This window comes from Pinus tabuliformis, chromosome X (assembly GCF_031772625.1).
Source record: "Pinus tabuliformis cultivar Carrire ecotype Pingquan chromosome X, CPIR1, whole genome shotgun sequence".
NCBI lineage: Eukaryota > Viridiplantae > Streptophyta > Pinopsida > Pinales > Pinaceae > Pinus > Pinus tabuliformis.
Window position 1 is genome coordinate 725,271,122 of NC_142308.1, and position 72,089 is coordinate 725,343,210.

The 72,089-nt window shown below is 37.5% G+C and overlaps 1 pseudogene; it reads left to right on the forward strand.

Moving 5' to 3' along the window:
• Positions 1–17,068: 17,068 nt before the first annotated feature.
• On the forward strand, positions 17,069–43,335 carry LOC149141994 (helicase-like transcription factor CHR28; annotated as a pseudogene).
• The last annotated feature ends 28,754 nt before the right edge of the window (positions 43,336–72,089 follow it).

Consider the following 72,089-nt stretch of genomic DNA (forward strand, 5'->3'; position numbering starts at 1 on the left):
TGATTTCCAAGCATAACTTTAAATTAATAAAAAATATAACATAATCCAAACTCTTCATCCTCTAGAGTTTCATGATTAATTTAGTCATGCAATTTGTTCATAATGTCACGGTTTAAATGTGTTGAAAACTTCGCGTTTTCTAATTCTATGGTTGAAAAATTTTCAATTTTTTTTGTATCTTTAATGTTATGGTTGAAAACAATTAGGATTTTAGTGATCTTCAGTGTCGTGTTATTATATGTTTAATAACATGGATGAAAACTAATGGAACTTTAATGTGTTTCAGATCCCATTATTTTGCTTTTATCGTCATTACTAAAAAATGTTGAAATTATACCTAGAAAGGAAAAATGTCATTTTACAAAAAATGTTATTGTGTTTTTTTCCTCAAACACAATTTCTTTTTGCACAAAAAAATCGGTTTTACTGCCATTTTTTAAATATGTTGAAAATTAACCCTAAAAAAAACATTCTTCCAATATACACACTTTTCATTTTTAGCACTTTTTTTCATGTTTTTTTTGGGATTTTTTGGCTAGAGTTGATCTGAAAATAGGGCACTTAGGCTTCTTGCCTAACTTACAAGAGCCTCTCCCACTTCCAAAGCTTTCAATATTCCCAAGATAACTATGATTAACCAATGCAGAATTAATAATGCTTGAAAGTAGGTGTATGCTGATGTTTTTTTTTTTAACTATTTATGTGTTTTAAATCTGTTGTTTATGCTGATATAACATACATATAACAGTAAATAATGCAACAATACAACAAACACATAGAACAACAATTTAATTAGGAGTTCACCCAAAACTCTTGGGCTACTTCTCCGTGAGCTCTATTCAACTCGACTAGGCTCACTTGGATTATGGCAAAGTTTGTTTTTACAAGCTCATGGCTCAACTCCATTGTTTACACAGAAACAAGGGGTTTAGACACCATTTTAGCACCTAGCTCTGAAGCTCTCAGCTTTTTGGCTCAGGCTCTGGCTCTTCAGCTCTAGCTATCTTGAGCTCTCTCTCTCAGCCTTTGCATGCCTCTGTGATCTGCTTGACCACGAAGCGATCCTCGGGAACCTTCTAGTGACCTTTTTGCAGCTTTGCTGCCTGTCAATCGCACTCTCAAGCTTTCTCGCCCCTTCAACTCTCTGTGATGCCTTCTTATGCCTCTCAATCATGCTCTCAGACTCAGCAACCCTTCTGTCTCTGTCATTGAATGAATTTTGAGCCTATCGGTGCTTGTTTGTTGGTTTTAGCTCTCGGGCTCTCTAGCTCTCGGTCGTTGTCCCTTCATCTTCCTTTTGGAGCGTTTAACAATCATTGCTAATGTCCCAAGGTATGGTGGCCACCTGTTTTGCAACGGAAAAGGTCACTGGTGCGTTGAAATCCCAAAGATATCATTTCTCTATTTACACAAAGAAATACACTAGAAACACTGAAAAATCCGCATAAACGCCTTTTATCAAACTTGAAAACCCCTTGTCCGCAAGGGGTAGCTCAAGTGGCAATGGCCGTGGAAATGAAGTCTCACCGAACCGGAGATCTTGGGTTCAATTCTTGTGCTACCCTCCCTGGAAATGGGGTGAATAATGGACATGTAAAAACCCAAAAATGAGAGAGTCCTACCTAAGCTTACCAAAAAAAAAAAAACTTGAAAACCCCTTAAATCCGCTCTATAACCATATCGGGTCCACCTTTAGCTATTGTCGTAATCTCCACCGTCGATCTGGGTGTTCTCCGATCCAATGATCATCATGCAATTTCGAGCAGCTTAGGAGCACGGAGGTTACCCACCCGAAAATGTAATTTTCCTCTCTCCTCCGCTAGCCATGTGTTGACTAGACTATGGGATCGGGTGGAGAAAGCCCAAACCATTTACCGCTTGAGGCCCGCTTGAAATCTGCCTTTACGGAACTCAAAATTTATACAATCAGGCTTAGAATTCCACTTCGGGTCTGTAATATCACTTCGGGCATCATTCCTTTTTATTTCGATTTTTACACTGAAAAACATTAATACACAGAAAAATCTGAATTTTTGGATTTCAAATTTTATACCGTCGGTCTTTGAAATCTCATTGGCTCCAACCTTTTTATCGGCATCGGGGGTCATCGATCGCCGATTTTGGTGATCGTAATGTCACTTGGCCTAGGGTCCCGCCTTAAGTCCCATGCCATCACCAATGCCGATTCATCGATTTGATCATCGGCGATCAGCGTATCGCATGATCGCAATCGCCAGATCTAGGGTCCCGATATCGCATATGTGTTTGTCTCCGATCTGACATGTCAGGGATCGGTAATCGAGGGTTTCTCCCCTTTCGCTTAAATCCGCTCTTTTGCCCTGGTCCGATGTGATTTCCCTTTATAAGGCTTTTAAAGACTTTTTTAAGGAGATTTTTCCTCTTTTCCCAAAAACAAAGGGCATTTCTTTCTGCGATAACTTTTGCATCCTAAGTCCATTTTCGCCCATTCACGTTGCAGTAGATTCAGAATGAAATGATCTCTGTAATGAGGCTATTTCCAAGAACTTCCATGGGCTTTAATTTTCCTTTGTGAGGATCACTTAGACTTAGGAGTTTATCCAAAATCCATTTTGGATCAAGAGTTCCCATATTGAGTTTATAGTTCCCGTTTCAGAGCTTACATTATTATAGAAACTAGTTAATATACCTGCCAAATACAAGTTCATGAATGTAGCATATACCCACATAATGTCAGAAAATATTAAGGTTAACAAGACTTCTTATATGCAAAACACTCATTTGTTTGGAATTAGGGTTTCCAAACATAGCTAAAAGAATTCTTGCCCAATTCCTTTCTTTGACCTTTTTCTTGCTACAATTGAGTATTACTATGCAATATCACATCACCCAACTGTTAGTTATATAAACACATCAAATATTACCTTGTCATGATAATACCAAGCATGTTTTCTGCATTGTTTATACATTTCAAACACATGTTCCAAATATCAAGTCTATCATATCTATCAATTTGAAATCAACCTTTACCAAGACTAGCAATCATGTCATAATTCATAGTCAAAACATAGTCCTTAGGTATAATACTACAACTGTCAACTATTACACTCAAGTACATGTCAACTATCTCAACACATATGTGTTAGTATAATAATATTAAAATAAGTTTTTTCATTCAAGAAATCTTACAGACACATACTCATATCATGAAAGTAATACAAAATTCAGACAACAGATAGGCGACATAATAGACACCAACACTTAAACACATATTAAATGACATAATCAAACATTCAAGCACAAAGTAGATGGCATAAGCAAGCTCATACCTTAATGTATCTCAGGAGAGGCTATCTTGTATACATAATCAATTTAGATTAGCATGATATAACTTCATGACATATCCATAATAGTCACCAACTAACATATTCAGATCATAAACTCATAAACATTTGTCATTTATGAATAGCAATCACATATGTACGATCAGTCTAGATTAGTAAAACACAATGTCACAAATAAGTTGACTCACACCTGAATGTCATAACCCTAACCATCTGCATATGCCAATCCAATTTAGAATGATATGTAAAACATCAATATCTTAATGTAATAACCCTAATCATCCAGTTACTGGCATATAAAAACAACAAGTTGACCTATAACATACTCCTCAATAACATATAACATAACAATCAAGTTCTCTAACATAAAACAACAATAGCAATGCATACAACCACATGTTACTATCATTCATGACTATATGACACATGTGCATATGACTACACTAATCAACTAGCATCTATTATGTATGTAGTTCCATAACATTAATAGAATGAAAGGCATACACATAACCATAATTCGTATAACAATCCTTAACATACATACCTTCATTCTCAACATACAAACTTGTATGGCAACATGCTCTTTCCTTGAGGTCCAATGCCGCAACTTCACTTTAATGGTATACATCTCCCACTCTATCTTATCTAACTCATTAGCATCATAACATACCAATAGCATCATGATGATATAATTGCACACAATGACCTTATCCACAACAACCTTCACCATGATAATGCATGCATGAAAACATATAGACACTAACATGCATAACAAATGCATATACAACCATACACTCATGATGAAAAATTCCACAACAGCATCATTAACCTTCACATGGTGACATCACTACAACCATGATCAACACCATGTAAATGCAACACACACACAGACTACAAGAATAAGAAACCCATATGCAACCAACAGGAATGCATGACCAACACACTGCCCATCTAGCCCGAGGGGTGAACCATGCTCTGATACCACTCTGTGGTATCAAATATAACCCAAAGAGAGTGGAAAGTGGTATCAAATATGACCCAAAGAGAGCACAAACTACTTTGATACCACTCTGTAGCCACCCTCCTCCCATATCTACAAAAGTAACTGGAAACCAAGGTAAACATGTGATGAGAGAGTACTATGATATGATTCAACCTCCTAGGTATCCTCAAGGAAGTGGAATCGACAGAAAAAAAAAATACATACCTTCCACATCAACAACACCACTCCTAAGAGCCATCCCAACCACACAGGTATCATGCCGCTAGGTCCCACTGAGGTTTTAAGCCATAAAAACTTTGAACACTCGCATGCTATGGGCATGCCAATGTCCAGAGAGCTTTGGATGCTCCCAAAGGCTTGTATGGATGTGTCCAGGAACTATTTCCAACAGACTTATGCCAGAGTCCACGAGATTTCAGGCACTTTTCAAGTCTAGAATTCTGGCCACTACCCAAAACTGACTGTAACTTCTAGAATCCATTAAACATGTGATGAAAAGACTATTAAACCAAAAATAACTTTAGGACTAGGCCCAACCATCCCCAAATGGGACTTACATTATGTCAAACACTTGGCATCAATGCAATCTATAGGTCTAGGATATAAGGCAAACCATGAATGACTAAAAAAATCTTATGAAACATGACAAGAAGGATCACCACCTTCTCCCTTGAACTCTTATGACATCAATTAGGTATTGCATCCATAATTTTGATAATTACAGGTAAATACAAGAAATAACCATGACAATAACTAGTCATATAACCATGCTTATAACCAACATTAAACCATGAAAATAATATTGAGATAACAACCATTAAATACACATATAAATAATTACAAAAGCAAGAGAACTTAGCTTTTATTAAACATAATCAAATTTGATCAGGTTCGAGACTTCCACATACCACCCAACCGTAGACATGGCTGAACCAAATATTTCTTTCAACTAGTCACCCCTGTGCAATATTCCAAGCATGAATGTGGGATATCATGGATAAACCAATACAAAAAAAAACCAAGGGAATATAGAGGTTAAACCATCCCCACCCTCACCATATTGTGATCACAGCAAAACCAGTGCTCTGATCACAAAACCAAACCGAACTTGGAATTCCATTCGAAATCCAATACTATCCTTAAGGAAATTTTTGTCTCCTTGTCTCTTAGGCTTTACCACAATTCAATCCTCGATCACTAGGCCTAAATCAAGACACCTCCCTTAGGCTTTACCATGTATCCCACCAAAACCGGTCAAGGGATTCCTAGGCCTTTGGGAATGAACCTTGAGACCACCTCTGCCCTAAATTCTGAAATCCATCCAACAATTCCAAAGATCAGAACTGAGATCAACATCCCAACACACCATGGCATCTGAAAAAAGTTAAGGCTAGGCTGAAAACAACTGTCATAACTTGAAAAAACCATGCCACCAATAACAAGAGAACCATACACCAACATGAAAAACCATGTATGTCAAAACCAACAAGGAAATCACACATGCAATATGTTACCTACAAGTATTCCTGTTGAAGTTGATTGATCTTTCTCTTCGTTAGTTGATCCTTTCTTTACTTCCTTTCCCTTTGTTTTTTTTTCCTTCCTCGCTACAAAGCTAGAGTGCTCCAAGAAAATTCTAAATGTCCAAGAGTGAGAGAGGGAGAGAGAATAATGAGAGCTCCAAAACTGAACTGACCAAGCTGCCAACTAATCCTCAAAATCCTTTTTGTTAATGAGGTGTCTATTTTCTTCAATTTCCTCCTCACATGCATCATGTGGCCTTTCACCTCCATTTTCTCCTAGTTTCCTTAATTTTCATAAATAAGTGTGCCAAAAATGCATTTTTTCCTTTCTAATTCCTTTGCCTTTTCCTTTTCCATTTTCTTTTTGCCATAAACGCATCTAGTGATTCCCACTAGGATATATTTTCCTAACATTCATCTTGGAATAAGTGTCCCTTAATTGTGGTTTTATTTTTCCTCTATTAACATTTATTACATGGAATTTTCACCAGGACTATTACAACAAAGTCAAACTTTGGTCAAACTGATGTTTTCTTGCTACATTTTTAGCATTCACTCTGAGCAAGAAAGGGATTATAAACTACCCTTATCCTGCACCCCTGGAACTCAAAGTTCCCTCTTAACAAGGCCTTTATCAAAATATCAGCATCTTGTTCCTTTGTCAGAATGTACTACAACAACATAATTCACCTCAGCACACAATCTCGTGGATGGTGATACCATATATCAATATGCTTGGGTTGATTGTGAAAAACAAGATTCTCAGAAATTTTGATACACCATTGATTATCATAGTAAATCATAGTAGGATCCATTATTTGAAAAAACAAGCCAACACGTATCTTCCTCATCCATAATTCCTCACATGTTGCTTAACTTGAAGCCATGTGTTCTATTTTTGTTGATCCAAGTGCCACTGATATCTCTTTCTTATTGTAGCAAGAAACCACTCTGGACCCAACACTAAATATTCCACTTGATTAAATCTTCCAGTTTGATGGATATCCTGCCCAATGTGCATCTGTGAAGCCACACAGCTTCACTCCCTCTGTCCATCTATGCCAAATTCCAAACTAGGTAGTGCCTCTAAGGTATCATATAATAGGCTTAGCTTCCCTCCAAAATAGTGTGGTCGGCCTAACCATAGCTTGAATCAGCTGGTTCATTGCATAGCATATGTTTGGTCATGTGTTCACAAGATACATGATCGAACTGACCAATAATCGGTAAAAAGTCACCTACACTTCCTCAATTGAAGTGACATCCTCTCTCTTCTAGTTGGTTGCTAGAGCAGTCTCCATGGGTTTGCACCCATCCATGTCAAAATTTTGAAGTATCTCATTGGCATACTTTCCCTGAGAGACAAACATTTCCCCATCACCTTTCCATACTTCCAATCCAAGGAAGTAGTGCATGAGGCCGATGTAATTCATCTCAAACTCTCTTGCAAGGTCCTCATTGAAAGATATAATCAACTACTCATCACCAGTTAGGATCAAGTCATCAACATATAAAACAATAATAAAAGATTTACCTTCTATCAAAATGATAGAGGTTTGGATCCACTTCACTTTTGGTGAAGATCAAATTGGTGAGGTAGTTATTGATCTTAGTGTACCAAGCATGGGGTGCTTGCTTGAGACCATACAATGCTTACTTGAGTCTGCACACATGAGAGTCTGAATCAATAGTCTTGAAGCCTTCTTGTTTCTTGATATACACCTCCTCCTCAATAAATCCATTGAGGAATGTAGTTTTCACATCCATCGGGTGGATCTTCCACCCCATTTGTGTAGCCAAAGCAAGGATTGATTTGATGGATGAGTACCTTGCTACAGGAGCAAAGGTATCCTCATAGTCAATCCCCTCCACTTGAGAGTACCCCTTGGCCACAAATCTGGCCTTGTACTTTTCTATGCTTTTGTTTGCTGCATGCTTCACCTTGAAGGTTCATCTCGAGCCCACAACTGATTTGTAAGCTAGTCTTAGGACCACTTACCAAACATTTTTCTTCACAATTTATTCTTAGTTCTCCACCATTGCATCAAGCCATATAGGTTGCTCTACTGCTTCCTTGACAAAGGATGGGTCAGTCTCTACTAGCTCAATCATTAGATACATGTATCCAGTGTACATATCTGGTGACTTTCTCTACCTATGATGATTTAAAGGAGCACCCACATTCTCCTTCACATCTTGCATAACTCTCTCAGCTTCCCTAGTTCTCTTCCTACCTTCTCTAGATGATTCTGCTTGAGCGGCTATCTCTAATCTCATCTCCTCAACTTGTGGCTTCTCCACAACATCCCGAGGCTTCTCCTTTGGAACTAAAAGCTCCTCCTCTATTGGGATCTGAAGCTCCCTCTCAAGAGAAAACCACATGGCTTTGTCACTACAAGAAAAAAGGACATTGGTGAGGGTCGAAAAATGTCACCATAAGCTTGTTGGTGACGAACAAAAGAGCCTCCGTCACCAAAAACCGAATTTCACCAAAGGTGGCATCACCAAAAGTATAGGTGTTGCAGTGACATTCAAGGTCTGCCACTGATAAGTATTTATAATGGCGGATAGTGACCGTCACCATTTCATATGATCAATGGTGATGGACCTTAGCCTCGGTAAAAAAAAGAATAGAATGTCATCAAAGGTGGCATCGCCAAAAGTATGTGTTGTGGTGATATTCAAGGTTCGTCATGAATAATGATTATAATGATGGATAGTGATTGTCACCATTTCGTATGAACAACAATGATTTATTATGATGGACATTTTATGATCGTCATTATTGTGCATGTATATGATGACGTTCATTGACCGTCACCATTTCATATTTTGATGAGGCTCGAAAATATCATAGTAAGCTCATTGGTGACGATCAAAAGAGCCACCATAACTAAAAATTTAACATCACCAAATTATACATAGAAAAAAGTATAGGTCTTTTGGTGACATTCAAGGTCCATCATGAATAATGATTATAATGACAGATACTTACCATCACCATTTCAAATGAACAACAATTATTTGTGGTGATGAACCTTTCATAGTTGTCACTATTGATGCATATATATGGTGGCATTCATTAACCATCACCATTTCATATTTTGGCAAGGGTAAAAAAATGTCACCATAAAATTATTGGTGATGGTCAAAAGAGCCTCTGTCACCAAAAAATGATTGTTGCCATTCCCTACGAATATCAAGGCACGATGGAATTGAACCACCAACCTCCTACTTGTAAAGCAGGTGCTCTTCCATTGAGATAGCATCCTTTAGATAATTAGAATTTAAAAATTTTAACCTTGAAATTTTATAAATTATAAATTCTACGATTTTCAATTAATTATAAAACTTTGTAAACTCTTGTCAAATATTTTACTAACTAGGAAAAATAACATTAAACTTGGAGGTCCCTACCTAATGGTTATGGAAGTTATCAAAATTGGGTGGGGGGGAAATAGTTACATATAAGATACTTAATATGATCAATTGTTTACTCAATTAGAAGTGAGCTTTGAAGACATTTATAACCTATAAATGACTTATAATTATCCAACCTAAAATCTATAATTACACCAAATATTGATTTATGAGCTTGTGAATGATGTAAATTTGTTGTGATAACATAAAAGCTGCCTCTAAAATACTAATTTTCCTGAGAAAAAGTAAAAAACAATGAATATATATGATGCAATTATGAATAATGAGCTACTTCTTGAACTCGACTAGCTATGGGGTCTATAAAACAAATTGGGAATGCTTTTCATTATTAATGAATTCAAGATGTCAAAATACAACAATCAATAACAATGATCCTAAAATGAAACCCCTAAAAAAATGTTAAAATGGTAAGCACAAATTTTGGGTAATACCCATTACACCAACCAAATAACCAAGGGGTGTTCAAACACTTCCAAATCCACACCAAGCACAAGTATCTAAAGATGCAATTGCATGGATACAAGGAAAGAATTCTCTACCTCTCAATGATAACTATGTCCTCCTACAAGTACTTCAACTAGAAATGGGGGTGAAGACAAGAACCTCAAAGCAAAAATAACTACACAATACAAAAATACACTACATCCCCCTCTACCTTTATAGAATAGATCTAGGTGAATAACAAAAGATACATAGATAATAGGACTAGAAATTGCCCCTAAAGCTGCAAAGATACACCGAAGGAATAAAATATTTGTGTTTTCCCAACCCAAGCCTATAGAGAGACACCTTTTATGTAATTATGTTGCTTTGTCTCCATGTAGCTAAAACGAGGTTAAATTCTCTTGAGAAAAATTTGCAAAGCCTTTCACTGACATTCTTCTTATATGCTTTGGTTCAGGGAATTCATGTTTCTCAATTTTTTTTGTATGCTCTAATAGTTCCATTGAAAACATGTAAACAACCTATCCATAATGCTAAAGGTAAAGTTTGTGCCGATTTGTTTTTTGGCCAAAAAAAAAAATTCAAGTTCAACCAAAATTGCATACTAGCCAAAAACAAGCCCTGCATTAGTTAATGAGGGAAATCAATTCTTTTGACAACTAAACCATTCATGATCTCTCAAACTGATCAGTGGTTTGTTTCATGATCTATTATGTTTATTGTATAAGTTCAATGACTACACCATCTTGTATTCTGTATTTATTTCTTGTTAAAGACATGTCTCAATCTCATCATGAAAGATAAGAGGATATTTGATGTTCAACAATTATCTACTCTCCACAAACTATAATATTTTTTCCTCTTACAATAACTATAGTTTAAATATCAACAAAAAACTCATTAGACTAGATTGTCTGTTTAGTGGAATCTTCTAATTTACACGTGTCTGTCACTTTATAAGGGCCAAAATTTCCATGGTAGAATAAAATGTTACATCACTGCAATGCAGCTCAATAAAAACAATTAAATGCAAAATGGTAGCTATGATAGAGTAATAAATTCAAATCTGGATAAAACAAATTACTAAAAGTAAGGGTTATATAAAACAAAGAGTACACGATCAATATTTTACCCATGAAATAAACATGCAATTTAATGAGCTTATGTTCAGATTCGAAACATGCATTCTTTAGAAAAATAGAAGAGAGAGCTTTAACTTTTAGAAATTAAGATCACTTTAAAAGAGTGTCCATCTTCATGATAGTTTAATATATGCATAAATGTATAATAGAAATGACATGATCACTAGGTAATTTCGCTAAACACAAACCTACCATAGGAAGATATTAGATGAATGACAAATTAATGTCATGTGAGATGAAAATTAGTTAAAAGCAACACACATGAAGAGATTTGAAAGCATTTATTTTTCTTTAATATTATTACAAATAAATGCATCTTCAAGGATTTTGATTTGGAACCCTATTTGGATAGAATCTTGTTGACAACTTACTTTATTTTAGTTTCATTCACTATTCATTTACTGGGGCACTTGGCTTTGTTAAATTCTAAAAGAAACTTTTATAAAATTATATGGTATATTTACATTAGTGCTAAATTCAAATTATTCTCACTAAAATCTAATATTTATGGATGGTATCATTTAGTGTGGATGTGGATGTTAAGAAGGATTTTTTTGCAAAATTTGTTAGGCTTGAAGCATGAAATTCTCTCGTTTTAGGGAATAATTATGTGATTTTTTTGGTTTTGGTACTAAGTGGAAATAAATCTTATCTTTGTGTTTCTTGGTTGAACCAAAAACTCCCTCCTCATACTAATTAAAATGTACAACTCTAAACTAGGTCATGTAGTTAGATGAAACTCTAGTAGGTTGTATCAAGAGACAATACCTCCTCACACTTGTTCCTTGTAACTGCATGAAATTGTGTGTTTCCATTTCTACCAAGTAGCGTAACTATTGTTGGGTCAACCTGAAGTAGTTTCTTCACCATATACAAGAAGTTGGATGTATTGGATGCCATGTGCATTGTTGTCTAACCATATATGTCTATTATTCGAGCTATTTGTGGATCCTTTGCTAATAAAGTTCCCACAATATCTTTGTAACCACTTCTTGTAGCCAAATTGCAGTGCATTCCTACCATTATTTCTAGAAATCCATGTCAACTATGTATAGCAAGAATCTTGTTGACCACCTCAACATGACCCTTAGTTGTAGGAGAAACGTGGTGCTTCATTTGATAAATCCAAAGTTTTGCTCAGATCAAGGTTGTGTTTCAAAAGGTCCTTGACAACATGTTTGTACAATTTATTAGTGAACTTTGTATGAATGTATTGTGCTATGTATTTGTATATCAGCATTCATAATATGTGGTCCTACAAATAAATTCAACCTCAATAGATCACAAAATGAATTTCACTACTTATTAGTCCACAAGTCACATTCATCAAAAGAGAAAATGACGTAGAGGTTTCTCACATGGAATGTCAGATAAAAAATCAGGCAGAGAACATAAGATAAGGATTTGATTTCATATGCATTGTTGTTTTGAAATTTGATCTAAGATTTTTTCTAGTAGGTTGTGGAGGGAGAGTATGAGTATCATTTCTCCTATTATGTCTCTCCAATTTTTCCCAATAGCACATAAGAATCATGGAAGCTTTCTATTTCAAGTGGTGAAGCTAAGTCACCTTATACTTGAGATCAGGAGGTGGTTGTATTGCATTATTCTTTTGGTAGAGGGGCGGTCTTTTACTTGAAGCTTGGTTCCCTTGCTTTTATTTCATTTATTGGATGCATGATGGCTATAGATTTTCCTCTAAACTTTGTCTATCACCTTTGAATCATGCTCCCAAGACTTAGAGTGGTGAAGTAAAGTATGTTCCCTATTGCGAAATTCATTGTTTATGATTGTATACACATTTGTCTAACCTTTTTAGCAAATGAAAGCCTTTTTTGATGATAATTCACGAGAACCAAATTATAACAGCCTCAGGTGTTTAGATAGAAGAAGCATAACATGAATATCACTCAATTATTTTCTCCAAGTACACCTCAGTTAGAGAGGCTTCAGTTGGTTAAACTCAATATTAGGGGTTGTCTCTATCAAAAGTGTGCTCTGTGGTTTTTAAAGGATTTTGGTTTGCCCTATGGATGCACTTGGCATGATGATGTGATCTGGTATAAAATGTTGGAAAGGAACATATTGAATGTTGGCTCCATTTATTTCTTTACATATATTGGTAATTTTTGAATTAGTAACTCAACACTGGGAATGCATAGGTGCTACCCTAAATTCTAACACACCTGAAATGCTTAAATAGGAGAATCTACTTCTATTCACCTCAAGACCTCCTACATGAAGCTCAAGCCTCAAAGTACACAACCAATTGACATATCCTACTAGGCTAGTTATTCTTCAATATTATTGGATTGATCCAATAAATATTGTTTCTTCAATTTCGACCATTTTTGGATTAGACTAGCCAATATCAGCACTTTTTTTTTTATTCTTCCCAAGGAAAACATAGCAGAAACCCATGAGTAATTTGTTGTGATCCCTGGATAGTAATGGGATAAACCATTGGCACTGGTTATGGTTCTTAACCCTAACCTACCAACTCTGAAAGGACCCATGTCTGGCTGCAAGATCACTTGAACTTACACTTGGAGCTATGCAAATATCAGCACTTATTTCCTAGCAATGCAGTTGATCGGATTATGGATTAGGGGCAAAAATTTGCTCAAAATAAAAGTGCTCGGAATCGCTCAAAACCTGAATGATCACATCCCTCTCGATGATATGATCCCAACGCAACTTGTTTCACTCAAAACGAAGTTCGTATGAGAAAGATAGAGACTTTTGTCAGCTTTGTGAAACAAGCAAAATTTTGGGTACATGGCTAACTGGGATGCTGACAAATCATCCATATAGCCCAGTCAACAAAAAGAATATTCCAAGGAATATTCCCTAGGATATTCCCAGAATATTCCCATAGGTGGCTCAATCAGGTTGTGACAAATGTCGACATGTAATTGGTCAAAGGCATTTGGGAGGACCAATGAGAGGCTGACATGTGGAAAGCTTAGAGGCTGCCACGTTCCCTCTCAAATGTCATGTAAAATTACTTGGTAGGCCATTGGAGTCGAACCCGCAACCTGACCCACATAAGCGCCATGCTTTACCACTATAACTAAACCATGTTTCTTAACCAACTATGGGCACAATTTTCATTTAAAGAGTTAAAATGTGGTGGTTGGGGAAAGAGAGGGCCAGCCTCGTGGGCCAGCCCCCTCTGTTTGTGACCAACACCTCAAAACCAGGAGTCGGTGCTTAGTTCTAACCACATGACTAACTCACTAAGTGGAGTTTTATGCTAATTAACACATGATTAACCTTAATTAAGCGCAGATTTAGTTGGCGGCAGTGTAAGCAGGTCCGAAAAATCCGACATTGCTCCAAATTTGCTGGGGTTAACTGGAGTTTCTCCAAATTTGGTGGAGTTTGTTGAAAAGTGTGCAGCAAGAAATGCTAAATTTAGAAAGTGCTAAAAATAGATCTGCTCAAAATAGCATGTCTAAAAATGGGAGTTTGGCCAATGAACATATTGGCCACCTTAGGTGAGAGGTGAAACTGCTAAAAATAGAAACTTCTAAAAATAGCATTTTTGGGTCCCTTCCTATTTTTAGCAATCCCTGGTCTAACTATAGGAAGTAAAAACGAATTTGGTCTTAACAGTAGTTTAAAATATTAATTAATTAATATGCATGAGTTAATTAGTTATGGAAAATTAAACTAGAAGTCTTTGTGAGATCATGTAATTATTTTATCTCTTGATTTAGGAATTTATCCCTTGATTAAGGAGATAAGGTTCAATTCTATATTGAGAAGATCAGTTGACTTAGTTTAACTTAGTCAAGTCCAGTTAAATTATTTTACAAGTTGTTAAAATAATGAGATATAGTTTGTTAATGCTTGCATGCATGTGACAACTATTATTTTCAGATAATTGAGTATTCTCTCATGGATAAGTGATGCATGTCAATTCAAACAGAGACCCAGTTGAGTTCAAATAGTGGGACAGTGTACTATAAGTTGCTAGGATATTTTAGGTAAGTATTCCTTGCATGGAAAAGGATTTATTTCCAAGAGAATTATGTGATATAGGAGATTGGAGGACTTGTGGCCTTTATATTGAGGCCTAGGTAGTCTATGATCTTCATCTTCTGATTGCAAAAAGAGAAGGATAGCTCTTGAGCTGATTCTTTTTGTAACCTGAAGAGGATTTCCACTTGATTGATAATACAGCGTTGGGGTTTTATGCTGGTGCTTTCCCTAGTGATATATATTGTGTTATGGTTAATTATTTCTCTTACTTAGTTATATATGTTTATGCTTAATGTTGCTCATGAAATCGATTATGCTTTCACTTAATGTTTTGTAGAACTAGATCAAGTATTATGCTTTAGTACATTGCATATATCAGTTTGATCTACAGGTGAAATTTCTATAGAGTTTTCCTAGGGAAAACTGAAGAGTCCATAATTTCTTCATTTTTCGACCAATTTTGGCTCAGGAAGAGTCATTCCTAGATGATTTGGATGCTCTAAACACAATGGAATAGTTTCCAGAGGTAGACAGGCAGTTTTACAAATGATTTTTCTACGTTGAATTTAAAGGAAGCCCAGTGCCACCAGGAGAGGAGGTCAAGCCTAGATCAACTGAAGTCTAATTTCAGAGCTTGGATAGTCATTTTTGGGGTTTTATGTCTTCTAAATCCGATGGAGCAGGTTACAAAGCCATTGGAGCACTACAGTTGCATGTAATCAGAGAATTGATCATTAATCCAAAGAGGGCCTAGCCATTGAAGTAGGTCCAAGGAGATGTAGCCCAGGAAGGGTGAACTCGTTTATCAGTTTTGTGTTATGAGTTTGTTGTGTTTTACTTCTATGTAATTTACTTGTTGTATATGTGTTTTAAACAGCCAATTAACCTCATAAATTTCTCATAAAAGACACTCAACACTTGACACATAATTCCTCACATTTTGGTTAATTTGAGACGATCCTAATCATATTTTTTAATATCGATGAGTGAGCTTGCATAGCATTAACAAGTTTTCCCAACATTCAGATCAACAGTTTCATACCTGTCAATCCTTTTCAGTTTGATTTTTCCTGCCCTACTCATATTCTGGATTCCATTTCAAGTCCATAAAATGTGTTTCTCCTTGGCTACAATTATTCCAATTAACATATGGGATTTGTCCTACTTCTTATTTATCAATATATTACATTTAATATGATGATTAAGGATGTGGCATGACTCCTAGTTTGAAAACTGAAAGTGTGAAATGTTAATATGATTTTAGAATTGTTGTACAATGTGTAGATGAACATGCATATTCCTTCAAAGGTGGATCTTTTAAGTTGGATGATTGTCAAAAGTTGTGCAATAATATTCCAAGCACTTCTAAACATGGAGAAATTAGTTTACTGGAAGAAGGTACTATGCCAATTTGTGTTTCTTAGATTCCTAATGTAGAAGCTCCATTGAATGCTTAGTATATGGATAATAATCCTTTTGCACCAGTAAATTCAAAGGTTGGTGACACTTTTCAGATACAATATCCATCTGAGTGGCAATTGGAATTAAAAGATGAAATATTACAGAAACTGTAGAGAGATGAGTGTGAGTTTGATAGGGTGGAGAAGGAATGTGGATGTTTGAATTCTAAAATTCAAACAGAGAATTGTCATTCTGGTTGTTTTGATGTTTCTGTATATTGCTGGTAGGAAGCATTCAGAGAAACAAATTAAAAAAGAATTCTGAAGGATTTAACTTGAAGTATTAAAGCATCTTCTTCAGGGTACATAAATAAGGATAGAATTATGGTACCTTCATTGGCATCAAAGTCAGCTGAAGTGGGGGTTAGAAATCAATGCTTCATAGAGTTGTCATTTCAATGCCATGGAAAAGGAACATAAGACAAAAAAACCTATCATGTGGACTGTTGGAAGACAAATTATTGAAACAAAGGATTGTGGTGTTAACAACATGGATGCTAATTTGGAAGATGAGGTTGTAGAAATCCAATCAGTAATAGCTGAAGATTCAAGTTCACATTCTTCTATCAAAAATAAATCTAGGGAAACTTTTCAATTGAGTTCTAAAGTGGGCAGTTCAATATTGTTTAACTCAATGCCTTTGCCTAAAATTTCTATTGGTGGCACTTGTTATTATCTTTTGAAATTTCACATGTCACTATGGAAACAAAATGTTGTGGTGCTTTAATTTTCTAAAATTTCACAGATGTCAGAGACTGTCTCAATGATTTCTTTAATTTTGAAGGAGACTCCTCCTAACAGATCTCTTCAGGAAGATTCAAATCAAGTAAAGGTTGAAACATCTGTCACTAAATATAGATAAAGACGATGTAGTATCAACATGTTTTCAAATAAAGACATCAAATAATGATGCAAATGATATTTCTTTGGAGGAATACATTAAGGGGAAAGAAAACACATTTTCTATGAAGAAAGGTCGACCATCCACCGGTACTTTGGTTGTGTGTCCAACAAGTGTTCTTAAGAAATGGGCACAAGAAATTTGTGACAAGGTTATCAAAAAAGGAAATTTGTTTGCTGTGGTATATCATGGAAGAAATAGGAAAATGGCCCTAATGAGCTGGAAAAGCATTAAATTGTTTTGACTACTTGTTCCATGGAGGTTCCAAAACAGGATCTTGGAGATGATTATGAAGAAGTTGAAAGAAATCCTAATGATTTTGGTCTAATCGACTCTTTTATTCTTAAAAATAAAAATAAGACCTCAAAGACTATTAGGAAGACAAAGAGTAGAAAGGGAGAAAATGGCTCCTCAAGTGAACCTATTCCTCCCCCTCTTGCAAGAGTGGGTTGGTTTAGGGTGGTTCTAGATGAAGCTCAAAGTATTAAGAATCATAGGACCCAAGTTGCTAGAGCATGTTGGGGTTTACCGACTAAACAAAGGTGGTGTCTCTTTGGGACACCAATCCAAAATTCTATTGATGATATTTTCATCTACTTTAGGTTTCTTAAATATGATCCATATGTTGTTTATAATTATTTCATTTCCAAAATAAAGTTTCTGATTTCCAGAAATCCAATTTTAGGATACCAGAAGCTCCAATTTGTCCTAAAGATAGTAATGCTCTAGTGCACAAAAGGTGTTGGCATTATGATTCAAGTGTTGTCCTTGATGGCAACTCACTCAGAGGATGGTACAGGTGCTCAGAGGTTGGTACAGGTGATGGCAACTTAATCAGAAGACAGATCTCAGTACAGCATGCCAAGGAAGCTCATACACGCCATTTTGTTAAGCCCAAGTCGCGTGTACACGCCAGTTCGATTCATAAAAAGCGCGTGTATGTGGAAAGGTTCCTTTGGTCCATGGTGGTTAGTCCTTGGAAGTTGTGCCTATGATTTCGGACCATTGTGTCTCGACAGGCGTGTCGATCCCTAGTTTTGAAGTTGATGGTATTGTGTTACTATGGTTTTGGCTCTTGGTATTGAGCTAGGCCTAAGACTATATAAGGAGAAGAAGATCATTAGGCAAAATTATCTTTCGACAAGGCTTGAATATCTAAGAGAGAAAGAGATCTGATATGCAGGTTCTGGGTTGCTTGATCTAAGCCAAGGAGAGATCACATCGGTTGATGGAAGACTAGATCTAAGGATAGATCGGGATCTAATGGTTTGAAATGCACTATCATGATATGGTTGATTATGCGTATTTCTAGATCTGCATATCGTCACAATGTTACGTTTTGGATCTAACTAATGTCTGGTACAGCTGCAAATTGAGAAAGTTTATTTTTAGATCTGTACGCAGGTTGGCTTCGGTAAAAGCGCGTGTATACGCGGGTTTTGCTCATTGAAGTAGCGTATATCTTTTGAAGTTTGATTTTGGGTTTACAGTGAGGTCTGACTGTTATTGCAGAGTTCTGTAGTCTGCTCTGTGTTCTGGTAACTGGTGATTGACAGGGTTCAGTGGTTCAGTGATTCAAAGTTTGGTTGTTTTATGCTTCAATGATCTGTTGTGGAAATTGAATGATTTGTGGTCTTCAGATTGTAATGTTGTGCTTCAGGAATATCCAAGTCTGAAAATGTATGAAAAGTGATATCTGAAAGAAGGAAGATTGTAGGTCAGCACCTACGTACTAGTATCTTGGCTAGTACAAGAGCAAAGGGGGTTGGAGCTCCCTTCCAAGGAAGTTTGGAGAACGAGAGAAGGTTGTAGCCTTCTGCAGGTTGTAGCCTGCGTACTGGTATAAGGCTGCACCAGTACAAAAGATTGTAAACTGAAGTTTCATATTAAAGAAAGATAGAGACAACTTGCAGCAGGTGGTTTTCACCCACATTGGGTTTCCACCTTATATCTTGGTGTTCATGTGTGTGGCTTTTTATCTGTTCTGTTATACTGCACATGTTTACTGTTAATGTGGTGAATAATGTCCTGATGCACTTAATTGAAGAATAAGCTAACTAAATTGTGAGTTTTCTTCTTATACGCTGTTTTACTTCGTCACAGTAGCGTGTACACGCTGGTTCACTTAACTGAAGTAGCGTATATGTTTCTGAGCATTTAAAAAGGTTGATTAATCTGATAATACTGATTCACCCCCCCTCTCAGTATTATTTCCAACAATTGGTATCAGAGCAGGTCCTTCAGAGAAGCTTGATCGCTTGAAGGAAGATCATTCATCATGAGCAATTACGAGAAAGAAGCATCAATCAGGCCACCGGTTTTTGATGGAACAAATTTCAATTATTGGAAGGTAAGAGTTACTGCATATCTTCAATCTCTTGGTACAGAAGTTTGGGACATTGTAGAAACAGGCTATGCTTTTCCTTCAGCTACTCCTACAGATCCAGCTGAGAAAAAGGCATATGAAACAAATGCAAAAGCAGTCAGTACTCTATTAGGAAGTATATCTCAAACAGAATTCATGAAGGTTATGCACTTCAAATCAGCAAAAGAGATATGGGACAAAATGATCACTAGCTATGAAGGAGATGAACAGGTAAAGCAAGCTAAACTTCAAACTCTCAGGATTCAATATGAGACCCTCAAGATGTATAATGATGAAAGTGTGGCTAATTATTTTCTTCGGGTAGATGAGATTGTTAATTGTATGAAAAATTTGGGTGAAGAAATAAAAGAGACTATAGTAGTTCAAAAGATTCTAAGATCATTATCCCCCAAGTTTGAATCCAAAGTATCTGCAATAGAAGAAAAGGAAAATCTCAAAGTTCTCACTATGTCTCAGCTACATGGAATTCTAACTGCTTATGAAATGAGAAAGGGAGGTCCATCAGACAGAAGGGAAGCTGCTTTTAAGGCATCAAGAAAAGAAGATTACTATGAAGCAAGCCATGTTCCAGAAGAAGAGGAAGAAGAATCAAATTTTGTCAGAAATCTTCAAAGGGGTGCTGGAAGGTTCAGAGGTAAGCTACCTTTCAAATGCTTTGCTTGTGGAAGAGTAGGTCATTATGCTGCAAAATGTCCTAATAAGGATAAAGGAAAAGAACCTGCTAGATGGAATAAGAAACAAAGTGCAAATAAGAAAAGCTACTACACCCATGAAGATAGTGATGGCTTATCAAACAGTGATGAAGATGAACAAGGTAATAAATATAAGCTATTAATGGCATTTGAAGATGATGATTATGAGGATGCTGTAGATGTGGATAATCTCTATAATGAAATTACTAGACTCAAGAGATGCATAGAAGAAAAGAGTGTGATCATTGATACTTTGCAATTTCAAATTGATGAAAAGGAAAAACATCTTGAAAAACTAGAAGGTGAAATTGTTGGTCTCAGAAAAGAAATTGAGAAAACAAAAGCTATTAATCTTAAGTTTGTCAAAGGATCTGAAACTTTGGATGAGATTATCAATGTGCAGCGGTCTCCTCTAAACAAGACAGGTTTGGGCTATAATGGAGAACCCTCTCAAGCATCCACCTCAAAGAGTTATCTTGATGCAGCAAGAAGAAATGAGCAGAAGAACAATGAAGATAATCAGGTAAAGCAGGGACGAATTACAAACAGAAACTATCAGGGACAATCCTTCTTAAGGGTGAACAAAAGCTACAACCAACCACAGGTAAAATCTTCTCAGTTTGGCACAAGAATAGATGAAAATAGAAATTACAATCAGTTGGCTGGTAGATTCAATAACCGCAGAAGCTTCTTCAATGGACAATGCTTTTCTTGCCATAACTTTGGTCACAAAGCAGCTCAATGTGTTGCATATAAAACAATCATGACTAGGGAAGCTCAAAAACAAAGAAGTATGACAGGGATTACAAAGAGGACCTATAACAACTTTTCGGTTCTTGAAAATGAAGTTGAATGTTCTATTTGCAATAATTTTGGTCATAAAGAATCTGAATGCAGGAGCAGGTTTCAGGAGAAAAAGGAACAAGCCACGAGCACCAAAAAATGGAGAATAAAAGAACCTCAGACAGAAAGATGTGGGATAGCGTTTTATGCAGAAGGACAGGAAAATCTATGGTACATTGACAGTGGATGTTCGAAACATATGACAGGTGATAAAGAAAAACTTGAATCTTATTCTACTTTAGAAAAGGGAAAGAAAGTTTCTTTTGGAAATGATACTCCTGCAACTATAAAAGGAAAAGGTATTGCTCCTTTGAAAGAAAAGGTCAAAGCTGGAAATGTTTTGTATGTTGATGGATTGAAGCATAATCTTCTTAGTGTCAGTCAGATGTGTGATCAAAAAACCGAGGTTATTTTCAGATCGAATGGATGTCTTGTTCGTGATCTTGATACAGGTAAAACAGTTCTCAAAGGCAAAAGAACTCCAAATAATCTGTACATATTTGAAGAAGGACAACAACAATGCTATCTTAGCAAGGATGAAGAGCACTGGTTATGGCATCGAAGGTTGGGACATCTAAGCTTCTCACAAATAAGAAAAGCATGCAAATATCAGGCAGTTCGCGATCTTCCAGATATCAAAATTCCAGACAACACTATATGCAAATCTTGTCAGTTTGGAAAGCAAACCAGAACTAACTTTCCAGAAAAGGAAGGATCAGCTAGCTTGCCTCTTGAGCTAGTCCATACAGATGTATGTGGTCCATTTAGGAAAAGGACACCTCGAGGAGAAGAATATCTGATATTATTCATTGATGATTTCTCAAGGTTTGTTTGGTTAGGGCTTATGAAGCACAAAGATGAAGCATTCGAAAAATTCAAATCCTTCAAAGCATTGGCTGAAAATGAATCAGGACACAAAATTAAGTGCCTCAGATCTGACAGAGGTGGGGAGTTCACATCAAATGAATTTTTCGATTTCTGCGATGAACATGGGATAAGAAGAGAATTCTCTACAGCTAGAACTCCTCAGCAAAATGGGGTTGTGGAAAGAATGAACAGAACTATCCAACAAATGGCTCGTGCTATGCTCGATGAATCAGGTACTCCTGCAACCTTCTGGGGTGAAGCTGCACATGCTGCTGTTATCATTCTTAACAAAACAAATGTCCGAGTAAACAGCACTCAAACACCTCATGAGCTTTGGAGTGGTAAAACTCCTTCCGTGAAGCATTTCAAAATCTTTGGGAGCAAATGTTATATTAAGAATACTGATGAGCAACTTGGCAAACTTGAACCTAGAGCAGATGAGGGCATTCTTCTTGGTTATTCTCCACATAGCAAAGCATACAAGTGCTACAATAAAAGACTTGGCAGAATTGTTGACAGTATTGATATAGTGGTTGATGAGAAAGGATATATTCCTAGGCAAGTTCATCATGAAGACATTGAAGAAGATGAAGGTTACTCTCAAAGGCGAAATGATGAAGAAGAAGAACCTCAAGAAGAAGAAGAATCTCAAGAAGAACCAGAGGAGCAGACAAGAATAGAAGAGAAGACTCCATCCAGATATGTCCAAAAGAATCATCCAGAAACTCAGATTGTGGGGCAGAAAGAAGCAGGAGTACAAACAAGAAGGACACTTGCAGAAGCTTCAAGCTACTTGGCTCTACTCTCCTCCATTGAACCACAAAATGTGAAAGAAGCATGCAAAGATGAATGTTGGGTCAAAGCAATGGATGAAGAACTTGAGCAAATCGAAAGGAACAACACTTGGGAATTAGTTCCTAGACCAAAAGATAAGAATGTAATAGGAACAAAATGGGTCTTCAAGAATAAGTTAAATGAAAATGGAGAAGTAATTAGAAACAAGGCCAGACTTGTTTGTAAAGGGTATGCACAGCAAGAAGGAATAGATTTTGAAGAGACCTTTGCTCCTGTGGCAAGACTAGAGGCCATCCGAATGTTCCTTGCTCTCTCAAGCTTTCAAAACTTCAAGGTATTTCAAATGGACGTGAAATCAGCCTTCCTGAATGGAGACTTAGAAGAAGAAGTATATATTGAGCAGCCAGATGGGTTCATTCTTGGAAATGATCCAAACCTTGTATGCAGATTGAAAAAGGCACTCTATGGGCTCAAACAAGCTCCAAGGGCTTGGTACTATCGGTTGGACAAATATCTTCACCAACAAGGCTTTTCAAAAGGATCAGCAGATAGCAATCTCTATATAAAAGTTGAAAATAACAAATTGCTAATTCTTGTTGTTTATGTAGATGATATTATTTTTGGCAGCAATGAAGAGACTATGAGTCAAAATTTTGCCTTGGTTATGCAGAAAGAATTCGAAATGTCACTTCTTGGAGAATTGACATATTTTCTTGGATTGCAAATCCAACAAAATGAAGGAGGTATCTTCTTGTCTCAAACCAAATACCTCAAGCAGATCTTGAAGAAGTATGGCATGGAAGAGTCAAAGCCAGTATGTACACCCATGGTTACAGGATGCAGCCTCAGTGCAAATGATGAATCAGCAGCAGTCCACCAACCCACTTATAGATCCATGATTGGGAGTTTGCTTTATTTGACAGGTACTCGACCAGATATTACACATGCAGTAGGAATGGTTGGAAGATTTCAAGCCAACCCAAAGGAAACTCATCTTCAGGCAGTCAAAAGAATCTTCAAATATCTTCAAGGGACCCAAAACTATGGCTTATGGTATCCTAGAAATACAGATCTCACTCTTCATGCTTACACAGATGCAGATTGGGCTGGAAGTGTGGATGATAGGAAAAGCACAAGTGGAGGTGCTTTCTTCATGGGTTCCAGATTAGTATCTTGGTTCAGCAAGAAACAAAGTTCGATTGCCTTATCTACAGCTGAAGCAGAATATGTGGCTGCAGCATCTTGTTGCACACAACTTCTTTGGATGATGCAGACCTTGCAGGACTTTCAAATCACTTGCACTCCACCTGTCTCTATCTTATGTGATAATACAAGTGCAATCAGCATTTCAAAGAATCCAGTCATGCACTCAAAGACCAAGCACATACCAATCAAGTACCATTTTCTTCGGGAACAAGTGCTTGAGCAGAAGGTCAAGATGGAGTATGTTCCTTCTAAGGAGCAAGTTGCCGATATTCTCACAAAGCCACTGCCCAGGGAAACTTTTGAATATCTCAGACAAAAGCTGGGAGTAGTTGATGCTTCATCCTGTTGTTGAAGTTTGTTTGTTCTACAAAAAGTTGGTATACGCAGGTTACGGAAGGGATATACGCGTATATACGCAGATTCATGATGGGAAAGTCGCGTGTATGCTGGACGCTTGTTGCAGAAAGAATATCCGCGTACATACGCTGTTTTATACAGGATAAACCGCGTATATGAAGTTCTGAACAGCAAGGGAAAACTCTGAAGTTCTGAACAGCAATGGGAATGTCAGAATTCTTCAGGCACAGTTTCAGGGAGTGCAACAGGCACAGGTTCAGGGGGAGCAGCTTAAAAGTCTCATAAAGCATTGTTGGCATTCAGATGTTTTGGTTGTTGGTTTCAGGAGAAGGAGCTCAGAAAGAAATTCTGGTTGCTGATCTAACAAGATGTTTATCAGATGCTGCTGGTGCCTTTCCTAAGTCTTGGTCTAGATCTGTTGTCTCTATGTCATGTATCTCTCTTGTCATATCTCTTTTATGGTATCAAGGTCATGTAACGGCCTTTGTTGGTTTCCCCACTATGCCTGGGATGAATGCTGTAATATAATTGGTTGTTTCTGTTATGTCCCCTCTTGGTAGGGAGTATGGATGTATGTATTGAGTCTTTTGGTGATAGGAAGGTCCCTTATGGTGTATAAGTCTTGGTTCTTGTTGAAGAACATCTTTTGTAGATCTGGCCTTCGGTCAGGGGGAGCACAAGTCAGCACAGCCAAACAGAGATATCAGCATGTCCTCAGGGGGAGCACAGCCCTTTGCCCTTGATGTCAAAGGGGGAGAGTGACTTGGTGTGATGGTTGCCATCAAGTCCAAAGGGGGAGATTGTTGGCATTATGATTCAAGTGTTGTCCTTGATGGCAACTCACTCAGAGGATGGTACAGGTGCTCAGAGGTTGGTACAGGTGATGGCAACTTAATCAGAAGACAGATCTCAGTACAACATGCCAAGGAAGCTCATACACGCCGTTTTGTTAAGCCCAAGTCGCGTGTACACGCCAGTTCGATTCATAAAAAGCGCGTGTATGTGGAAAGGTTCCTTTGGTCCATGGTGGTTAGTCCTTGGAAGTTGTGCCTATGATTTCGGACCATTGTGTCTCGACGGGCGTGTCGATCCCTAGTTTTGAAGTTGATGGTATTGTGTTACTATGGTTTTGGCTCTTGGTATTGAGCTAGGCCTAAGACTATATAAGGAGAAGAAGATCATTAGGCAAAATTATCTTTCGACAAGGCTTGAATATCTAAGAGAGAAAGAGATCTGATATGCAGGTTCTGGGTTGCTTGATCTAAGCCAAGGAGAGATCACATCGGTTGATGGAAGACTAGATCTAAGGATAGATCGGGATCTAATGGTTTGAAATGCACTATCATGATATGGTTGATTATGCGTATTTCTAGATCTGCATATCGTCGCAATGTTACGTTTTGGATCTAACTAATGTCTGGTACAGCTGCAAATTGAGAAAGTTTATTTTTAGATCTGTACGCAGGTTGGCTTCGGTAAAAGCGCGTGTATACGCGGGTTTTGCTCATTGAAGTAGCGTATATCTTTTGAAGTTTGATTTTGGGTTTACAGTGAGGTCTGACTGTTATTGCAGAGTTCTGTAGTCTGCTCTGTGTTCTGGTAACTGGTGATTGACAGGGTTCAGTGGTTCAGTGATTCAAAGTTTGGTTGTTTTATGCTTCAATGATCTGTTGTGGAAATTGAATGATTTGTGGTCTTCAGATTGTAATGTTGTGCTTCAGGAATATCCAAGTCTGAAAATGTATGAAAAGTGATATCTGAAAGAAGGAAGATTGTAGGTCAGCACCTACGTACTAGTATCTTGGCTAGTACAAGAGCAAAGGGGGTTGGAGCTCCCTTCCAAGGAAGTTTGGAGAACGAGAGAAGGTTGTAGCCTTCTGCAGGTTGTAGCCTGCGTACTGGTATAAGGCTGCACCAGTACAAAAGATTGTAAACTGAAGTTTCATATTAAAGAAAGATAGAGACAACTTGCAGCAGGTGGTTTTCACCCACATTGGGTTTCCACCTTATATCTTGGTGTTCATGTGTGTGGCTTTTTATCTGTTCTGTTATACTGCACATGTTTACTGTTAATGTGGTGAATAATGTCCTGATGCACTTAATTGAAGAATAAGCTAACTAAATTGTGAGTTTTCTTCTTATACGCTGTTTTACTTCGTCACAGTAGCGTGTACACGCTGGTTCACTTAACTGAAGTAGCGTATATGTTTCTGAGCATTTAAAAAGGTTGATTAATCTGATAATACTGATTCACCCCCCCTCTCAGTATTATTTCCAACAAAAGGTACTACCATTTATGGGGCACCTATTATTACATTACCTCCTAAAACAATTACCTTGCAGAAGGTTGAATTCTCAGTGGGAGAATGTGATTTCTACCACTTGTCTAAATATCATTCACAAGATCAATTCAAGGTCTGGGGTCAATAGGTGGTTTTGGTTAAAACCTAGGTCAACTCTGATAAGCCCGACTCGCTCGTTTTGGACGTGTCAATAAATAAATATATTGCTAGGAGAGAGTTGTGGGTATTTGATGTTTCACAGTGGTAGATAAAATCACCACGCAGAGGCTTATATGTCTCGCTGAGAGAGAGAGTTGTGGGTATTTATTGTTTTAGGGTAGTAGATAACATCGATACATAGAGGCTCAGGTTTTTCTATTGGTGGAAGCTCAATTCAAGGTCTATGTTTCTGCAGCAACTATGAAAAAGAACATAGATGTAAATATATTATTAATGTTGTTACGTCTTCATCAAGCATGTGATCATCCTCTTTTTGTTAAAAGTTGCTTATCCATTTCTACTTGGAGATGTTCTGTAGAAGCAGTAACGAAGCTACCCAGGGAAAAATAGATTGATTTGATAAATCGTTTGGAAGGTTCATTGGCTCTTTGTGGCCTCTGTAATGATGCCCCTGAAGAAGTTGTTGTCACCATCTGTGGTCATGTATTTTGCAATCAGTGCATATTAGATCACCTTACTCAGTCAGACAATAGCATTTTCCCTACTCAAGGCTGCAAAAGCCATCTAAATGATGATTATGTGTTTTCTCTGACTACCTTAAAGCATTTCACTTTTGATGATACTGTCAATGATTAGATCTCTGCAAGTTTAGAAGGGGTCAGTGAATTGGATTTGAAATATGATATTCCATACTTTCATTCTTCAAAGATCAAAGCCACGATAGAAACTCTCCAAGCCCTCCTAAAGTTACGTACAAGTGACTCTAGCAATAGTTATGTCAATAATATCAATAAAGATTTAGCTAAAACGTCTGATAGTGGTAATAGTAATCAACATGAAAATCCAAGTCTAAAGAAGCATATTATAGAGACATAGGAGAAAGCCATAGTTTCTCCAAGTGGACAAGTATGTTGGATTTGCTTGAGGTTCCATTAAAAAAATCATGCATACAATATAGAAGGTTGGATGGAACTATGTGTTATCACTCAGAAATTTCTCTAGAAGTTATTAGAAGAAAGAAAGTGAAAGAGGTAACCACAAACCAACTTTGGAGCATAGGCTCTAGCCAACCTAGGCTCAGAGAGGGCCTTCTCTATATGATTTAGCTTTGTTTTCTTGGATTTTAGGCTAGTTATGAATGTTCTGGGGGTTTTTTATTTGCATTCAAGATTGGATGGTGGGATCCTTGAAACAGATGGAAAGAATGATGTCTTTAAACCATTGAGCTATGGATTCAACGAAAGGGCAGTAGAATTGGATCAACTCATTAAAGGGAATGTTCAAAGGGTAAGCTAGCAGAGTAAAGTGCAGGTCTTTGGAACAGGGGGGTGAAATGGTTTTAGTCAGGGTGAGAGAGAAATTAACGGTTCTCAGACTAAGATATAAACGAGGAATAGAGGGTAATCGAAAGCAAATGGAAATTAAGAATCCTTTGATCTGGATTAGAAAGAAACAACCTAAACTAAGGAGCAATTAAGAATTCTTGAACTTAGATATCAGTTGAAAACATTTATATGCATAATTGTTAAAACATAGTGTAATAAAACAAATTCTGAGATATTGTTCCGGTTATAGCATTCAGATTCAGAAATACATTAAAGATTCTAGAAAAAATTCAAGAAAGATAACGATAACCTAAGAAAATACTTGTCTGCACTTCACTCAACACATGAATCCTATGAAATATTTTGTCTTTATTCATCAATCCAACTTGTTGGCTCAGTCAATGATACAATAGCCTTACAATATTCTGATGAAAATTCTATAGAAATGTCTAAGAATCCACCCCTACCTACTTGGAATTGTGAAATATTTATAAAAAAATATTACAAAATGTCTCAAACTAATTTGAGATTTAATCTAGGAAATAAAAATATCTTCTTGCAAGATGATAGAGATAGCTATTGAACTACTTTCATGCTGTCCCATTTATTTTGGTACTACTGGCCTTTATGGTTTGATTTTAGCCCTTTGTGCTACTTTCTTGTTGAATCTTTCATGTTGGAATCTTAATTTACTTTTGGCTTTCATCTGATACACTTTGACACAGAAACTCTTTGACTCTACTGACATGTATTCATCTTTTCACCTGACTATTTTACTTTTATTGTACACTAACATTTTTACTGCATATATCTCACAGTAAATCAGTAAATTTCTCCCGTATCTCAGCATCAAGTAATTGGATCTTCAACATCCTTTTATATATTTCATCTGCCTCGGTGTACTTGGAAAAAGTAGGCTTATTGATAAACAGGTGTTTTACCTCATGCTGGAGGTAAAACAAGTTTTCAAATGTCTGATAAAGTACTTTTCCTGTTGGCAATGCCTTAATTGATGATGTAATAGCCTGTTCTTTTGTTAGCTCTCTGATTTTGTTGTTGTAATCCTACTTTGTCATGAGCTTTTCATTTATTACTAAGGGACTGGGTAACCCTTTCTCTCCCAAAATCTAAAACTTATCCATAAATCTATCAACAGCTACATGCATATTCTGGCACTTGTCCTCCATGTTTAGCATTAAGTTCCTCTTAGAGAGGGCCTTCTTTACATCCAAAATTGTTTCAGTTTTGTCCTCAATTTCCAATTCCTAAAGCTAATATATATTTTTACTATTAAGGAATTGGATGATTCTGGTGGCATCTTTGGGAATGTGTTTCTCTTCTACAATGAAAGTTTGAAACAATTCGGCCAATTTTGATGGACTCAACATGGTGTATTGGTCTAACAAATCTTCAATTGAGAGTGGGGTTAGGTTTGGACCTGGTTGGACTTGTGACATCTCATTGATTGATTGAGCTATGATGGTAAACAAGACTTTATGGTCAGGGGACATTATATCTCGCTGGCGGGGAATGTAACAAGGATGGAACATATGGACAATTTCTAGAAAAACATGTACTTGGGGAAATTGGTATTTGGGAAAATTGGATTCCCAAAGACCAATGTCATAAGAATGGTTCAGATATCTATCCCTACTCAAACAATGAAGTTTCATCTGGACCTTATATGCACTGGTATCTCTGATTTGAAAATCCTTGTCTACCAGGGGGAGGTGGTCTAGGTCTAAATGAGGAGTAGTGATAGGTATGACATCCATGGAGATAGAGGCAACCATAATTTAGTTCTTATGGATTTGAATTTGGTAGTGTAGGGTTGTATCAGACGGTTGGAAAGCAACTTGGAAACTTTGAGAAGGGCTTGGGTATCTGGTGTTAACTTGAAAGTATTTTTCATTTAATTAAAGCACTTTAAGAGTGAACGTTTTCAAATTTTGAAAGGGCGTCTGCTAATTCATTCACAAATACCTATAGTTTAGGTGAATTGACTTCAAACTAGTGTTCTGGATGACAACGAAAAGTTGAAAGGGCTCTGAGAGCTTTCAAGGTGGTCTCTGCAGCTTCTTTGAGGACTAAAATGGGGTTAATTGGTAGTTTTCAAGTTTACAGTTGTCGCTCTGGTTTGTATAGGTTTTCAAAGAGCTCGAGTGAAAAAATATGAAAAAGGGCTTCTTAGCCTTTTTATTAAGTAATAGTCACGTTTTGGCAAGCAATTTTATGAATGAATAGTAGGTTGTTTATCAGGTTGAGCGGGGAGGCGGTTTTCGAGGCCATCACACCGCTTTTTATGGAGGAAGTGGTATTTCACAGGGGTCACCTAATCTACCTCCATGTTTGACATGTAGCATATGGGGTTTGGGGCAAAACTACTTTATCAGAAAAGTAAAGGTCAGGCATCGAGCGAATATGATATGGATATGGACCATTAGATGTGAGCGATGATGATCGGACGGTAGTCGGGTGAAAAAGGTGCATGGATGAAATCAACTGAGGTGTCGAGGGGGCCCAGGGTTTTAATCCTCAGTGGTTTTGGGATTTATTCAAAGTTAATGAGGAGTTTAGTTGATCGGGCGGGGTTTAATGACGAGACTAACCCAACATTAACGAAAACTGGTAAGTTAATCAAATTTCGTCGGGGGTATGAAGTAGGGGGTCAACTATAGTTTATAATTAAACTAAGGGTTGGGATATTTATATAGGGGATTTATTTAATATACGGGAAAAGGTATATCGAGGATTTAGATAATTAAGTTAAAAATTAATATGAAATGAGCGGAGTGAGCCTACCCTTAGTAGAAATGTAAAATTAACGCATTTTATTAACGTACATTTCATACTTAGGATAAACACTTTTGTGGGCTTTTTGAGTGAAATAGAATTTAACATGGAGTTGCTTCTATTTTCCTAGGAAAATGAAGTTTAACCTTAGGAAAATGGGTTTTATTAGGGTAGTGAAGGGGGATGACTTTTATGAATGGTATCCTAACATTTGATGTCCATAAGTCATTAAGCCGAGGGTCCAATCCCACCAAAAGTTAGAGAAATGCTCTAAGCCTCTTTGACTTAAAGGATTTAAAGTACTAGAACATACTTGTGGATAGGAAATTAGTAAGTAAGGGGAAAAAATGAATGAGGGGGAGTTAATCACATTAACTTGCAAAGCTTTTTTTTTACTTCCATAATTGATTATACATATTAAAATGTGTCTAAGAATGATGCATATGTTTTGATCCAATCAACTTTATACTTCAATAACCTTTCATCTACTTACCAGTTTACTTACCCTAACATTTTTCTTCATTTATTTGGGTGCATTTAGACTAGAAAACCCTTATCATTCATTTTTATCTTGAAAAGTAAACTATCTACTTCTAACCTTATATCATCCAAGGGCTCAGATTAAACTGATGAGCACCTTTTATTTTCTCTACCTATCTACTGATTTGCCAAGATTAAATTGTTTGGTCAGATTTTATTCTCTAACTATAAACATAAAATTCAAAGCATGAAATAACCAAGATTAAACAGTTTGATTACCATGGATTGTGGCATGAATAACAAGCTGCACACAATCATTATTATGCATAAAAGTAAATAGTAGTGGCATTTAGGCTTGCACAGTTTCATGGTCTCTTTTTATTTTTGGGGTTCATATATTTTCATTTTTTGACCTTCTCTTATTCTTTTTGTCCTTTGATATTTCTTTTAGGACATACCCTCTTTACATTTTTTAAATTCTTAGTATGGAAAACATTTGCAGAAAGCAAAGTTATGTACAATATTACAAGGCTTAACCTTAGTGATTCAAAATTATGACTCCTATTGGTATAGGAACCTAACAGTGGCTCCACTTGGGGATGTCATCTTCTAAAAATACGTCAAGAACTAATGAATATCAGTGGCCTTTGAATTTTTGTTGATGTTACCTTGCCAAGTATCCTTCTGTGAATCTGCATTATTGATACTTATGACAATAAATCTTTTAAAGTTCGGGGCCTTCTCTTCAGGCTTCACTTCAAATATCACCATCCAATCCAAACTAGACTTTGTAAATAAAGTATATAGAAATGGGAAATGAAAATTAGTGACTTGGTTCAAAGTAATGTTTTACATTCGACCATTCACTGGCCCACCTTCTGCATCTGTACCATTAATTTCTCTTAAGGAGAAAGCATTATTTCTTCTGTAAGCATAAATGACAAAGGGACCTTTCAATAGGAAATCAAATTTCCCATGTTTGCCTTTGTCTTCCCTCCTTGAATCCCACTTAAGCAATTTCTGACCAATTTAGAAATCTTCAGCCTTGGTTCTCTTATCAAAAATATTTTTAATATTTTCATGCACAACTTGAGACCTAACATAGACCTCTTCTTTGGTTTTTTGTAGATGAATAGTTTGGTTGATTCTTCTTTGGATACTATTTGGTTCAACCTGCAATTCTTGAAGTATCTTCATTACTAGTACTCCAAAAGAGGATGGAAAGACAACTTCCATCCCATAAACTGGTTGATAGGAAGAAGTACCAATTGATTTCTTAGTAGTCAATCTGTCTACCCATAAGACATTGACTAGCTTTTTATTCCAAGTTTTCTTATTGTCCTCTAGTAACTTCTTGATGATGTTTACTAGGATTTTATTTGAGGATTATGCTAGTCCATTACCTTGAGGGTAATAGGTTGTGGAATTACCAAGGGTGATATCGTATTTATTGTAGAAATATATCATTCTTTTGGATTTAAATACTATTGCATTATTAGTAATGAGCTTAGTTGGACATCCAAATATTGATAGAATATTGGTTTCAAGGAAGGTTATGATAACAATATTTGTGGCTTGCCTTGAAGGTATGGACTCTATCCATTTTGTGAAGTAGTCTATGGCTGTGAGGATCCATTTGTCCTAGGTAGAGGAGGGTGGGTGAATTTCACCAATGAAGTCTAAATCCCATTGTTGAAAAGGTATTTCTGTAGAGATTGTCTTGAGGGGTAAAGGTAAGATCTTTTTCTTCCCCTAAAAAATTTGACATTTGTGATAAGAGGTCACATATTTTTGACATTAGCAAACAAGGTAGGCCAGTAGAAACCAACTCTACGGATTTTATCTATAGTTCTCTTCCAGTAAAGGTGTCCTCCACAATCACTTGCATGAAATTCTTCCAAAACATTTTCAGGTTCTTATTTTAATAAGAAATTGAGAAGAATACCTTCATGATCTCTCCAAAATAGAGCATTGCCTAACATACAAAATTTCAAGGGTTTCATCTTTAAAAACCTAATTTTAGTCCTAGATAATTCAGAAGGAGCTTGTAAATTCAGTAAAACATAAATAATATCAGCATACCAAGGTGATTCAATAAAGGCTTGGCTGATTAGTGGAGTCGCCTTCTCATCTTCATTATCTATTGCTGCAATAAAGTTTATATCCAAGGCCTGAAAATTTGATTTAGCCATGAACTTGGCTAAACCTTTGCCCTTGATTAACTTAGTAGGTTTGATTTCTATATCATACTCTAAAATAGTAGCAATCCACTTTCCCCTCTTTCCATCAAGACCATCCTGAGTTAGGATGTCTTTAACTATTGAATTTAGAACGTAGGTTATTATATGAGAATATAAGATGTATACCCTAAAGTCCTTAATGGCTTTGACTAAAGCCAAGGCTTGTTTTTCCATTATATTATATTTCAAGGGGGCATCTCTCAGGGCTTTGTTGAAGAAATCAATGGGTTGTTCATAGCTCTGGTCATTTTTCTGCAATAGAACTACAACAATTATGTGCTTAGAAGCAAAGGAAAACAAGATGAAAACTCTATCAAATTTAGGACTGATTAACACAGGTGTTTTAGTCAAGGCTAGTTTAATGTCTTCAAAGGATTTTTTAGCCTCAAAAATCCATTTTATGGTGGAGTCCTTTTTTAGCATTTTGTTTAGTGATCTAATTAACTCTGCCTAATTAGATATAAATCTTCTAAGAAAATTAATTTTTCCTAAGAAAGCTTGTAACTCTTTAATGTTCTTAGGGTGTTTTATTTGCAGGATGGCTTCTATTCTAGTAGGGCCTATTCTTATACCATCTTTTGAAATTATGTGACCTAACAAATTTCCTTATTCTAACCCAAACAAGGATTTTTTTGGGTTTAAGGAGATTCCAAATTTCCTGCATTTAATAAAATCTTGCTTTAGATGATCCAAATGTTGATTGTCAAATTTTGAAAATACAATAATATCATCTAAATATATCACAAGGAAATCATGAATTTCTTTTGCAAAGGTGATATCCATAGCCCTTTGGAAAGTGGCTCCCACATTCATTAGCCCAAAAGGCATTTTCACATACATAAATGTGCCCCAAGGAGTAGTGAAGTCAGTTTTGGGTTGGTCTTTTAGATGAACCAAGATTTGATTGTAACCAAAAAACCCATCCAACAATGAGATTATGGTTGATCCAACTCCCCTCTGTAAAATGTGGTCCATTTTGGGGAGAGGGTAATTGTCTTTTAGTGACACTTTGGTAAGGTTTATTAGATCCACACAGAGTCTAATCTCGCTAGTTTTCTTTCTAGTTGGCACCAAGTTTGATTGGTGCAATTATTTTGGCATCATACATCCTATGATTTTTTTTTTCAATTGCAGGTAATAAGACATGATCTATCCTTCTAAGTTTTTGTTTGAAATGCTTTTGATTTTCTTACATAGGAATTGTATGCTGGATGATGTTGGTGTCATAAGATTTGAGGTCCTCATAACTCCAAGCAAAGACATCCTGAAATTCTTTCAACAACTCAATGTATTTCACTTTTTCAGTTGGGGGTAATGATTTTGAAAGTTTGATTAGTTTAGGATTTTCATCGGTGCCTATATTACATTCCTCTATATCAAAACTTGAAGGTCCCATTTTAGGTTTCCTAGGAACATCATTTGAATCAAATAAATCTTCTAGAGGGGTTAATCCCTTTAGTAAGAAGTTATCCTTGAGATTAATTACTTTGGTTTCTTTACTGATCATTTCATCAATCTCAATTTGCTCTAAGCTCTCTACATCTAATTTGGTAAATTTATATGGCTTGAGTCTATCTATTTCATCACCTTCTATCTCATTTATTTCTATCTCATCCTTAGTGTCAGGATCTATTGATGTATCAGTATCTATATTGTTATTGGTAAACTCTTCTTCTAAAATTAAAAAGTTATTTATTTTTTTATCATCAGAAAATATTTGCAAATTCTTCAAATTGTCTGGAATTGTAGGTCTATGCCTAACTTCAACAGTGTACTAATGGTTGGGTTGGAAGGGTAATTTGCAGGTGCTGGCAAACATTGCTAAACTATGGGCTTGTATGTTATGTTTATAGGAATTACTGCAACCATTGATTCTAGGAAAGTGTTAAGTATTTCTACGATAGTTCCCCTATAACAACTTAATATAGGGTCCTTTTTCATATATATACCATCAATCTGTTTTATAATTAGTTCAGAGTCTCCCATGACAGAAACTCTTTTAGCTCATAGATTCCTAACTAACTTAAGACCTAAAATTAATGCTTCATACTCGGCCATATTATTGGTACACTTAAAATTCAATATATATGCATGGCCTTCTGAGTAATTATTTTCCAAATTATATATCCACAATCCTGCTCCTGCTCCTAATCTATTGACTGATTCATCAAAATCTAAATGCCATAAAATCTCATGATCTATATCTACACTATCTAGTGCAACAAACTTTCCATCATTTATAGCAATTTGATCACCTTGTTTATTGGATAATTTTGTTGTCTGGTCTGTTTCATTTTGTGTAGAAACTACAATTTCTTTTGGTTCTGTATTAGTACTATCTGAAATTTCTTCTTGTGTTTGATCAGCATTATACATGATTAAAGAATCGATATGTGAATGTATGGAGTAGATGGGAAATTTTTGAGGCCGATACTGTCTACTTACCATATATTTCATTAAGGTTTTTCGGTATAGTTTCTTAGGTTGTCAAAAAATAGAGATTGTTGCATATGACTTATCTAGCTATAAGGATCCTTGAAGTTTGGCTCCCCATGATTTGGATAAGAACATGCCATACTTTGGTGGGATGTCAACAACTACAATATCCATAAGGATGCTTTTTGAAGGATATTGGACTAAAGTGACACACAGGTCTTTAATCAATCCTAGACACTTTACCTGACTGGAGTCAAATGAGAATAAGTCTTTGTAAGGCATTGTAATGTCTAGGTTTAATTTCTCCATCATTGATTTGGGCATTAATTTGTGAGAGGCCCCAGAATCCAACATTCCATTGTGTAGAATTTTCTCATGGATACTAAGGCTAATGTAAAAAGGTGGAACTCCTCCTTCTAACAGTTTTCCATTAACATCTCGACCAAATATGAGTTCTGGTTGGTCATCAAACAAGTTGATTAAATCCTGATTTTCAACAATGTTTAAGGCCTGGGTTATCTATGATTTATAAGTTTCATTCCTGATTAGTTCTGTTAAAGGAACTGAAATATTTAGCTTTGCTATCTCTACTCCAAAATTGAATGGCAAAGAGACCTTTTCTGTTTAAAGGTTTTGAATTTTTGGAGCAGGGATTTGAGTAGGCTTGTCTTCTTTTCCTTTATTGGGGACCTCCTTATGTGGATTTTCAAATCTGATGTTTTGAGCTTTGTCCACTGGTTCCTTAGGTGGAATTGAAGTGGATGGTTGATTAACAAAAGGTTGATCAGAGGTTATGTCTATAATTGTGGGGCTAGAAGGTTTTGGGTTTTCCCTACGGAGAATTTGGAGGATTTTTGAAACAGGGGCTTCTTTTATTTTCTTGGGTTGATTTTGTACTGTTTTCTTAGTTTGGTCAGGGACATCAGTATTCTTTTTTCTTCATAGGTTATACTATTTATGGACTTCAAACATGGAAGAATCATATCCCTATTTGTAATCAAATGATTCCCTAGACTGTAATTTTAATCGTTGTAACATATACAGTTCCTGCTCATCTTGGGTTCGAAAAACAATGTCCTCATCATTTATTCCCATTAGGTTAATTTGTGTATCTTGTTCTGGATCTTCTAGATTGGATGTATCTGCATAATTTTCTTGAAAATGAGGCCTAATGTTCTGACCTAGTCCATTTTTCCCAATGTTTTGGTATTTTCTAAAATCTGGGTTTCTAACTGGAGGTGCATTTTGGTTATCCCATTAAGGTTTCCTTTCTATGTTTTATATTCTATCCATTAGTCTCTCCATACTTTTGGCTAAACTATCTATTTTAATGTCAGATGGTAAAGTTTCATCCTTTGTAGTTCCTCTCCTTTCATTTCTAACTCTAGCCCTTTTAGCTAACAAATTAGCTTCTACACTAATTGCTACAATTTTCATTTCTTCTAATGTTGGGGGGTTTCTTTCCCTAAGTTGGTATGCCATATCTGTGTCAAAACCATCAGGGAACTTTATTAATGATAAGTTAGGTGGGTGTCTAAGGTTAACTAGGATTGCATTATATATATTATTGAATCTAGTGTAGTAACCTTGAACAGTTTCATTAGGCCCCCTTCTAATATTTTCATATTCTGAAAGGATTTGTAGGGGATTCTTTTTCTTTTCCCACCTATCAATAAACAACCTTTGAAAATTTGCTAGGTCTAAAATATGGTTGGCATGAAAGGCTTTGAACCACTTCTTGACATCACCAGTCAAAGTTTGGGCAAAGAGTCTCATCTGGGCACCCACTTCATCCATTTCATGTAGTTCAAAAAAGTCAGACATCTTGTTTACATGCTGCTGGGCAGTGTGATGACCAGTAGCATCAAACAGGAAAATCTTGATCTGATAATCTGCAGGCATGGCATGAATTTGGGCAAGTAAAACAAGAGGAGCATATCTGTTTGCCAATGTTGTGAGTTAGGAGAGGTTGTGATGTGGGATTGAGGTACTTGGAGATGATGTTGTAGTGGATGAAGAACTAGGGCTACTAGATGATGAATGAGTAATGATAGGTTGGTGAGAGAGTGTAGGTATAAATGGTGGTGAGGAATGGACTTCAGAAGGTATTATTATTTAAGTTGAAGGGAATAATGGTGAACTAAAAGTAATGGACAATTGTTCAGAAAGCTCAGGGGTTGTGGCAGTATTAATGGATGAATGTGGAGATTTTAGAATGTATTCATCAATTGATTTGTTGGCTTGTTGAACTTCAAGGTCTGCAATAAAATCATGATCTAGAACTATTTCATCATTTGCATTTTTAGATTTTGTTCTGAATAATGAAAGACCAAATGGCACATCAAAGGGAAGTTCTAAAAATAACCACTCATCAGGACATGAATTAGCTTTAACTAATGGTATTTGGCTAACCTAACTTTCTTCTTTTTTAGATTTTCTTGAAATTAGGTTGGGATTATCAACTACTCGGTTAGGGTTTGGACCTGGATTAGCCCTAGTAAAACGAGTCTTCCTAGAAGCCAGAATTTCAAATATTTTTAATTGTTTTTGTGAGATTTTTACAAGATAACTTCTAACAAATGACTTTAAGAGGCTCAGAATGTAGATTTAGAATTTTCTTAAAGATTTATTAGGACTAAGGATTCGCTGGTTCCCAGTATGGTCACCACTATGTTATCGCTAGTCCCTAGTATGGTCACTGCTATGTTATCGTTGGTCCCCAGTATCGTCGCTACTATGTTATTGTTGTTCCCAAGTATGGCTACCACTATGTTATCACTCAGAAATTTCTCTAGAAGTTATTAGAAGAAAGAAAATGACCGAGGTAACCACAAACCAACATTGGGACATAGGCTCTAGCCAACCTAGGCTCAAAGAGGGCTCTCTCTATATGATTTAGCTTTGTTTGCTTGGATTTCAGGCTAGTTATAAATGTTCTGGGGATTTTTTATTTGCATTCAAGATTGGATGGTGGGATCCTTCAAACAGATGGATAGAATGATTTCTTTAGACCATCGGGCTATGGAGTCAATAGAAGGGAAGCAAAACTAGATCAACTCACTAAAGGGAATGTTTAAAGGGCAAGCTATCAGAGTAAAGTGCAGGTATTTGGAACAGGGGGGTGAAATGGTTTTAATCAAGGTGAGAGAGAAATTAAGGGTTCTCAGACCGAGATATAAATGAGGAATAGAGGGTATTCAAAAGAAAAGGAAAATTAAGAATCATTTGATCTGTATTAGCAAGAAACAACCTAAAATAAGGAGCAATTAGTAATTCCTTAACTTAGATATCAGTTGAAAACATTTATATGCATAATTGTTAAAACAAAGTGTAACTAAGCAAATTCTGAGATATCGTTCTAGTTATAGCATTCAGATTCAGAAATACATTAAAGATTCTGGAAAAACTTTAAGAAAGATAATGATAACATAAGAAAATACTTGTTTGCACTTTGCTCAACACATGAATCCTGTGAAATATCTTGTCTTTATTCATCAATCCAGCTTGCTGGTTCAGTCAATGATACAATAGATTTATAGTATTTTGATCAAAATTCTATAGAAATGTCTAAGAATGCACCCCTACATACTTGAAATTGTGAAGTATTTATACAAAAAGTATTACAAAATATCTCAAACTAATTTGATATTTAATCTAAGAAATAAAAATATCTTCTTGCAAGAAGATAGAGACAGCTATTGAACTGCTTTCATGTTGTCGAATTTATTTTGGTATTGCTGGCCTTTATGGTTTGATTTTAGCCCTTTGTGCTGCTTTGCTATTTGATATTTCACATTTGAGTCTTCATTTACTTTTGTCTTTCATTTAATACACTTTGACAATGATACTCTTTGGCTCTGCTGACCTGTCTTCATCTTTTCACCTGGTTATTTTACTTTTATTATACACTAACCTTTTTACTGCATATTTCTCACAGTAAATCAGTCAATTTCTCCCATGTCTCAGCATCAAGTAATTTGATCTTTAGCATCCTTGTGTATATTTCATCTGCCTCGGTGTACTTGGCAAAAGTAGGCTATTGATAAACAAGTGTTTTACCTCATGCTGGAGGTAAAACAAGTTTTCAAATGTTTGATAAAGTACTTTTCCTATTTGCAATGCATTGACTGATGATGTACTGGAATGTTCTTTTGCTAGATCTCTGATTTTGTTGTTGTAATCCTATTATGTCACGAGCTTTTCATTTATTACTAAGGGACTGGGTAACCCTTTCTCTCTCAAAATCTGAAACTTAGTCATAAATCTATCAACAAGTACCTGCATATTTTAGCACTTGTCCTCCAAGTTTAACATTAAGTTCCTCTTAGAGAGGAAATTCCTTACTTCCAAAATTGTTTCAGTCGTATCCCCAATTTCAAATTCCTGAAGCTCCTATCTATTTTTACTGTTAAGGAATTGGATGATTCTGGTGGCATCTTTGGGAATGTGTTGCTCTTCTACAATGAAAGTTTGAAACAATTGGGCCAGTTTTGATGGAATCAACATGGTGTACTAGTCTAACAAATATCCAATTGAGAGTGGGGTTAGGTTTGGACCTAGTTGGACTTGTAACATCTCATTGATTGATTTCAGCTGTGATGGTAAATAGGACTTTCTGGGCAGGGGACATTATAGCTCTCTGGCTAGGAGTAACAGGCATGGCACATATGGAAAATTTTCAAAAAACATGTACTTGGGGAAATTGGTATTTGGGCAAACTAGATTCCCAAAGACCAATGTCATCAGAATGGTTCAAATATATGTCCCTACTCAAACAATGAAGTTTGAGCAAGACCTCATATGCACTGGTATCTCTGATTTGAAAATCCTTGTCTATTAGGGGGAGGTGGTCTAGGTCCAAATGAGGAGTAGTGATAGGTCTAACATCCATGGAGATAGGGGCAGCCATAATTCAGTTCTTGTGGATTTGAATTTGGTAGTGTAGGGTTGTATCAGAGGGTTGGAAGGAAATTTGTAAACTTTGAGAAGGGCTTGGGTATGTGGTGTTAACTTGAAAGTATTTTTCAATTAGTTAAAGCACTTTAAAAGTGAACGTTTTCAAATTTTGAAAGGGCGTCTAGTAATTCATTCACAAATACCTGGAGTTTAGGTGAATTGACTTCAAACTGGTGTTCTAGATGACGACAGAAGGTTAGAAGGGCTCTAAGATCTTTGAAGGTGGTCTCCACAGCTTCTTTGAGGACTGAAATGGGGTTAATTGGTAGTTTTTAGGTTCGTAGGTGTCACTCTAGTTTGTAGAGGTTTTCGAAGAGCTCAAGCGAAAAAAGATGAAAAAGGGCTTCTCAAGCATTTTTATTAAGTATCTGTCACTTTTTGGTGGGCAATTTTATCAATTAATAGTAGGTGGTTTATCGGGTTGAGCAAGGAGGCGGTTTCTGAGGCCATCACATCACTTTTATGGAGGAAGGGGTATTGCGGAGGGGTCACCCGATCTACCTCCGCGTTTGAAATGTAGAATATGGGGTTCGGGGCAAAACCACTTTATCAGATGGGTAAAGGTCAGGCATCAGGCCAATCCGATATGGATATGGACTGTTAGATGCGGGCGATGATGATTAGATGGTAGCCGAGTGAAAAAGGTGCACAGATGAAATGAGTTGAGGTGTCGATGGGGTCCAAGGTTTTAATCCTCGGTGGTTTTGGGATTTATTCAAAGTTAATGAGGAGTTTATCTGATCAGATAGGGTTTAATTATGAGATTAATCCAACATTACTGAAAACTTGTAAGTTAAGCAAATTTCGTCGAGGGTATGAAGTAGGGGGTCAACTATAGTTTATAATTAAATTAAGGGTTGGGATATTTATATAGGGGATTTATTTAGTATACGAGAAAAGGTGTATCGGGGATTTATATAATTAGGTTAAAAATTAATACGAAATGGGTGGAGTGAGCCTACTCTTAGCATAAATGTAAAATTTGGTTATTTTATTCACATACATTTCATACTTAAGATAAAACACTTTTGTGGGTTTTTTGAGTGAAATATAATTTAACACAGAGTTGCTTTACTTTTCGTACTCAAATGAAGTTTAACCTTAGGAAAAGGGGTTTTTATTAGGGTAGTGAAGGGGGGTGACTTTTATGAAGGGGATCCTAACACTCGATGTCCATAAGTCATTAAGCTGAGGGTTCGGTCCCACCAAAAGACATAGAAATGCTCTGAGCCTCTTTGACTTGAAGGATTTAAAGTAATAGAACATACTTGTGGATAGGAAATTAGTAAGGGGAAAAATGAATGAGGGGGAGTTAATCAAATTAACTTGCAAACCTTTGTTTGTGCTTCCTTAATTGATCATACATATTGAAATATGTGTCTAAGCATGATGCATATGTTTTGATCCAATCAACTTTATACTTTAGCAACCTTTCTTCCACTTACACGTTTACTTACCCTAACATTTTTTCTACATTTATTTGGGTGCATTTAGACTAGCAGACCCTTATCATTCATTTTTATTTTGAAAAGTAAACTATCTACTTCTAACCTTATATCATCCAAGGGCTCAGATTAAACTGATGAGCTCCTTTTATTCTCTCTACCTATCTACTGATCTTCCAAGATTAAACTATTTGGTCAAATTTTATTTTGTAACCATAAACATAAAATTCAAAGCATGAAATAACCAATATTAAACAGTTTGATTACCATGGATTTTGGCATGAATAACAAGCTGCACACAATCATTATTATGCATAAAAGTAAATAGTAACGACATTTAGACTTGCACACTTTCAATGTCTCTTTCTGTTTTTGGGGTTCATATATTTTCAATTTTTTACCTTCTCTTATTCTTTTTGTCCTTTGATATTTATTTTAGGACATACCCTCTTCACATTTTTTTAATTTTTAATATGGAAAACATTTGTAGAAAGGAAAGGTATGTACAATATTACAAGGTTTAACCTTAGTCATTCAAGATTATGACTCCTATTGGTATAGGAACCTAACACTATGCCTCTAATAGCACAGGATAAAGCTGTGAATGATTTCAAGACACTCCCTGAGGTAACTATTATGACAATGTCCCTGAAAGTTGCAAGTTTTGGTCTCAACATGGTTGCTGCATGTTATGTTCTTCTTCTTGATCTTTGGTGGAATCCAACAACTGAAGACCAACCTACTGATAGATCACATTGAACTATACAAATTCATCATGTAATGGTTTCCCGATTTACAGTTAAAGATAGTGTGGAAGATCGTATTTAGCACTATTACTGTTGATGAACACGCAGTTGACATTGGAGACAATCTTATAGTAGCCATAACCTGAAATTGAAATAACATGTCATAGCTTGCACACCAAAACATTGAAATCCATTCTACAATAGACAATACCACAATGATCATATCACCCATTTACCATAGACAAATCCACATATCCAAATCAAGCCAAGACAACATGAATTCAAAGAGAGGCATTTTCCAACAGACCCATACAAAAGAAATTCAACTCTGGGCCATGAGTAATTAGCACTATTAATGTTGGATGAACACGTGCTTGAGATTGCAGATAATCTTATAGTAGACATAACTTGAAACTGAAATAATGTGTCATAGTTGGCACTCTAGAACATTGACATCCCTAGTACGATAGACAATACCACAATGATCATATCACCCATGTCCCATCAACAAACCCACAGATTCAAATCAAACTAAGACAAAATAAATTCAAACATATGCATTTTCCAATTGACCCATACAAAAACACATTCAAACAGACATACAAAATATAAAGTCAGATTAATATGAAACAAAAAGAGGTATATTCAGTCGGGGATGACCATGAGGATTCATTTCATTGTTTCCATATGATGGTCAGACAGTTGAGTGGAGACACAAATACTTCTTCCATCTCTTCCGTCAGGACATATAATTCACCAAGGACATATAATTCCCTCCGAATTGACTTCTTGTCCATGCTTGTTTGTAAAATTTTTGCACAATTGGGTCTTAACAGCCTGCAAATTGGAGCCTATCTTTGCACCAATAATTATCAAGCAAATCCGAAGTGCATTCATAGACTCACCTGCAACAAATTTCATTCTAGGATGTCACTCAAGAGGTAGAACCCAATTACTTTTATGAATTTACTCTCCAGATATTTCCATTTGACCAAAAACTAGAAATTGGTTGACTCCAATAAAAGCCTACTGCATTCATATACGTTCCAATCTCAATACAAAGGGATGAATTAACCTTGAAGTGGGTACTAACTATTGAAAATAGAGTGTCGCCAGTATGACATCTATCTGTTCTCCATGGAATTAGCCATAACCTGCACTAAATTTTCCCCAAATAAAGACCAAAATGAAAAACCGTCTAAGCCTGTGGCACTAATTCTCCATATATTTATTTACCTGATCCCCAATCTTGCATGCAAGCAAAGTTAAAACAACATCCCTCTTCATAATTTCCTTTTTACAAACAAGCACAGACAAGAAGTCAATCCAGAGGGAATTATACAATTGTGCCAACTAAATTTCATAAATTCATGAATGCTTCTGCACGTTCGATGGGCTTCCAAATCCATTGTCTATCGCATAAACATGAAATTTGGGAGAATTGATCACATAAACTCTGTAATGGGCATTTACTATACGTCCAAAAGTAATTATTCCTCTCTTGTTGTCTAGTCGAAACCCATCCCAATCTACCTGATTATTGATGTGCTCTTTTGTGGTGCAGGAGCTGATTATTTGTTGAATAAGAGTCATAGCAAAGCCAATATCTTCCTCAAATAGTTGCTCGACAGTGAGAAGATAGTGATAATGCAATCCAGTAATGGAAGTGAGAAATTCTCACATTAACATTTAGGTAAGGTGGAGCTGGTGGTTTTTAAAATAAATTCTACTTATTTTAATAATTTAAGGGTTTTCATCGATCCAAAAATAGAGAAATGTTCACATTAACATTTAGGTAAGATGGAGTTGGTGGTTTTTAAAATAATTTCTACTTATTTTCATAATTTAAGGGTTTTCACCAATCCAAAAATAGAGAATGAATAAATGGAACAAACCATACTAATCCAAAAATAGAGAATGAATAAATGGAATAGGAGCATACTAATGGTGACATCATGCTTTGGAGCATATTTCCTATTCCCTTGGGGCTGAGTGAGGTGCAAAGGATTGTCACAACGGCCCTAGTCGTTGCAATGTCAGCCTTCTGAGCATCTAAGTCTCTCATTTAGGTTTTCTACTCTTGCTCTTTTATTATGATAAATGGTCTCTCAAACTCATCAAATGCCAATTCCCTCCTTGCAAACAGTAACAAAATGCAGAACATAGATTAAAGCCTAAACATAAGACTGTGGATGCAGAAAAACATTGGACCTTTAACCAAAGACATGAGGAATGTCTTCTCTTTGTGGAAGAGTGAAAATGGGGAATGCAGTGAAGTTAAAAATGGAACATACCTTGGTGCAATCAATGGAATGAAGATCCCATGGTGGGGCTTGGCACAATCAATGGATTGAAGATCCAATGGTGGGGTTCGATATTATGTTTTCTGTTGGTAAAACCCTAATTCACAACTCTCTTAAATCTCATTTTCGCTCCCACCCCATGAAAAAGTGAACAAATACTATTTATTCTAGAACTTAAACAAAGATTGGGGTTAGGAGGGATTTTGTAAAGCAAAATTAATACTTAGTTTTTCAAGTATGCTAAAATTTCCCCTCCTATACAACAAATACATTATTTTATTTTCTCTTGGATAATTGGGATTTTTTTGTTGTGTTTGAAAGCATTTTTTTACATATTTGGAGTATTTATCATAATAATAATAATAATAATTTAATTTTAAGATTATTGTTTTTAGGAAAATATTTTGTTGTTAAAGTTTATGGCAATAGACATACTCAACTTTTTGAATTTGAATGTGAGACTCGTCACAAGGAAACATGTTCTCTTAACCTGCTTGTATTGAAAACATTTATGTGTAATAAGGAAACATGTGCTCTTAACTTGCTTGTACTGAAATTTTTTAAGTGTTCTCGCATATTAGGTGGGTGCAAACAAAAGAGAGTATATAGTAAGTCGATTTAATAATTAAAAACAAGTGTTAGTTTCTTAAAAGTCATATGAAAAATTTGGAACGAGTAGGGTATGTACCCTAAGTTAAATATATTCAAACTATTGTGTGAATGGGTTTGTAAGTCCCTTTGTTTTTATCTTGATAAAATGGAGTCCTCTCCAAGTCACTCACATAGTTTAGGTTGTCATGAGGAAAGTAGGTGCTTTTTCTTAAGATGTAAACATTTCATTTTAAATAGTGTGAATATGTGGTTTCATCGAGGCATTAAAAGATGGAACGAGCATGCAAATTTGGGATGCTAGTGTTATGTTCTGCTTGAGGTGTGGGTGCATGTCCAAGAAGACTCTAACAAGGGTTGAGAGGTGGAATAGTTAGAGGGGTTGGGGGGTTGTGGTATCACTTAGAGGTGTAGAAAATAAAGGTATGCACCATGAGAAGTTGTGAATCTAACTTAAGACATTTGAAAAGCTGTAGAAAGACAACTTGGTAGTGATACTAAGTGAACATTCCTTGATTGAAGTAGATACCCTCTCCTTTCACTACCAATTTGCAAGACAAAGAAGAGATTTGAAATATATGTGCAACCCACTAAAGAGGTTGGCAAGGTTGTTGCAACATATATAGGTTGTTTTTTGTTGTTGCAGAAGGAGTCGTTGGAACTTAGAAGGTGACCTTTGCAGTTGATTTCTCATGGAGTGTTAAGGGGGTGCAAGGATTTGATAAAGACTGAATTACACAAATCTAACAAACAGGTCATATTGGGTTAGAATTGTATTGTTTTTGGACATCCAAATTTGAAGATGAGCTTTATGGAGGTGTAGTCTAAGAACTTGGGTGTGGGCCACATCTTATGGGTATCTTGGACTTTTGGTGTGTGTTAGTGGTGTTAGTGCATTGTGTTTGATGAACACTAACTTAACCATTTCACATTGTAAGGTGTGTTATGCCCTAGCTTTGAAGAGATAATTAGAACCATCTTAGAGTGTGATGGGTTTTACCACGAAACTAGGTCCACTTACATGGGTTGAGGTGTAAAGGTACCCCATGAGTTGAGGAAAATGATTCCAATGCTTACCTATATAGAGCTTTTAGAATAAGATTAATTATTTTTTGTTGGGGAATGTAAGAGGAACATAAGAAAGGAGAGGCACCGAATTTTGTTGTAAATAAATCAAAAGGAAGGAAAAATGTATCCTATTAATAGGATTTTTCATGTTTCCTCTTCAATAGGACTAAATTTTAGTTGGGGCTAGGGAGTTTGCCTCAAAAGAAATGATTGGGTAATCTATAAATCCAAGACATAACATATCGAAGATAGCCCATTAGATAGATTCATCTTGGGAAAAGGTTGTAAAGGCTAAGGTGAAAATATCCCCTTTTTAATGTGGATTTTAAAACTTCCATTTGAGAATGCTAAAAACAAGGTCATTGTCTTGAAAGGATGTCCTTGATTCTACCAAAACCTAATTCCAATGCTTAATCCATGGTGTTATTCTTTCTATTTGAGTTTGGGCTTGAACGTTGAGATCTATCTTTGGGTCCAGTTATCACTTTGTTGTTTCACTTATGTGTTGAGAAGGTCTTAAGGGCTATAGAGGATAAGATAGTTATTTTCTAGTAACCCTCCCTTGAAACCCTATAAAGAGATGGTGTGCCCCATTTTTTTGTCGTAATATTTTAACCACAACTCTTCCTATGAGGATTCCCTTGAAGGGAGGGTTTGTAAAAGAAGTGGAAAAAAACAAAATTTCATGTTGAGTCAGAGGAGGGGTATAGATTACCACTGTCTCTAAAGGTCTTAACAAAGGTTACAGGGAATGGAGTTTACCTCCTATTGCAATGCCTTCTATTCCACCATTCAAGGTGCTAAAGGGCACTGACTTTAAGGGTCATAGGTGTTACAGGGAAAAGTGTCTATGAAAAACTGCTAATCCCACTAAGGCTGGTAGATACCTTAGAAACAAACAAAGTAAAACTACTTTTGTTTTCCTTTATGAAAGATAGATGAGAGAATAATAAACGAGACCAACCTCTGTCTTGCGCTTGGTTCCTTGCTCGATTCCTCTCTCTTCTGATAGTCCTTTGCTACTTGCTTTCTTGTATACCCAGCTTCACAGAGTACCTGTAGAATCAAAGCTGCAGAACACTATACGAGAACACGGATCTATTATCATAAACAATATAGGATCAAATGTAAAATGACCATACAAATGCATAAAACATAAATCACACAAGAGTATGGAGGAAAACTTGAATAGCTTTATTGATAATCAACAAAGAGCCAAGAGAGTTACAACCAATTATTCTCACCTAGCATCATCCTCTCAGCAAGAAGCCCTTCTTCACCTCATGAAAAGCTTAGATCACCCAACACTATGATGTTGCCTCAAGAAACCAACAACAATTCCTTACAAGATGCAAAATTCCACCCTCTGGATCTCTGGGATGAGGGATCCATATATAGATGTCTTGCAAGGGAGGTGAGTCAGCTTTTGATATTTGATTAGTGTCTTCCCTCTGATAGTTCTTGCTTCCACTTGGAGATTGATGATCTCTTACTCATCCCTGGTCGAATTCAGAGAGGCAAGTGTCACAGGAGAAGTTTCTGGAAGATTCCATGCTTCTCCACCTCGTGGATTGACACTGCCATTTGTCCCTTCTCGCCCATCGCACCCCATAGAAGGGATTTTTGAAATGCAACGCACCCACTGTGTGTATCTAGGTGAGATGCAATGCATTTTACCCATGGAGCAGGTGAAATGGTCCAGTTTTGACCATTTTTGAGTAGTTTTTCATGGAGAACTTCTGGGAGAAGCTGTAATCAGTTGACCTTGTTCTTTTAGGGGTTGTAACAACACCTTTAGGGACTTAGGAGCCCTTGGTTTATGGAAATTTTATTCTTGGGGTTGTAGTGCCCAAAAATTTCTATAATAGTTGCCCCCTAAAGCATGAGGTCGTTAATTTTTTTGATGTCGGGTGAAATGCTTTATCATGAGGATCCGAAGTTCTTTCAAGCTAGAAGGAGACCTGTAATAAGATACAATACAATACATTATTTTCATAATATTTTCATGATCTAGCTAAGGCGGGCATTCCCATGCTCAGTTTTATAAATTCATTTTCATGTACATGAGACAGAAAATTGTCTGAGTGTAGACTGATGATTCTGGTAGAGCCATCATCCCATAGATTGGATGATTATCTGTGCAGTAATGATGTACATTTGATATCTTTATTTTCTTGAATATATATCGTAGCCCGGATGGATGAAACTAGATCCGGGGTCTTCAATCTCGTTCGATCTTCACTCAAAGTACAAGTCGATCCATGTGAGAGATGTTCTGGAGTCGAACATGGAAAGACATCGCCTGATTACCAGCCAATGATGTAAGCTGTTAACAGGTGCGAGAGGAATCACCGATAATGATAATGATCCTCAAGGTACTGCAGTACAATTCATGTGGTGTGAATAAGGGACTTGGCATTGAACACCACGCAAAATCTTTCGGTCGAAGGCCATTGATGTGAACCTGTCGCCGGAAGTGAGAAACTTGCCATTGAGGCATGCAAGCTTCAAAGTACTGAACGGGTTGTTCCTAGATCAACTTCTTGGATAATGTGTTGATGTCGACAAGAAGTGATCCATCATAGGAGGGCCTTAATGAATCCCACATCAATGACACGGAACGGAGCAAATGATTTTAATGGAGGTGAAAACGATTTGGTGATATAAGGTTCAGGGTGGCGGTCATGAAAGAATGGAGCGTAAATGTATTGCAGTGGGTGAGACACAGGTGAATTCTCTGAGCAACTTCTCTTGAACATACCAGTGACACTGACATGATGGATTGGTAGCATTAACCCCAAATGTGGATGGTGTGGTGGAACCATGGTGATGTGACTGGTGAATGGAACAACCCAACCCGACTAGGATGTGGAGTGAAAGTGTCATGTCAAGAGCGACTTGCTGCCAACAAAGTTTCTTCAAGTTTTCTTCCCAATTTTTCCCCAGTCATTACTGACCAGTACCTCTTTATTTTTGTCAAGCTTGAGGAGGATAACATATGCTTGTTCTATAATTTTCCCTTCGGGCAAACCCATCGCTATGTTTTAACGAGCCTAGCGATAGTGAAACTCGTTCTTGTCTGTTATGGACAAGTTTGTCGCTATTAGGTTTTAACGAGTTTAACGACAAAGATAGCTCGATCCTTTTAAATTTTAGAGATTCTGAAAAGGGACGTAAAGGAAACTCCAAAAATCCTTTTTCGTCATCTAATCCCTTAAGTCCGAAAAAGTATAAAACAATATAGAAGGGATGAATTTTCAGTACTTTTAACGAGCCAAACAAAACAAGCGCTCGATCTTTTTGTGTAATAATCCCTCAGGTCCAAAAAGATTAAAATCTAAAGGAGGGGTAGCACTTCCGGTCACTTTAACGAGCTGGAGAGGCCAAAGGCTCGGCAACCTTTTCATATTTTACGAGTCAGTTGAAAAGAGCTTAAAGGAGACTCGTCTTTTGAGGAACGAGTGATAAATTTGGGTAGCATCTGATTCTAGGTAAGGTTCAAGATTTTCCAATCACGGCAGTGTCACAAGGATGGCTAACAAGATCACTCTTCACAGCTGTTCCTCAAAAGGGGTAAACAATCAAGTGGAGGTGAATGATCGGCCAATACAAAGTGGAGGTGATGATGAGAACACAACCAAGGTTTCAAAGGCTGAAGTACTACATTCACGATGGTTATTTACCGGAAATTGGTTCATTTTTTAATGAGCTCAAATGATGGGTGTTATAGACATTTTTGTGCCTTACAGCATGAAGCATGAAATGTCAATAATCTGAGGGATCCAAAGTCCCTAAACATGTTGTTCCTACCCCTAGAGGAACAAGGTCAGCAAACCACAGCACTAAATATCAGTTCTCCACCTGAAAACACTCAAAAACAAGCTAATTCTGGATCATGTCAACTGCTCCACTGAGCATTTGCGCTGAATGTCAACTGCTCCACTCTATACCTGCGCTGAATGTCAAAAGAAATGAAGGCTACCTGTGCTGGGCGAGATTGGCCAAGTGGCACAGTCATTCTTCAATGTGTCAAATGCCCAGGAAGCTTCCAAAATGACACTTGGATCAGGGAATTCGCCTTGTGATGAGTAAGAGGATCTAGATCTCCAAGTGGAAGCAAGAACCTCCAAGTGGACTCAAGAACTGAAGAATAACTGAAGTGGGAGAGGACACTAGTCAGCTTCATGCCAGCCTCAAGCTGACTCATCCTTTCTCCAAAACTCCTATATATAGAGCTCTCTCATGAGGTCTAAAGGGGCTGGAATCTTGTGAATGTAAGGAAGTGCTGTTGGTTTGAGTATAGAACTATTGGGTGATTTGCTTGAAGGAGGTGAAGAGGAGATTTCTTTCTGCTGGGAGGTGTTGCTGGATTGGGCCTCTTATGGTTGTAACACTCTCAAAACTTTACTTCTTCCATTAATAAAGTATTTGAGGTTCTTCTATATGCATGTGTCTCTGTGGCGTATTGATACTTGTATATTTGATTTATTCTAATCCTTGAATCAATTATGGATATATGCTTCTTGTAGTTTCCCTTTCTTGTGCTTTTGCAGGATCTTTGTGTAGCTGGGCCAGTGAAAGAGCAAGGAGCCGGGAGCAAGCAACAAAGAGGGAAGATTGGATCAATCATTAGCGGAAGACAACGGTTAGTGGATCTCTTCCTCCTCTCTCTTACATCTCATAAAGAAGTAATCTTGAATAGCTTTGCATTCGGTTGTTTCTGAGGTACTATCACCCTTAGAGTGGGATAGGGTCATTCCGTATTGGATACTTTTCCCAACAACAATGGGGGAAACATTTGCTCATTGCTTATGTTTATTTTTTAACGAGCATGAAGTCTACGTTAAAACTGCTCGATATAACGGTCATTTCTTGACTTTACCATAAATAACTTTGTTCCTTCAAAGATTGTACTGCATGCTCAATTGCTTCATCAAACTAGTTAGAAATGAACAATATATGTTTGAAAAATGAGTTAGGACACTAATATTTTACTCGAATTACGTAAAAAGTAATTTAAAAGTGCTTTTACCTCTCATTTTACCATTTCATTTGATCTTTGGCTTGTTGGAGCTTTGGAGGTGCTTTTCCCCCTTGATTTTCACCAACTGATTTCGGGAGATTCTGTGGATGATTTTTGGCGCCGTCTGGACCAGGTAGGAGCTAAACTTGAGCTCTTTCATTTCATCCTTTCCATTTTGCATTTTGAGCCTGATTTTTGGTTTTTCTGAGCCTCTAGGGTTTAAAAAGCTCGCCCTGGCTCCAACGCACCCTTTCTATATCGAAAAGTGCGTTGCATGTTGGCCTGTCCACTGGCCAATTGACATGAAACGCACCCAGAACACTACTGTAGGTGCGATGAGGGCAAGGAAGGAAATTTATGCACAGTTTTCAATGGAAATTTTTGCTTGTTTCTCACCAAATCAGGATCTAACTCTTCTCTTGTTTGTTTTCAGAAATTTATTGGAGAAAAATGACCATTACATGGTGAGAACGTGAGCATGAAGAAGATGACATGCTTGCTTTACATGATCCGGTTACAGTAAACGCACTGCGAAACTGTGGCCTGCTGAAGTTCTTTCCGCATCTCTAGCATGAGGCAACAAATCAACTTGTTGCAGTATTTGCTCGATGCTTGGGACCCTATCAGCCAGGTGTTTGAGATTAGGGGCAAATCCATCCCCTTGACTATCGTGGACATCTATTTTTTGACCGGCTTATCGAGGCGGGGTGCCCCCATCTCCTTATCAGGTTCGGCCCGTGGGGGTGAATCTGTGAGAGATTACATTCACAGGTATTGCAGAGAGGGATCTCAGCCGAGTAAGGATGGCAAGATCATCATCCGATATGTCACTAACAGGTCACTGAGGACCATTCTGTTCACCTTTGGTAGGATGGATGGTGGTGCGGCTCTTCATGTGGCCAACCGGTCTTATATGCAGTATGCCTTGGGATGTCTCGAACCGAAGGTGTTCAACTAGTGTGATGCAGTACTCCTTGTGAAAAAATAACAGTTGACTAAGGTGAAAAACAGAAGATTGAAGAACTTTGGATATGGTTCTATTTTGACCGCCTTGTCCTTGGAAAAGATACCACTAATGCAGCCGTAGTATACTACACTTGGTTTACCTCCACCGACTGAACCACGTATGTAGATATGGGTCGACCATATGTCTAGGCATGCTAGTCAGTCTTAGATTTCTTTTTCTGATACCTTCTTCGGGTGGTTCGATCGTCAAGAGATGGTTTATTCTGAGTATCCATATGCTGGTATGGACTTCCGGGGTGACCCGGATTTGGTACTGCCGGTTGGCAAACAATGGGGTGTCATTGGTAAATTCTTGACCATATTTTTGTTTATCGTTTTTTTTTATAATGTCCTTGTGCTTTACTCTGTCAAGACTAATCAAAACTCATGTGCTCATGTAGACGTTGGTCCTGTTCGGCCAGTAGTATGCCTGAGAGTGCCAGCTGCCACTCCAGCAGGAGAGGCTGTGGGAAGGGCTATCCTTCATGACCTTGATGTGGCCGAGACTCTTTTAGCATTATAGGATCAGGTTGATGGCCTCACTCTCAGTATTCCAGATGTGAGGACTGACGAGCTGCCTTTGAGGTTGCAGCGACATACTACTGGCATGCCAAGTCGATGGACTAGGCTTTTACGCATGATTGCACAGGCGGTGACTTGTTATCACCAGCATCATTAGACTAGGGTTGCCCCCTAGTGTTTTGAGTTTTGGGTCATTTGACCAATTTTGTCTTGGTTACAGAACATTATGTGTAAACCATAAACAATTATATATATATTTTTGATTTACGGAGTTTTATTTTGGTTAAGTTACATGATCCTGATGCAAATATTGATGAGATGGTTCTTTTTATAAATGTTGCAAATGTCTATCTAACACATAATTTGCCAATGAGTCAGTTAATGTGTTTAAGCTTCTGGAAATATGCTGATATTGAATAAAATCAAATTGCCTTTCCAAAATCTTGATCCTTAGGAACATGCGATAGATAGCTGGATTTCAGACGAAGTAGATACCAGTGAGCTGTAGTATGACGAGCTGTGAGTCTAGCCTGACGACCAGTCGGCGTATGCCATGTGTGATGGCATCAGAGAGAAGTTCTATCAAGGCGCTATATTCAGTGATGTTGTTCGTTGATCGACCAATACATACCCCTTTGAAACTTACTAACTCGCCGCTTGGATCAAAAATGGCCTAGGCCACAGAAGATAGGTTCCGCGAACTACGACTTGCTTCGTCGGCATATCCAACAAAAGATTCCAATAGGTTCGACATCTGCAACAAATGTAAAAAGTGGATTTACTTGACCAAAAAAAATACTTTAGCGAAAACAAAAATGTAACAAAAGCATATAGGTTACCACACTGAATCATGCATAGTAACGCTTAAGGTACAACCCATTACGAGGTTGTGCCAGTGGAATCCTATCATAATCCATTAACTCGTAGGCTCCTTTTGCTAACACTCGCTTAACAATATAGGGGTCCATACATAAAGACTTGAATTTACCTACTCCCAATTTATCGGATTCTTGGTCATAAAGCAAGACCAAGTCACCTTCTGAGAAGACACGAGGTTTGACATTCTTCTCGAACTGTGCCTTGACTCGTTTCTTATGGGCTTCGTTAGCTAAAGCAGCATCACGATGGGTTTCATCCAATTGGATTATTTGCAAGAAACAAGCCTCCTCTTCTGAAGTTCCGGGGAGAAGGTCGATTGCGAGTTTTAGGGACGCGATTTCACACTGAACTGGTAAGATTTATTCTAGGCCATACATGAGTTGGAAAGGTGTAAACCCAGTTGCATTTCTTACCAATGTTCGGTATGCCCACAAGGCTTAGTACAGGATTAGGTGCCAACTCCTTTTGTGGACTCCAATCATCCTTTGCAGCATGCGCTTCAGGACCTTATTGATTGCTTCAACTTGTCTGTTGGCCTATGGGTAATATGGAGTAGAGCTGTCGTGAGACAACCCTAATTTGGTAGCTAATTCGACCATCATGTGATTGTGAAAATGCGATCCATGATCTGTGAATATAACCTGTGGGACGCCGAATCTGGTGACTACATGATTGAAAAAGAAAAGGGCAGCTATTTCACCAGTGTTATCTAATGTAGGCATCGTCGGCCCATTTGGTAAAATAGTCCACTACGACTATGATATACCCATGCCCCCCGGTCGAGGTGGGGTTACATGTCATGAAATCAATGCCCCATTTGGCGGATGGCCCAACAGCAACTATTGGTTATAGAGGTGCGGGTGGTCTTCTGGTTTTGCTATTAAAAATTTGACAGGCATGGCAACTTCTGGCTGCGGTTATGAAATCTTTGAACATTTTTGGCCAGAGGTATCCTACTCGTAAAAAAAATTGCGTCGTAGTGTAACCGGATTGATGCCCCCCACACGCGCCTGAATGGCAATCATTCAGGACTTTTTCGGCTTCCTCATGGGTGATGCACCTCCTCAAAACTGTATCAACACCACAATGGTAAAGTGTATCACCAACGATCATGTAGTCTTTTGATTGGTATCAAATACGTTTTTGTTAAGAGCAGGAGGTGTTAGGCCTATATTTTTGGGTTTGGAGATAAATGATTATATCTCCATACCATGGATTGCTTGAAGATATCAGAAACAAATATTCATACACAATTGTTTCTTCGGATGTTTCATCGTTGGATGTTGATGGGAGATCGCATAATAATTCTGCGAAAACCAGGGCTTTCTTTGACTTGGATTTTACAAATTCCAGATCAAACTCTTGTAGAATTGCTATCCATTTTGAATATTTCCCCCCCAGCAATTGTCGCGACAATATATAAGTCATGGGGTTGCAATCTGACAGAATGGTAGTTTTTCGAAAGAGAGCGTCAAAATCTCTGTATTGCTTGAACAGCTGCAAGTGATAGCTTTTCAACATAAGAATATTTACTTTCTGTATCATTTATACTCAAATAATATATAGGATGTTCAATTCTGTTGTCTTCTTGAACTAAAACCATTCCGATGGTTGTATCCGCTGCAGCCAGATACAGGTTAAAGTCTTTTTGATAATTAGGAGTGTACATTAATGATGCTTTCATTAGGGATTATTTTAAAGCATCAAAGGAAGATTGCACAACCTGATCCCAGACGAAGGGCACTTCCTTTTTCAATAGACGTGTATAACCTTTAGCAAGTTCGGCGTAATTTGGAATGAACCTCCTCAGAAAGTTTGCTTTCCCTTGGAGTTTCTGAATCTGAAGCAAATTCAAAGGTGGAGGCAAATTAATGATTGCCTAAACCTTATTTGGGTCGAGACGAATCCCGTCTTTTGAGACTACAAAGCCAAGTAAACAGCCATAACTGACACAGAACACACATTTGTGTGGATTGAGTCGTATCGTGTAGTGTCGGCAACGTAGAAATATCGCTCTCAAATGTTGCAGATGATCAGTCCGCTTTCGCGAATGAGCCGGAAGGTCGTCGAGATATGGTTGAACGATGTTTTTGATGTCATGGAAGGCATAATTCATTGCCCTTTGAAATGTTGTCCCTGCATTTTTTAAACCAAAGGGTAATTTTCGATATGCGAATGTGCCCCATGGACAAATAAATGCAGTCTTTGACTGGTCCTGTGGGCGGATATTTATTTGATTATACCCGGAGAATCCATCCATAAATGAAAAGATTTCACATCCGGTGCATTCGTTAATTATTTGGTCAATAAAGGGTGTAGGGTAGTTGTCTTTTTGACAAGCTTGATTTACATCCCTTTAATCGACGCACACTCTAATCGTTCCTTGTTTTGTCATAACAGGAACAATGTTCGATACCCAATCGGTTAGAGGAACCAGGTAAATGAAACCAGCATGGAGAAGATTTTCAACTTCTGCCTTGATGGCAGCGGATTTCTTGGGGTGCACCTACTGTAGCCGTTGTCGTGCTGGTTTGACATCTGGATACATCTTGATTTCGTGTTCAACTATACTCGAGTCAATGCCTGGCATTTCCGCATATGACCAAGCAAAGACATTTCTGAATTTGCGAAAAAGAGCGTTATATATTTCCAGTTCTGAAGGAGAACAACATTTGCCAACATAAATATTCTCTACAACATCTGTTTTGATTGAGATATTTATGGTGGTAGTCTCTTCAATGTTGGACAAGTTTCGCTCGGAATCCACCGTGTTTACAGTATTTGATAGGAAATCAAAACCTGAAGGATGATGAAGGTCATCAAGAGTATCTTCTTCACAATTCGGAAGAAGGGAATGATGGTGGTAATCTTCCCATAGTGCCCCTTCAATTACCATTGATTGAACAATTCCTTCGTCGGTGTAATGCACTTGTGACCAAGGATCTGAAGGGGTGCCATATTCCTTAGACCTATCTATCCAAACGCTTGATGAGCGTTGATTGGTGCCTCCCATGCTAGAAACATTGATTGCTACAATATTTCTATTGGGCTTGGAGGCAATAACTGCGTATGATCCATGTTTATATCGTTTTCTGAGATCTTTTTGATCGAAGATATCATATTGCAGTTTCCTACCGACGCTACTTCTGCCAGATTTATTGGAGGCAGAAGGGCAAAAGTTCCCATTAATATAGGGTTTTTTAGTAGGCCTACTCCGATATTTTGAAGTGAATGGGGGCTTCCATGGATCATTGGAATGCTTCCCGTAACTTGGAAACCATTGGGGAGGAAAGTTTGTTGATCGACGATTGTAATCCCTCCTTGAAAGGGAAATGCAATCTTCCTAAAATAGGTCGACACAACAACAGCCATAGCATATATCCATGGTCTTCCCAGTAGGATGTTGTAATCGAGGTTTCCGTCAATTACATCGACATCTATTTCTACTGTTTTCCCTCCTAGTTCAACCTGAAAGTTACTTAGAATACCATATGGGGTATATGTTCGTCTGTCGAATGCTTTTAATGCCGTCGAAGATCGCGACAAGGTTGGAAACCCTAAAGTTTTCCAGCAACTCATCGAAATAATACATGTAGATGCCCCCTCATCAATAATTGTTCGATGAACAGTTTTGTTGAGGGCTTTCACTTGAATGAGGATAGCTAGTTGAGCTGGTAACTGAGGATCGTATCCTTTATGATTAAAGGACACAAGATTAGAATCCTTTGGGTCTATCCCACCGATAGCTGATAATAAATCCTGCTTTTGGGATGGGCAATTTTGCAGTACCTCAAGTGTCGACATAGCGGATGGTGATTGGGCCAGATCTTCCACTATATTATAATGCTGTGCTGCTCTAGCACGAGGATTAAATGTAGACTTGTGCACTACTCCCTTTGGTGGTTTTATTGTCAGTTCAGGAATGATGGGTGGCGCAACTTCTGTCGAAGTTGTTGTTGAACTACTAGGTTGATCTTTATCCTTGTTGTTCGACAGCTGTGGATTCCCGTAATCTTTGTTCCTTGTCGATATCAAAGCATCATTTTGCTATTTGGAAACCGACAACATCATCACTTGAGATGGGGAAGCATTTCAACTGTCAACCAGATTTGTTCCTGGATTTGGAAATGGATTAGTTAATACTGCCGACGTTTTTGAATTCTTGCAGAATTTTTTAAGCTCAACTTTATACTGATGTCCAATGATCCTCATCGCATATAAAGCATGGATGATTTGGTTTCCTATTTCCAGAAGGGTTTGTAGAAGATTTTTCAGGTGATGATTACTCCTATTTCTTCTTCTTCTCTTTGTTTTTCTTCTTGCCTCCTGGTTGCTTGGTTTCTTTGCCTTTATCTGTCGAGACGACATTTACTTCCAAGGCAAGAAGTTATTCTTTAGCATTTTGACCAGAAATCTTACGGGCCTTTTTAGATGTAGCCTTTGTCGATTTCATGTCTATCGTGCCAATCACGCCATCGCCGGCATGAGAGTCATTGTTTGATTTAGGAGGAGGAGGGACCGAGAATTCCGGTCTGGGAGCGTCAAGTTTTTTATCATAGAGCGTGCCAGACTGAGTGTAAATCAAGTCTAAATATTGCGCACGAACAATAACTTGCTCTTCGGTGACGACGCCCCATTTTTCCACATCTTCTGTTATGGAAGGTAACAAAGACTTAATAAACCATTCAGCTAAAAGCTGATCAGGAACATACATTTTTACCATTCTACGATGACGTCGCCACTCATGTATATGATAGGATATGTGAGTGGCCGTTTGCTTGAAATTGGTAAGAAGTTCTGTTCCCGTTTCGTACCTTATCGGTAACTGAAAATGGGTTAAAAAGGTTGTGGTTAGGGTATTGAAGTTGTCAAACGAAGCTCTGGGAAATTGGATATACCATTTTGCTGCCGGACCAGTTAATGTCCTTTGAAAAAGGCGAAGCCTAATCGAATCATCGTTTATTGTGTTTGATGAACACCACAGATGAAAGGTCATCACATGATTCGACGGATCTTCACCTGGATTTCCATTAAATTTAGAAATATCTGACGGAAGTTTATGCGGAATCGCTGGCCACCAAGGGGCGTAAGCGATTGGATCGTTTGTTAACCGATTTAGATACGGTAACTCTAAAGTCACCACGAAGTGTAACTGTTGATTCAGGTTAGGCAAAGCATACCCAGGATAAGATGGAATTGCCTGAGCAGTTGGTCTTTGCATACCGGCATAATGCATTTGATGTTGGTAACTTTGGTAAGGTTGGTGGGCATAACCATTGTAGAATGTTTGATTTTGACCGTTTTGAATATACGGCTACCCACTATTTGCAAAGATTTGTTGCTCAGATCCTTGGTATACTTGTTGGAATTGCGGTTGTTGGTATTGCACCAGCCATGGTTGTGAAGCCATGTGTTATTGCCCGATACTAATTGTTTGACCAAGATGAGGGGTAATTGTACCCATTTGGGCCTGTGTCATTCCACCAGTGGGTGATTGTGGTTGAGTCGCAGGGTCAAGAGGTTGTTGCATTACAACCTGAGAAACCTGAGGTTGGCATACAACAGGCAGCGCTTGTACTTGTGACACCGTCACAATAGCTGGCATAGTTGGTATATTTGACATAGGTAAACATTGTTGCATTGAATATAGAACTCTTGGTTGCTGACGCAGTATCGACACCCAACCGCTAGATGTAATTCCAGCATAACCTAAATTTTGTTCTGAACTCGCATATGGTTGTCCTCCCAGAGGAGACAATGAAAGGGTATATTGACCCCCATACGGCGATAATTCGGTACTTAAAGGAATGGTTTGCCCTTGAGGACCGGACTGCCCAAATTGGCATCCTGAAGGATCAATTTGTTGAGACTCAACATAAGTGTTTCTGGATACTATTCCGGATGAACAAACAGGAACGGACCATACTATCGAAATAGCCCCTGAGTGGGCCCCTTCTAGCGATTGAGAGCTAGTTGGGACAGATGGTATACCGGTGAACATTGTTGGAGTGACAGCAGGAAGTTCTGTCGTCGCCGTGTCTGACGACATAGTCCTAGGTGTCGACGGTTGTTCAGACATTTCTAGTCTATCCAAAAGATTTCCTAGCGATTCTATAGGAGCTTCCCCTGGTGGTAGACTAATTTCTAATGAAGAAGGATACAAAGTGATCCCGACTCCAAATTGCGATGGAGTACTAGATGTAGGATCCTACACAATCTCTTCTATAGCAATCAGACCAGGTGGAAGAGGTAGACCGTTAGGTCCATAAAATATTTCTGGTGCTGAAGAAGGTATAGAATCTGCAGCGACAGATGTTTGGGGAATAACACTCTCCGAACCGGTTGTAGATGAAACTAGTTCAGTAACACAAGTGTTTACCTTCAAACTAGGATCAAAGCTACTGTCCCTCGGTGGCTGCTGAACTTCTTCTGTAAAGGCAGTGATACCAGAAATGTTGAGTAACCGGAGCCTCTGATGGTGTTGGAACACTTGTTCTAACTTTACTAGGAGATTTGGAACTGGTTAAACGAGTTCGCTTTGTCCGTAATAGTTTCGATTCCGGAGAAAAAGACGGTTGACTTGTAAGCCTCCGCGAACGACGGGGTTTCAATTGACTTTCTTCCACGATTGCAGATTACTTGATCAACTAAAAATCAAGGGGAAGTATGTTTCCGAATTAGATGAATTTTAGACACTTTGACACAACTTGTTTTTTCAATTTTTAAGAGTCGAGAAAAAACAAAAGATGACTCTAGTTGCCTTCGATTTTTAATGAGCCTGAAGTGACAAGTGTTCAGATGGACCTTTTCCGTTAAGGAGTCTGAAAAGGAATGAAAGGGACTGCTATGGAAATCTAGACAGAGGGATTACCAAACTAATCACAAAACTGCAGAATACTTTTTACGGTACATCAGTCAATCTTCCCGAATGTTGTGTTCAATGCATTGCGATCGATAGGGCGGCAGACACGGCTGCCTATGGATAAAGGATAAAGCCTATTGTGGTCTCCCAAAATATACTCGACGGTATGTGGGAGCACAAGCCCGTACTGGCACTTATCGTCTCAAAGTGGAGGAATCACCCAACCAACAGTTACCAAGCTTTACGACGCCGGAATACGTATCTAGCCTAGACTTCTAGATGTTGTGTGTTAAGTTCCAAAGCGTTGTTAGATTCATTAAATTTATTTTATAGTTGATCTCGCTTAAGAAATTTTCCTTTCAGGTTCACCGCGTGATGTAGATGTACAATTCCTAAAATGAAATCTAAGATGATAAACAGTCGTTCTATCTTCTTTGTGCAATGAAAATCCTAGCTACTAAGGAAAGAGAGACAATATTATTTCAACAAAGAGCAAAGAGCACACACTATATGCACTGTCCTAAATCAAACCAATCAAACAGTCTAAATGAAAATGCACATGCATGTATTTGTTTTCAGCCTTCTTAATATGTGAATGATAAAAAGAAAGCTCATGCGCAAATTTGAATTATTTTTCAAAGCGACAATTACTAACAAGTTTCTTTTCAAAACAAAATGAGGACAATGACGACACTTTGCGATTCGGATTTGAAAACTTGCTTTCGACACTAGAAAAACTACTAATTCACATCGAATACAATAGTAACAGGGTAATCGACTATCAAGAACAATCATATTCTCTTCTATGACTGAAAAACCACACTTGCAACACTTTCAAATCAAGAAACGACAGTACAATTACATTACTTCTTTGTAAAGGAGAACTGAAAGTGACTCAAAAAATACATAAAAACATTTACAGTTTTTTGCACAATGGAGGTGGAATAACAGCAAGGAAAGGGGTTTCAAACAGAGGTGTACTGACTACAGGCAGCAAAACTCTTGAGTAGATCTGAAAAGAGTGAATGCAAAAACCAAAATTTAGGAACAATGCCTATTTTGATCAGCGCACCTGTAACACAGTGAAACTGAAATGCAATGCACCTACTACACTCGGGAAGTGCGCTGAATTTGAGATTCACAGAACAAACAGTGCGCTGGACCAGGGACGAGACTTTGATTGGGTTCCAGGTCACAGTTTGTAGTTCAGTTCAGGGATTTTGGCCGAGCAAGTGGTAATCAGTAAATCAATCACAGGAGTAGATCTAAGGAGGTTACTAGAGCCACCACGAGGGCAATTAGAAAGCTTGCAAATCAATTCTTTAATTCATAAAAAAAAACCCGGAGATTAATTGACTGAAGCAGCATTGATCTACTTTGCACTTGCATAGCAAATGTAGTTTGAAGGCTAGCTGGCTTGACTTCAGGCTCCGTCTGTAAGTTTATAAAGTAAACAAATGTAGATAAACAATCAATCTATTCGCTCCCCAGTGGAGTCGCCATTTTGTTACAGGGAAAAGTGTCTATGCAGAACTGCTAATCCCACTAAGGCTAGTAGCTACCTTAGAAACAAACAAAGTAAAACTACTTTCGTTTTCCTTTATGAAAGATAAATGAGAGAAGAATATAGGAGACCAACCTCTGTCTTGCGCTTAGTTCCTTTCTTGATTCCTCTCTCTTCCGATAGTCCTTTGCTACTTGCTTTCTTGTATACCCAGCTTCATAGAGTACCTGTAGAACCAAAGCAGCATAACACTATACGAGAACACGGATCTATTATCATAAACAATCTAGGATCAGATGTAAATTGACTATACAAATGCATAAAACATAAATCACACAAGAGTATGGAGGAAAACTTGAATAGCTTTATTGATAATCAACAAAGAGCCAAGAGAGTTACAACCAATTGTTCTGACCCAACATCATCCTCTCAGCAAGAAGCCCTTCTTCACCTCATGAAAAGCTTAGATCACCCAACACTATGATGTTGCCTCAAGAAACCAACAACAATTCCTTACAAGATGCAAAATTCCAGCCTCTGGATCTCTGGGATGAGGGATCCATATATAGATTTCTGCAAGGGAGGTGAGTCAGCTTTTGATATTTGATTAGTGTCTTCCCTCTAATAGTTCTTTCTTCCACTTGGATATTGATGATCTCTTACTCATCCCTGGTCGAATTCAGAGAGACAAGTGTGACAGGAGAAGTTTCTGGAAGATTCCATGCTTCTCCACCTCACGGATTGACACTGCCATTTGTCCCTTCTTGCCCATTGCACCCCATAGAAGGGCTTTTTGAAATGAAATGCACCCACTATGTGTATTTAGGTGAGATGCAACGCACTTTTCCTATGGAGCAGGTGAAATGGTCTAGTTTTGACCAGTTTTGAGTAGTTTTTCATGGAGAACTTCTGGGAGAAGCTGTAATCAGTTGACCTTGTTCTTTTAGGGGTTGGAAACACACCTTTAGGGACTTAGGAGCCCTTGGTTTATGGACATTTTATGCTTGGGGTTGTAGTGCCAAAAAATGTCTATAACAATAGGTGAAAGCTCACGAAGATCTTAAAAATGAGAAGGTGTGTGTGATTTAGCATAGGGTTGATTCTTCAATGGTTGAAGTTTTGGGTGATATTTCCTACTAAATGGAAAAAAGTTAAGCCCTACTACTTATATATTTAGTAGATTATGAGAAAATGTTTCCTAATATTCAAAGAGCCTCTCCATATTTTGTCCATGAGATCCATGGCATATATGTTCAAGTGTCGATAACTCGTGTTAAGATATCATCTTTGATTCAAGGAACATATAATTCTGCAACTAGTGGTGGAAAGTCTAACCAATGAGTAGGCAAGGTTGTTCATTTTCCAGGTTAGAATCAATCAAGAATTCTCCCTCTTTGTCCAACTAGAAAAACATTGGCTCTGTCAAATGTCCGTATTCTGATAAACAAATAATTGACCTAGTCAAACGTTGGATATCTGAAAAACATTTAGTTGTCATCACATACCTGAACAACAAATTTATTGTATATGAATAACATATTGTCAGATATTCGATGATAATTTTGTTTTTTGGATATCTCACAAATGTTAGAGCTTAAAAAATAAAAATAAAAATCTTTACAAATAAAATCTGATTGTATGACTAAATTATTGAGGTACAACATCAAATTTTCTACCCATATGTACGAGTGGGGGTTAGGGGTTACCAATCATAGGTTAATATGATAAGGGGTTAGGGCTTAGGGGGTTTGTGTATTTTAAGTTGGGTGCTAGTGTCTTAAGGTTTAATGGGTGATGAATTGTGAATGTACGAGTTAAGGGTTGATGGCATGGGGCTTAATGGGATAAGGAATTTAGTGGTTATGAGTTAATGGCTTATGGGTCATGATAATGGATCCCCTAATCCCCTTATCACCACTATTTGGGGTTTCCTTGTCAATTTGTCTCATTTCCATCCTTCTAGGCTCCTTAGCCAATATGACATTAGGTCCTAAGTTTCCTTCTCATTCTCTAATGCTAGGATTATAGATCTTACTAAACCATGCTTGGACCTCCCCTTTCCACATTCAATACACAAGAATATAGCCCTCCCACCTTTTTGGCCATACCATTCAACTTCTCCTAATGTTATGAACCCCCAAGTTTGGTGCCAATTCCCCTACAACTACACCCTTTCCCCTGCTTGGATAAGGGTTTAAATGCATTAGGGTTTACAGGTTGTGATAAGGGAGCCCCTAATCCCATTATCACAACTATTGGGGGTTTGATAATCCAAGTTAATTCATGATACATATGAGAAATTGAGAGGAAAAGAAAAGGAACTTGGAAAATTAAAAGCAGTTATTGAAGAATTAATGAAATGAAAAGCTATCATGGAGGTGTAGACAAGCAAGTTAAGCACCATGAGAAGTTGTGAAGAAAACTTAAGACATTTGATGAGTTGCATGAAGGAAACTTGGAAATGGTACTAAGTGAACATTCCTTGATGGAAGTTGATACCCTCTCCTTGGCACTACCACTTTGCAAGACAAAGAAGAAACGTGAAATATATGTGCAACCCACTAAAGAAGTTGGCAAGGTTGTTGCAACATATATAGGTGGTTTTGTCATGCCGCAAAAGGAGGTGTTGGAACTTGGAAGGTGACCATTGGAGTATATTTTTCATGGAGTGTTAAGGAGGTGCAAGGATTTGATAAGGAGAAAATTACACAAATCTAACAAATATGCTATATTGGGTTAGGATATTACTGTTTTGGGACATCCAAAGTTGAAGGTACTTTTTATGGAGGTGTAGTCTAAGCACTTGGGTGTAGGGCACATATTATGGGTATCTTGGACTTTTGGTGTGTGTTAGTGGTGTTAGTGCATTATGTTTAATGAGAACTAGCTAGAATGTGTTCCATGAAGACAAAAAGCCCACAAATTTGAGATGGCTTAACCATTGGCTTTGTAAGGTGTGTTATGCCCTAGTTTTGAGGAGATAATTAAAACCATCTTAGAGTGTGATGGGTTGTACGATGGACTTAGGTCCACTTGTATGGGTTGAGGTGTAAATGTACCCCATGAGTTGAGGTTAATGATTGCACTGTTTACCTAGATAAATCATTTATAATATAATATTAATGAGTTCTTTTTGGAGAATGGAAGAGGATGATAATAAAGGAGAGGCATTGAGGTTTGTTGTAAATCAATCAAAAGGAAGGAAAATTGTCTCCTATTACTAGGTTTTTTCAAGTTTCCTCTTCAATAGGACTAAATTTTGGTTGGAGCTAGGGAATTTCCCTCAAAAATATTGATTCAGTACTCTAGAAATCGAGGACATGACATATCCAAGCTAGTCCATTAGATAAAATCGGCTTAGGCAAAGGTTGCAAAGGCTAAGGTGAAAATATCCCCCTTTTAATGTGGGTTTTAAACCTTCTGTTTGAAAATGATAAAAAACTCAATGCCAATGATTAATCCATGGTTTGATTATTTTTATTTTAGTTTTCCTTGAATGTGAGATCTTTCTTTGGGTCATGTTATAAGTTTTTCATTTCATTGATATATTGAGAAGGTCTTTAGGGCTATAGGCGATAATATGGTTATTTCCAACATCCCTCCCTTAAAACCATATAAATATATGGTATGCCACATTTTGTTGTTGTAATATTTCAACCACAAGCCCTTCCTATTAGGATTCCCTTGAAGGGAGGGTATATAAAGGAAGTGGGAAAAAACAAGATTTTATGTTGAGTCGAAGGAGGGGCATGGATTGCAAGTGTCTCTAGAGGTCTTGACAAAGGTGATGTGGAATGGAGTTTACCTCCTATTACAACTACTACTACTATTCCACCATTCGAGGTGCTAGAGGGCACTAACTTTAAGGGTCGGAGGTGAAATCTCATAAGGATCTTAAAAACGAGAAGGTATGTGTCATTTAGAATATGATTGATTCTTAAACGATTGAATTTTTGGGTGATATTTCCTATTAAATGGAAAAGTTTGATGCCCTACCACCTCTATCTTTTGTCCATCTATCCATGTTTTGTCCATGAGATCCATGGAATTTATGTTCAAGTTTTGATAACTTGTGTTAATATATCGTCTTTGATTCAGAGCCCCTTTGATTCAGAGCCCATATACCTCTTCAACTAGTGGTGGAGACTCCAACCAATGAGTAGGAAACGTTGTTCATTTACAAGGTTGGAACCAACCAAGTATTCTCCTTCTCTACCCAACTCTAAGATGCAGAGTGTGCATATTGGACTTATTATTGTAACAAATTGCAAATATTAGATTATCTTGAAGTTCAAGGGCTTAAAGTGGTTTCCTCAATGTACAAATATTTAAAGGAACTATGTTTTTTCGAATTAAACCCTTGTTGTCAAAGAGTTGCAAAAGAGGAAGGCCTTATGGCTATTTTTAAGGGGTTGTAATGACCCTGGTCTTATGGTAAATATGTAGATATGATGCTAATGGTCATAATCTTAGTACATTCATGTATATAATGTAACTATTTTCCTATCACCTTTCATTATATAAATATGATAAATATTTTGTCGTTACCCTGATGTACATGTTGATGTTTCACTTGCATGATTACGGGAAACACTTCTTAGTTATCCTTCTGTACATGGGTAATATAATAATTACACTATGCCAAAAATATAATAATGAATAGTGTCTAACTGAATCAAAACCCTAACCATCGACCCAACCTCCAATGATGAGGCTTCAACCAATGGTCCTTCCTTAAGGTAACCACTTATAATTATTGATGACATATTTTTCTAACTCATGGAACCTTGTATTAACTAGGGAGAGTTAGATGGAACCTCAATGACTTCAGGATGAGGGTAATAACCAAAGTTCAACATATACCACAACAACCTAGACATATGTCTTTATACCAAGGACATGATATAAGTATAAGGAACTCTATCAATGGTGGGGGGGGGGGGTGTAAAGAGCATATAGCTTGACTCATATAGTTAAAAGTGTGAAAATAATTCCACCGAAGACCTGATAAGAGATTTGCAAACACTCACAGAAATAATATTTATAGGCCTTGATGCAGCCCATGAGGGTGGGGAGATATTTTTCAACCTATTAGCACATGTGAATATATTTTTCTCCTCCCTTACACCTTGTTGATTCTAGAATAGACCTAGGAAGAGGAAAAATGACAGATAGGGAGAAAATGGGATACCCAGTTAGCCATGTCCTAACTAACCATAAGCATGGAGTGAGAAGTAGAAAAAGGAGAGAAATTGGGAAAAGGAGAACAGGAAAAAAGGAGCAAAATGAGAGGAGAGTAAGGGAGAAGGAGATGAGAGTGAACAAAACAAGGAGAGAGAAATCAAAGGAAAAGAAGTCACTGGGTAACTGTTACACAACATTTTGTCACTGTCCCTGTACTCCCTATTCCTTGATCCTGGAGGACCTCTACAGTGAAACCCGCATGCTTTCCTTCATGGAAACTCCCATTATGTCCCTCATCATGAGCATAACATTTCCCTTTTGCACCCTTTCCCCTGAAACGTCTATTTTGCCCAGTTTACAAGGTCGGTTCTAAAGACCTTTGTCTCCCCTGGGCCAATGTGTAAAAATTAGCACTACTCCCCACGCCGAATGGTGTGACTAAGATGTGTTCCAGTCATGCCAGTCCTGTTATGGAAAGTTTTTTAAATTAGATCCAAAGCTTCCATCTCTAGAAGCTCCGTAACGGAAGTCTGGGAAATGCTTTGGCTGGATGGGGTTGAGGATGTCAGTTTGGGTTCCTTTTCCCTATAATGATGGAACTAACTCAAGGGATAAGTCGTTCTCCCTTGAGAAGAGGATCCATCTCCCATTCATATTTCCTATATAAACCTCCCTTCTTCCCAAACACAAGTTAGTGAGAGTGTTGGTTGAGTGTGAGTATACTATTTTGATTAAACAAGCAAGCTATTGCTAGTTGTAGCCATCTAGTTGTGTGAGGGAGAAGTGTGTTTGGTTTGGAGTGAATCTTAAAGGGAAGAGCCTTTAGAATATTATTTTTTGAAGCCATCATGGAGTGCTAGCAGACGTGTGTGGGATCCCGGTCTTGTAAGAGCAAGACTCTGACGTCAATATGAATGGTTTTAATCTCTCTTTGACATTAATATATGCAGCTATCGATTGATTTCATACATGTTTTGTAATATTACATATCCATGTCTTAATGCTTCTTGACTCATTAAGTAGGTTGAATTGCAATTTTTCTATTATTATGTTTGTGTTTTGTTGTTGTTTACTTGTTTCAGGAGCTTGAAGAAGGAAGCGGAAGATTGCTAGAGTGAGAAAGTGAGGACACCATCAAACAAGATAAGCAACCAAGAGGTAGGCCCTCTTGATTGATTCTAACCTAAGGAAATCTTCTGTAGAATGTATCTATTGTGGCTAGACCGATTATCAGGCTAGAGGAATTCGTTCGTGTCCGCACTTATAATTTTACTTCACCACAAATTGGCAACTCCACTGGGGAGATCCCATCTTTCATTTGTTTTGGATTTCATCATTTTGTGAGGACTTTTCTACTTTCACATTTTCCCTTTGGTTCTGTTTCTTTTCTCCTGCTTACTGGCCTAAGTCTAAAATTCATAGTAGCATATCTAGTCCCTGTTTTGAATTTTTATTTTGTTTTTCCTTAGTTGCCTTGGCCAACACGTTTAATCCACTGACAGTTGTGCCGACTAGCGTGAATTGCAGAGGAACAGTGGCGCTGGCCAGCCTATGGTGCTTGTTGTCAGTTAGGCAGTCGCGTCGATGCTTGTAAGTGAAGATTAGGGCTTGATCGCAATATTGGTCAGTGTGTTTTGCTCTTATGTTTTTGACCCCATAAGCCTTTTTGACTATTTTCTCCCTGATTAGGAAGCTACTTTTCATTTGGTTTTTTCTTGCTTGTTGGCTTGTCATCTTGCTATTTGATTGATTGAGTCATTGAGTGGCCAACGACACTAGGGCATCTAGTTAGTTTCCCATTCAACAGCTTGTGGGCTCAACAAGTCCGAGTGTGGGTGTGTTTTCTCCTTGCATTAGTTTTTTGGTCCTTTTACGACTTTGACCTCTTTTCCGCAAGTTTAAAAAGGATTTCGTTTACTATCTTGAAAGTCTTTTTCTGGTATAGATTACATTGTTGGTCTTGTGTTTGGTGAAGTCAGAGTTTCATTTATCTGAATGAACTTCTCTCTCCATGTTTTCATCTGTTTGAAGAGCTCATGGTCTTGAAAAAAATTTCATTGAAAGATTGTATGCGAAAATTTTGTTTCGTTGTTTCATGAGAAAGTATGGAATTCTAGATTGATTACATCATTATGATTTGCATCTCTTAGAAACTAGAATTGCTTCAGTATTTGAAAAAGGAAGAGAATTTTTTTTTTCATTTTGAAAGGACTGATAGATAAGTGCTTGTCAAAATTAGGAACTGGAATGCATTTTTCATTAGTTTATTTTTTGAAAAAGAGAAGTAGTGAAAGATCATTTCGTTTTCAGTTGCTTAATTGTTTGCATTTGATTGAGTAGTTTCTACCCTCTCTAGTGTAGGAATTTTATTGAATTGAAAGGGTCTTGTCCCATTTGGTTGAATTTTCTGTTTTTCGAGTAGCATCGCTAAGACCTGAAAGCTAAAACTTAATTGAAGATCAACTCTAAAATGAATTCAATTAACCTAAGGTGCATTTGACATTAACGATCATATCTAGAAGGTCTAGGGTAGATACGTGTTCCGACGTCTTCAAACCTAGCAATTGTCATTAGCTTTGACATTAGATAGTGCTAGCACAGATTTGTGCTCATCGGACCATCGAGTATATAATGGGAAACCCCACTAGGCTGGAATCCTCTTATCCTTAGGAAGCTGAGTCGGCCACCTTGCGAACATGATACACTGAACACAACATTCGGGGAGATTGCCTGCTCATACTTCTTGGTTTTCCAGGAGGTATTATGCAGTTCACAGTTGCCTAGTAATCCTCTTTACCTATAAAATCCAGAGTAGTCATTTCATATTTTTGACTCATTAAACTTAAAATATCATTCGAGCACTTGTCCTTTCGAGCTCGTTTTCAATCAAAAGTGATGGAGTCATCTTTGTTTCTTTCTCAACTCTTTAAAAATGAAAGAACATCAATATTTTGTGCATCTTAATAATTGATTGCCCATGATCCAAAACATACTATTAGTCTTTTTGACCAAATCATGAGTTCCCTTAAAAGGAAATTTTAAATCCTTGAAGTTATTTGCTCTATCAACTAAGACAAGGTCATCGTGGCTGAACCATCTGGTTCACCCAATTCCTCTTCCTCTCCTCCATCTGGAAGATTGTATTAGGAGCCATTTCCTAAGTTATCAAAGTCACTTGAGGACCAAAATATTGAACTCGCAATTGTTTTGAGTGTTCAACCTTTGTCATTTCGTCGTCCGCCTACCTTCAATTCAGGGTCATCTACTGATCTTGGCCCAGAATCTCCGGATAACCCCGTTTGAACTCTAGAGAACTCACTGAGCACTGATGGTCAGCTTGGACTAGTTATCTATCCTCTGAACCCTATGTTTGATGCTATTGAGATATCACTGTAGTGTCCTTACAGTCCATAAGACTAGCCGGGTGTTCCTTTGGAACTATCCCCCAGTGCATGCATGGCCATTCATTGTCGTTTGTTTTCAAACATGGAACCTGAAGGTGATGCTGCAGTCACTTCTCCTGATGAGTCTAAAGTTTCTACTTGACACACTATTGAGGGGGAAGAATTGCAATTGAAGTTTCCTCTTGAGGGTTTCCCTTATTCGGAAGGTATTCCTGCCAGCTTTCCACCCAGCTACGTGTCTTTGTGACACTTAGTTTCAGGCACACCTAGCGCCTCATCACTCTACCATAATTCTGTTTGGGTGTTAGGCATAAGGCCTACATCAAGTTCGTTCGTCACGAACATGACTTCCCAAGAAGTTTTTACTTCCGTCCCGGTGCAACCCAACATCTCAAATACTCTTGTATCATCAATCCCAGTTACACGTCAGTCACAACCGACGATTTAAAAGATTGTCTATGCCAGTTCTTCTG